Source organism: Sander lucioperca, chromosome 5 (genome assembly GCF_008315115.2).
Source record: "Sander lucioperca isolate FBNREF2018 chromosome 5, SLUC_FBN_1.2, whole genome shotgun sequence".
Taxonomy (NCBI): Eukaryota; Metazoa; Chordata; class Actinopteri; order Perciformes; family Percidae; genus Sander; species Sander lucioperca.
The window spans coordinates 35926438-35990697 of NC_050177.1; the positions used below are offsets into that span (position 1 = coordinate 35926438).

The 64260-nt window shown below is 39.2% G+C and overlaps 2 protein-coding genes and 2 long non-coding RNA genes across 9 annotated transcripts in view; 3 read left to right on the forward strand and 1 right to left on the reverse strand.

Annotated features, from left to right (window-relative positions):
* The window catches only part of LOC116038990 (alpha-2-macroglobulin-like), a 71606-nt gene extending 62794 nt beyond the window's left edge, over positions 1-8812 (forward strand). Inside the window, exons 29-38 of one of the 2 annotated variants that reach the window (XM_036001694.1) lie at positions 2855-2929; positions 3814-3988; positions 4085-4272; positions 4897-5109; positions 6672-6790; positions 7008-7098; positions 7185-7253; positions 7337-7442; positions 7617-7658; positions 8624-8812. In XM_036001694.1, coding sequence (XP_035857587.1) covers positions 2855-2929; positions 3814-3988; positions 4085-4272; positions 4897-5109; positions 6672-6790; positions 7008-7098; positions 7185-7253; positions 7337-7442; positions 7617-7658; positions 8624-8628 — 1083 coding nt within the window. In that variant the 3' untranslated portion in view covers positions 8629-8812. The remainder of the gene's footprint in view (positions 1-2854; positions 2930-3813; positions 3989-4084; positions 4273-4896; positions 5110-6671; positions 6791-7007; positions 7099-7184; positions 7254-7336; positions 7443-7616; positions 7659-8623) is intronic. The other variant, XM_031283732.2, reaches the window with a different exon arrangement.
* On the forward strand, positions 7716-8445 carry LOC116039012. The gene is made up of 2 exons (XR_004102223.1): positions 7716-7876; positions 8014-8445. It is a non-coding gene; the product is annotated as an uncharacterized LOC116039012 (long non-coding RNA).
* An 18929-nt stretch (positions 8813-27741) lies between the features above and the next one.
* Positions 27742-53609, forward strand: LOC116038988 (alpha-2-macroglobulin-like). Of its 5 annotated transcripts, XM_036001693.1 has the most exons (37): positions 27742-27876; positions 28029-28209; positions 28684-28840; positions 29666-29718; positions 30184-30204; positions 30687-30852; positions 30932-31016; positions 31124-31274; positions 31562-31679; positions 31809-31918; positions 32017-32184; positions 32440-32667; positions 35221-35284; positions 35387-35532; positions 36298-36447; positions 36879-37025; positions 37134-37238; positions 37341-37510; positions 39300-39525; positions 41154-41280; positions 41425-41546; positions 41641-41692; positions 42060-42143; positions 42440-42616; positions 43028-43103; positions 43297-43453; positions 47515-47589; positions 48642-48816; positions 48913-49100; positions 49728-49940; positions 51366-51484; positions 51701-51791; positions 51878-51946; positions 52030-52135; positions 52310-52351; positions 53388-53392; positions 53442-53609. In XM_036001693.1, the coding sequence occupies exons 1-36, from the start codon at positions 27791-27793 to the stop codon at positions 53390-53392; spliced, it is 4410 nt and encodes a 1469-aa protein (XP_035857586.1). In that variant the 5' UTR covers positions 27742-27790; the 3' UTR covers positions 53442-53609. The 5 variants fall into 5 exon arrangements, with proteins under 5 accessions (XP_035857586.1, XP_031139585.1, XP_035857583.1 ...); XM_031283725.2 differs by lacking the exon at positions 53388-53392 and having other exon boundaries at positions 53435-53609; XM_036001690.1 differs by lacking the exons at positions 53388-53392; positions 53442-53609 and adding an exon at positions 52887-52936.
* Positions 53610-59113: 5504 nt separating this feature from the next.
* On the reverse strand, positions 59114-59918 carry LOC116039014. The gene is made up of 2 exons (XR_004102225.1): positions 59604-59918; positions 59114-59559 (listed from the first exon to the last, which is right to left on the reverse strand). It is a non-coding gene; the product is annotated as an uncharacterized LOC116039014 (long non-coding RNA).
* Positions 59919-64260: the final 4342 nt, after the last annotated feature.

Consider the following 64260-nt stretch of genomic DNA (forward strand, 5'->3'; position numbering starts at 1 on the left):
TTTTTAGTCTAGGAGGGGGGGGTCACCCAACTTTTGTTTTCATGAAAAAAGCAACATTTCAATGTGGCTTGTTTGGTGCATATTTATCCATGTAGCTCTTAGTCTCTGCCCTCCTTCGCTACCAGATGGGTCTGACCCATGAGTTTGCTGGGGGGCAGGAGGAGCACTGCCCCCCTGGTTGCTGTAATTGCATTGTTTAAAAAATGAGTGGAATAATTATATCTGGCATGACCAGATCTTCTATAAATATCTAAAAAAAACACAAAACAACTAAATGATGGTAGGTAATACATCAGATTCCATATACTGCTTTAGTAAAAAAAAAATATTACCTGATGGGAGCAGCAGGACGCAAAAAACGAAAGTTACTGTTACTAGTCTGGACATCTTGCAGTGCCAACTTTGCAATAAAGGTTTCCTAAATGCCATGTATATAAATGTGATGTCAGCTTACTAATTGATTGCGGGTTTTGTGTAGATTTGGATTTTTATACGTTTATTCCACTTTGTTTAAACGGCGAAGTGGAGAGGCTTCGTTCACCTGTTTGGAGCTGGCTGGTGAATGTGACGCTCGTATAGGCCTTGCTGGATACACCGTGACTCTGTTTGTGGATCTACTGATCGCTGTGGATTACTTTTTTTACGTGTCATTGGATTACGGCAAAATATGAATCTTTTTTCTTAACGTGTCTTAACGTTTTATGGTGAGTTTGGAGAGGCATCTCAACAGACTGTAGGTCCAACACTGATTGTTCACTGTTACATTTTCGTTGAATTTAAGTGTCGGGGCATTCAGCCACCGTCTGTTGCGTTCCAAGACAGCCGTGCCGCGATTGGATTTCATAAGGGCGAATTGTTAAATTGTTACAATGTAACTTAAAATCTGCTTTAAAAATAAACGTGTTTTGGAATATAATGTTCAGCTTCGGCAGCTTTACCTATGTGCTAAAATATACAATGACTGAGGAAGCCTAGTGACGAGTCCATAGCAACCAGTGTTGAATTGTTATTTCCCAGTGTCCTTTGCTGAATGGTCTCAATGTTTTATTGTTTTATTTCATATGAATACTAGTTTACTAGAGGAGTAACTTAGTATTTGAAGTACTGCAGTAATGCAGTAATGCAGGAAGTGTGCATTTAGTTTCCATGCTTATTGTGTTTCCACAACAATGTTAGTGAGTAAATCTACTGAAATGGCCACCACACCATAACAGAGGAGTGGGATGTGTAAGATGAGAATGCAGAGGTTAACTTCTGTATGTCATGGCTGTAAAAAATCAAATGTCTTATGTAAATCTTTATTAAGTGTAAACTAGCACATAAGGGGAGGCCACTTTTTCAAATCAGTTTGGGGGGGTCATAGAAAAACTATTACTGGTGAGGGGAGGGTGAAGTCTTTTTAGCCTAAAGGTCCCAAAAATTCTCTGGTGGCCCCTTAAATAAATAACGAACAGTTCCTAACAAAACATGTTAAATTATTTTGATTTGGCATTAGAAGTAATCAGACTTCATCTGTAAGCAACACTAATGTTAAAGTGCAAAAAGAAACGAATGTGAGGAGGACTCAGAACTTGAACTGGACATTTAGTTTTGTGTGGTCTAATAGAACTCCTACCTGATGTCATCACTGGTCTCATCTCTACTTGACGCCATCGCCGACCTCATGTCTGTCTCATTCACTCTTTGCCTGTGTTCTTCTCCACTAAGACATATTGTCAGACATTATGTAATATATGTATATATTAGTTTTTCCATATTAATAATATTAAGAAATGAATCTGTTGGTATCAAGTGGCTCCCCCTACACTTCCACCTAATGTTAGACCTACCTGTTGCCGTCCCCTGTCTTTCCTGATCCACCATCCTCACACCTGAATGAAATGAACTCACTGTTAAATAAAGCAGCCTAAATTCAATTCTTATCAGCCTAGTGATGGTATTTGATAAGACTATTATGTAGTAAGGTTGTGCTGCTGTTGAAATTACATTCACATTTTGGATTTTATCGCATTTATTCCTTGGCAAAATGCTGCACATCTCCCTGTGACAGGTGCATCTTGTCTAGCAGCTTCTACAACTTTTAGACACACCAGCTAGCAAGACCCAAAAAGGGCCAACTTCTTCATAAGAAGGGCAGCGCTGTTGTTGCCAACTTGGCCTTAATTTGTGGTGTGACTGATTCTAGTCTCTATTTTTCAGATGAATTTAAATAAAAAGGTTGATGATTGATCATATAATCATTTTCAAAACATTCAAAACTGTTACTGTGTTATTTCTGTTTCAAAAGGCAGAAATAAATAACACATTCAAATCTAGAGTGTTCATGTAATTTGATACATTAGCAGTGAAATTAATTAATGCATAATAATCGTGATAATTGTGAGACCGTTATTATTTTTCAGACTATAATCGTACCAACAAAATCTATAATCGTTGCACCCCCAGTCAGTACTCGCTCCAAAGCTAACTGCCGTCACTCTCTCACTCGCTCTTCCACACACTCCCCTCACACACACATGCCGGCCCTGCTATTCTCTTAAAAAGATCGACGCACACACCAACGCCCAAGTTTAAACTTCGGGCCACGTGTGAGGAGGTCTCAAAAAGAACGAACGGAGAATGAACAGATGTGGATGTGGGAAGGGGCCCATTGAGAATGCCTTTGTACCGGGCCCAGAATTTTGTTCAATGCCCCTGGCTATACGGAAAAAATACTGGCATTGGCTATAACTGATAGTGGAGATAGCAAAAAGGGAGAAGAATACTGTTTGAAATACGCGGCCAATGACAGGCCTACATTCTGCATCCAGTGAGTCAGACTAGATCACTAATTACTTATGCTTCCTCTTTACAGGGTGGTGTGTCTGATGAAGTTACTCTCAGTGCCTACATCACTGCTGCCTTCTTGGAGATGAATACTTCCATAGATGTGAGTTGATTATTTTGAAATGTATGCATTAGTGTATAATCACCTGAAACAAAGAATTGTTGTTTTGTTAGATTAGAATGAGCCCTTCATATCTACATTAGGAGTGGGTCTACTTTCAAAGAGCCAGCCATGTTGCACCGTTTCTACAGTAGCCCAGAACAGACAAACCAATCACTGGCTTTAGAGAGGGCCTTTTTATGTTTTTACATTGAAGTGAAGGCCACTGTAGGTTCTCCTACACGCTTGGACAGAAGGGAGTAAGCGGAGGTGTATTCAGTTGGTTGCTGCAACCTCACCGCTTGATGCCACTTAAGTAGTAGAAATACCTATTTAGTTTTGAGTACAGGCAGTATTAGGTTGTAGTGATGAATGAAACTGTCTATAATAAAAAAGTCTCTTTTTCAAAAAGCTGAGCAAAGGAGCATTTAATTAGTTAGAATTAATTTGAATGCAACCCATGTAGCCTAGTCTTACCCTATTATTTTTGAAGTTGTTCCATTATTTTGCGGTGCTTCCACTCTCTCACTTGAGTAACAAGCCATCTGATGACTCAATATTTCAAATGTTAATGTTAGTCTTTTTTAAACATATTTCTGTTTGTTGGTTAGTATGGTATGCCTCATTTGACAATGACATTTGTGGGTAGTGGTTTATTTTGGTTGATGCTAATAGTTTTTTGTTACCTCCTTTATCATTCAGATTAGTAGCACTGGTTAATACTTGATTCCTGGCCTGTTTCTTTTTCTGCTGTGCCCTCACTTTGTCTCTAAAGCTCACTTTCTGCTGTTTTGTGTTATTGCCTCCATTTACTGAAGTCGTTCTTTGAATATGGGAATTTGTTAACACAGCGGCAAAAGACAATGTATTCTTTTAATCTGTTCTAGGATCCTGCGGTTCATGGACCTGTGAATGCTAGCTTGTCTTGCCTCAAGGAGTCCATCAGTGACCTCAGCAACACCTACACCACAGCTCTGCTGGCGTACGTCTTCACCCTGGCAGGAAACATGGAGACCCGTGCTCACCTACTGAAGCACCTAGACACTGTTGTATTACAAGAAGGTGAGTCTTCCTCCTACAGGAAATCATTCTGGCTTCATTACTGTGACGAAGCTTACCCTGTGCCTGTTTGTCTCTTTGTGGATGGCTGTTTTTTAGGAGGTTTCCTCCACTGGTCTCAGATAGCAACAGAAACGTCAGCCTCTCTGTCTGTGGAGATCAGCTCCTATGTGCTGCTGGCTAAACTCAGTGCCTCTCCGACTGTTGAAGACCTGGGCTACGCCAGCCGCATCGTTAGATGGCTGACTAGCCAGCAGAACTATTATGGAGGATTCTCCTCCACACAGGTACAGCCCAGACAGGGTTAAGCTGGACTTTGAGTCAAACGTACAGTAATCTCTTCTGGGACAAATAAGATGAACAATCAAAGTTATTTAAAAATGTATGGCTTAGCTGTGACCTTAAGCCCAAACAATGGCACAAGAAAAACAGCCCTATTTTCATGTTTGTGACAATGCATTTTTCTGCTTCTTCAATTCAATGTTTCTTTAGATGTTGTATTTAGCTTATGAAGTAAAGGAGCTTTTTATCCACTTATAAAAAATACTAAAGCATTCAGTTTCTTTCAAATTATTTTAAAATTGAAACTCACATTATGTAGACATGGATAGTTCTCACAGGACAGCGACACTGCCCGATACCTCAACAGTTTAGTGTCAGTTAAACCATACCAAGAACAGCATTGTTTTAGCCCATTAACTACAAATAAAACTAAATGTGCATACTATTATGTTTTAAATGGTAATTTTCTTAATTGATTTCTGTATGAAAATCAACAATGGAGAGACCTGAAATTGATAAAAGTGAACTCCTACATATGAAAGCTGCTACAGGTGTAAACAAAAGAACATTTACAGTTGTATAAATTTAAGCACATAAGTATTAGGTATTTTCTTTTGTGTGTGTTGTAGGACACCGTGGTGGCTCTTCAGGCTCTGGCTCTCTACTCCACTCTGGTGTTCAGTCCAGAGGGTTCAAGCACAGTGACGGTCCAGTCTCCCAGTGGCCAGCTGATGTTTGATGTGAATCAGAACAACAAACTGCTCTACCAGGAGAAGCAGCTGCAGGACGTGACAGGAAAGTACAGCCTGGAGGTGAAGGGCACTGCATGTGCTGCAATACAGGTCAGTGGTTTGATGTACATAAACCACCAATCCTGATGCTTCATACTGTACATTTGAACCAACTTGTTCACTTTTTATGATTGAGTGAATTTTTTTTATTTACGTGTCATGCCTCTAAGTGGTAGCCTGGTCCTACCAGACTCTGGTACATTTCATCTGTACAGAGAGTCTGGCCTCTCTCCATTGACAAGTGTTAACTTCCTTGAAGGCGGGTACTCTGTTTAAAACTATTGGATCTGCCCAGAGCCACTCTGGATCTGCCATAACCAATCGCTAACGTTTGGTCGTGACGTCGGCTTAGCATCGCTAGCGTTCGCCTTAGCCACTCCTTCACCACTAACGGAGCGAGCTGGAAAATCAAACTGTTCCCAAACCCCGTGGGGAGGAGGGCCACAACATCATGGCCACCAACAAAACTCAGCAAAGATTGTTCTTGCTCGGACTTTAACTTCTGGATTTTCGGCTGCGTTGCCACAACGGACCGAATGGCTTCACTCGCATCTTTCTCCCCCGCCATTACGGAACTACAACTCTAGCGCACAACCTCGACGTCATCGTTCTCAGCCACTCCCTCTGTTCGCTGATTGGACCGCCAAAAATTTGACTGGAGAAAACCCTAGACTATAGCGCAGACTATACCGCAAACCGCAAACCCAGACGTATGCTGCGTTCATAGACATCGGAAAAAAAAATTCCAAGTGAAAACGTCATTCACGTCACTTCCTGTGGGAATCAGAGGTGGGAAACTCGGGCTAGATTTTGCTAACTGAGTTTCCCAGTTGGTGACGCCTTGTTGACAACTGACGTTTGATGTAGGCGACTTTGGTTCACTGAACATATTTCAATGACAATAAACTGTTTATTGTGGACAAATGCCTCTGCCAAGAAACATAACATGTTTCAAATTATTTATAAATAGGCCCATGTATAAAAAAACAACACCTTATCCGTGTCCTTTCCTGTCCGTTGTCCTGCAGAAAACACAAACAGCTGTCCATGTGCTGTTTCTATGCTCGTATAAGAAAACAGCAGCAAATCTTTTGTTATTGTGGCCTCCTTGTTTTCACACACCTGATGCTCTAGGCTCCGGCCAACAGTTGGTGGCAGTCATGCAACAAGTTGTTATGCCAATATAACAGAAGAAGAAGAACACGCATCCAGACCATGTGAACGCTGGCAGTCGGAGAAACATCGTAAAAACGGGGGCGGCCCCTGTTATTCCCAGGTGGCATGAACGTAGCAGTAGTACTGAAGGGAAATGAAAATTGAGCGTAAGTACGTAGGAGGGCGGAACCAGGCTATCTAAGTGGCCCGTCCTACACAGAATTACATGACACCAATACAACAGTAATTAATTCCACAGCTTCCAGTCCAATGTCCACACACAACATTCACAAATAATCACAAATAAAACATACCACAGCAGCCACAACACAACAGTGCAACCCATAAATTGTCCAACTAGAGCCAAACACCTCATACACACAACAAAAACACAGACACAAAAAAATTATGTTTTCTTTTGTTTTTAATTTTATAAATATTAAACTTTCCTTGTTTAGATTTCTCTTGTCTATAACATCCCAACTCCTGCTGATGTTACCACTCTCAGTGTTGAGGTCAAACCAGAGGCCGACTGCACCAGCAAAAGACCCAAACTCAGTCTGAAACTAACATCCCTGTAAGTAATCAACAAGCAGATCCACGACATTGACAAATACTGAAGTTTTTGGCAAATAATCCTCTGCATCTACCAACTTGAACTATGTAACTGTTGGTGGATGGACAGGGGAGGAATGTTTACAACTTGGTAGCTAAAACTCAGTTCAAACAAACGGTAAATGGAGCCTTCCAAAGCACCAGATTGACATCATATTTTTATGGTACTTGCATTACAGATATAGTGGAAATGAGTCCAGCACAAACATGGTTATCCTGGATATCAAAATGCTCTCCGGATTTGTCCCAGACCCAGAGTCTTTGAACATGGTGAGTGATTACAGTAACTTTAAACTGAGTAGTATTTGTGTCAGTTGTTGTTGTCATGATAACAGCTGATTAATGTCTCCTCACAGCTCAAAGGTGCCCTGCTGGTGGATCGTGTTGAACAAAAGGAGGATCATGTTCTGGTGTACATACGGGAGGTGAGAGGGATTTAAAGTGACAAACAAGAGATGATTCTCTCCAGATTTGTTACTGATCATGTTGTCTGTTTTTCTTACAACAGTTACTGAAGGACACAGGCATCAACCACAGCCTAAAGCTCATACAGGAGCACCAAGTGGAGAACCTGAAGCCAGCCGTGGTCAAGATCTACGACTACTACCAGCCAAGTAAATCAGTCCTCTCTAAACCTCATTCACAGAAGTCACAGCATACACTGCTCCGTGGTAGCTGTACAACAACCTGAACAGTTATCAGAATAGTCATTTATAGTATGTTAAATATTATGGGCTATTGAACACATGATGCAAGTTTGACTCATTTTCTACTTTTTTCCCCTTAAGGTGACCAGTCTGATACAGAATACATCCACCCTTGTGTTGCAGGTAACAAACTATAATAACATACAGAAGCACTATGACGTAGGAAAAAGGAAAAGGAAAAAACATTTTAGAACGTTGCAGCAGTCTGATGGTGTCGCCTGCGACTCGGCTTGTCAAGTCGCCATTGGCTGGTTTTAGAACGTAAGGCACGTCACCTGTTTGAACAGCCAATTAGCTCGTAGCGAAGTCAGCTGGTCAAGTCAGTTACAAACTGTCAGCTGGTCGAAAATGAGGATACTTTTAATTTTCCTCAACTGTTACATCCGCCCTCTTTTCCCTTATCAAGAGAACAGTGTTACTAAGGAAACATACACTGTATATCTATGAGCTGTAGCTCACCTGTTTCCAAGAAGCACAGTGTTATCATCATCCGTTCCCCTGGTGACATGCTGCCTCGATAGTTAATGTTTGGCTGATTAGAGGTGACACCAACTCCCCTGAACAATGGAACTGCTGACTAGACGGGAGAAATGGACAAAAGAGGGGAGATCTCTTGTCTGTTATGTTATGTGGGGCGACCTCTAGCTCAGCCGGTAGAGCGTGCGCCCCATGTAGGCTGAGTCCTTGGCAGCGGCCGGCGTTTGAATCCAATCGGTGGCCTATTTGCTGCATGTCATCACTTCTATCTCCCCCCATTTCATGACATTCTTCAGATGCTCTATGAAATAAAAAAAATGCTAATGGACTACTCCAAATTCTGACCCTTTGTTTGTTTTTGTTTTTGCCAATTCATCACTACTGGAAATTATTAACTATCCTCATTCATATGCTACAAATTATATCCAGCTACGAAAAAAAAAAGTTCAAATGGAAGTAGGTCTACAGAGAGTCGTTGCTATGAAGAGGATACACTGTCTCGTATAGTAGCATTGGTGTAAACTGTCAGGTGTCAGAATGTTGCAAATCTTTGGTATGAACCGGCTTAAGTCTTCGCATTGAATTTTTATTTTTCATTATTTCTGTTGCAGCTTGAAGAGCGTGTGGTCAGTCCTCGAGTCGTCCAGAAGATACATATTATGTACTTAACACCACGTCTGTTTGTATTTCCTTGTTAGTATTCTGCCACAACCCCTGACAGCTGTGTAACTACTGTGTCTGAAGTGAAATACATGCATAATGGACAATTAAATAATGTGACGTTAATGTCCCGCTTGAAACTGATCTTTTGTTGAACTTTTTCCACTGTTTAATCTTTCTGCTGTGTATTTATGGTATGTGTTTTATCCAAAGACCAGAAGTTGTGCAGCTCAGCTTAGTGTGGAAATGTGGTCACAAAAGCAAAAAGTGTTCTTTAGATAATTTATATAATATATAAACTATATCAGACTCTTGGAAAAATCTACAAATCCCATCTCCTAAAGTAGTTGGAAATCAAAGTTTAGCAAATATATTGTTTTAATAATATGCATGTAAACCCTCACCAACTCAGGTGAACAGGCTGAGATAAATGACCCTTGTGCTGCAGCTAAAAAAAAGTCTTAGTCTGTACATCTTAACCTACAGACGCATACAATACAGCTCAAGTATTTTGAGAAGATTGTTAATCTTAAAGTGACTTATTTTTCTTCAGTTGCAGCTTGAAGACGTGTTCCCAGTCACATTTTAAATAAACCATACATTTAAGGACTGTGTATTCAGTGTCTGCTTGTGTATATTTGTGTTAAACCTGCATGTATTCATATTTTTCTGACCACTTGGGGGTAGCAAATAAGCTGCCAACACAAGACTGACACTATTAGTTTATGAACATGTTGGCAAACAATTCCCTATTCACACAAGCAGACGCAGGCAACATTAGCATACATTTGGTTCACCTGAAAAATGCAATATAATATAATATATATAGTATATATACAATACTACTTTTAGCTCAGTTTTGACTGAAATTAGACTTAAAGCTATCCAGGTGACCAGAATTACAACTTTAATGGAATGATTTGAATTGTTTGCTGGATAAGTTGATGCTACTGTATATCACGGGTCTGCTCCAAGAAATAGGTTGTTTGGATTAATTGGCTCCCTCAAAACTGGAACATGGACCGGTCCAAACTAAGAATAAAACCAGGGGAACCTGAGATCAGCAGGTCACTGAATGTTTAATTACTAGGAATCATTCTGCCTTTACCTTTATGAGGAAAAAGAGGGAAATTATCTTTGAGTTAAAGTCAAAATGAAAAGTTGTTTCGCAGCTGAGAAAACAAGGAAAGTGTGTTTCATATTAATAGTTTTATATTGCCAATATTAAGTTTTTGTATTAAGTCAAGTAATTAGACCTTACATTTAAACAACAATACATAAGATTATCAGTACCAGCTGCAGTGTTATTCAGGAAGCGACTGTCATGAGTTCAATAAGGGGTGCTATTTATTACATTACATTAGTGCAGATACATAGCTGAGCTTGCACTTCTTGTGATGGATTTCAGCATAATTAATGTACTTATTGATGTCTAAAAAGTCCCCATGTTTGAGAATGAAGAGGGCAACCACTGCTGTGATGGTACTTACCTGCAGTATCTCTAACTGGACAGAGTGGCCTTCAGTGATCAAATTAGAAAACAGGACATCTGCAAGCTCATCATAGACTCTGCTGACAAACTAAGGATCAATCATTCTCTATTACTGAGTATCCACTTTGGTTTTTACTTTAAACCCCACACAAAAGTTTCAAAACTGCAAGGTTAACCCTCATATTGACAAATCAGACTCAGACAGCAGGCAACCAACAAGTGAGTCAAAGTACCTGAAATTGTAATCAAAACTTTACTTTGTAGACAATAGTATTTTACGTGCTGATGACAAAATATCTGTGAATTCCAGCCAGGATGACACACAACCACTAGAGGGCTCCAGTGCACAGACCCTGGTGTCCCAGCTGAAGATGTTTGTAAGAGCCAGGTCAGGCTAAATGTGACAGAAATTGAATGTCAACTGTACCCCTGCCTGTCCATGTTCAGTGTGATATGTTTATGAGAGAGGCTACACTCCTCCATGGTGACAAAATCTGGTGTGGTTTTGCTTTACACTCTCTCCAATTTGCTCTCTTATGTCATTCTACGTCATAAATTTGAAGTTAAATCAAATTCTACTCTTTACAATTAATTTATTTTACCTTGTTTTTTTTCTTACTCAATTTCCTGTTGACTGAGTTTGAGTTCCTGTAAGTGGTGCAGCTTTCTTGTTTTCTCGTCATCACCCTCTTCACTCCAAACAGGAAAAACATTATTTTTAATATTTTTCTGATAAATTATTAGTTGGGGTCAACTATAGAGAGACATTGAATTATTTTTAATGCAGATGTTTAAGTTGAGGAAAGGTTCTTCAAAGATTTACAGATGTATGCTACTGTTTGCATTCAGTAAAAGTTAAAGGGTAAAAGTCACCCATGGTATCTAATCAGTCTGATCTAATATCACCCAAACAGACTTAGGTTAATGCACATTAGTCTGTCTCTTGGACAATGTATTGATCACACAAAATATGATGTGTTGAGTAATTAGTAAAAGTTGTTTCTTGAGTGTTTCATCAGCCATCATTGTTCTGTCTGCTGTAGTATTTTATTACCACTTCTGTTTTATGCCCTTCAACAATCAGCATTACTCTCCGATAATGGCCTTTTGTAAATATTGCATTGTTACAAAGAAACACAAATACAAGTTTCAAAATAAGGTCAGTGGCGTGGACCCTTTTTCACAGCAAATATTTTAAATTGTCATAGCAGCAAGCACACAGTCAAGTCCAGTCAACTTGATTGTCATTTCTGCAAAATGTGCCAGACATAGAGCAATTAAAAAAACATTTCTCTCCGACCCACAAGTATAATATAAAAGATAAGAAATATAAACAAATAAAGATAAAATTATAGGTAATATATACATTACAAATAAAAAAATTAAGTGCAATATGATGTAATATGTGCAAATAAGATAAAGAAAGATAATTAATATATGTATAATTACAAAAGCTAAGTATTATGTACAATACAGAAATAAATTCAAATAAATGCAGGTGTTACCAAGTCTCTGTTCCATTCCAATGAGCCAGTATGCAAAATACCAGGGCCCTGAACTTTATCAGCTGAATTGAATGCAGCCATCATTAATGTTATTAGTTACACCTGCTTTCCCTACCATAACATGTCAAAATGTCTGGGTAGTCAGGGTATTTTAGCATAATAAAAAGCAGACTATAACCATACAAAGGCATCAGTGAGAGATGCTGGATCTGTCTGTCCTCAAAGTGCCAGAAATCTACAAGGACTACACCTCCGTTCTGCACCATCACCTGCATAATCCAAGTGATAAAAAAACAATCAATTCAATTAAAAGACATAAGCATGTCTGATGTTTCTTAAATCATAGTTTTTCAGAGCAATACAATACAGATTATTAAAGCAATGTTCATATTTGTAACAAACTAAAACCCTAATCAAGGCAAATATGTTTTTCATGTTTAACCTTAAACAAAATCCTGAACAATTAAATTTACCAGAGCTGACACTTGCAGGTTGTTAAATAGCTTTAATTAACATTGTCAAAACAATGAGTAATTCATAACAAACTGCACAATATTTAACACAAAACCTAAATAGCATATAGTTCATACGCCTGTAAAGTAGGATTAGCAGGAACATTGATATTGGCAAACAGATGACCCAGGTACAGGTGAGTTGGTGAACAGGGTTATGATATGAACTAATATAAAGATAAGATAAGCCTAGTGCAGCTGTTGATGTTCACTACAAACAAAACTTGCAAATGGTTATGGTTGTAGTCCATCGTCAGCCATAGGAAGATCTGGAGCAGCAGTGGGACTTCCAGCCTTCATGGTTGGTGATATGACACTGTGCAGCTATGATGCAGCAGCTGAACAGTGGTCGAGTCCTTCAGCCCCACCTGAAAGAAAAGAAAGTGAAAATGTCTTGATCTGTTATTATAATATAACAGATCAATATATATTATAATCTATTTATTATAATGGTGAAATTGTACTTAACGTTACAACTTTTTATAAAGACTGATATGAATTCATCATTTTCAGACTAATGTTATATGAATGATTGAAGACTAACAGTGATACGAAAACTAACATTACAGTTTCTTGTGTTCTTTCAGTTAGCTATATCATGGCTCTAACATGACTGAAATTAACCAAATCCCCAGGAACATGGTTAACCAAACGAAGAAAAAATACAAAGTGGGGTCATTAAAAATACACATATTGTCATTTATCCGTCGTTTAATCTAGCTAAACTCTGTAAAGAAAAACTATTCGTTTACAGAAATCAAGCTAGGCTTTTTTTCAAATGTAGACCACATAAGACCAGGTCCAGATCCAAAACCACTATATCTAGACTTGTGAAATCTGGACTACATTATCCCAGAGAGGCTAAAGATTCTTTAAAACACAATTTCAGATTTGTGAAAGCTTTATTCTATTTGTGAAAGTGCAATAGAGGGGGATTTCACATTGTTTTCATATATATAGACCACATCAGACACATCAGAATAAGGGAATTCTTCCTTTATGGCATTTTCACAAATAGAATAAAGCTTTCACTAATCTGAAACTGTGTTTTTAAGAATCTTTAGCCTCTCTGCGATAATTTAGTCCAGATTTGACAAGTCTAAATATAGTGGTTTTGGATCTGGACCTGGTCTTATGTGGTCTACATTTGAAAAAGAAAACTGAAATCTCGCTTTACTGCATTCTCATAAAGACAATAAAGCTTTCACAAATCTAAAAGTGTGTTTTAGACATAACTAGAAAATGCATTTCCTGCGGAAAATGCGTGGGAATGCTGAATAGCTGAATTGCTAAAGCTAAACTGGTTGAATAGCTTAAATCATTAAGAAGAAGTTGAAGTAGTGAGAATAGTTGAAAAAGTGGAAATCGTTTTAATATGTATGAATTTCATTAAAAAGTTAAAAGCTTATGCTAAACTGAACTGTTGGCTTCAAAAGTTGAATAATGACAAAAGACGTAGAACATTGTGAGGTCTGAGTATATTTTCTAACTGATAATCACTCACAAATGCAGAAATATGAAACAAATAGTACGAAAAATCTTAAAGCTTAAATGCACTACACGCTAAAAAATCAGGAAAATTGTTAGAGTTGGAAGCTAAACTGCATTAACCAAGTGAAGAGCTAAAATACACTGTTAGAAAAGCTTGAAGCTGAACTGTAATACTGTCAAAGATGAAAGTTGAAATGAATTACCTAAAACGGCTGAAAGAAGAAATACTTTGTATTATTATTAGACACTGCATAGAAATAAAAAGCATCAATCTAGCTGATATGAGATGTGAAATATATTAGGTAAAAAGAATGGGGCTGAACAAAAGAAACAGAAACAGACAGACAGAGACAGACAGACCGAGACAGAGAGAAACAAACAGAGAGACATGGACAGACAGACAGAGACAGAGACAGGGAGAAACAGAAACAGACAGAGACAGACAGACAGAGAGAAACAAACAGACAGACAGAGAGACAGAGAGAGACAGAGACAGGGAGAAACAGAAACAGACAGAGACAGACAGACAGACAGACAGACAGAGAGAAACAAACAGACTGACAGAGAGACAGAGAGAGACAGAGACAGGGAGAAACAGAGACAGACAGAGGCAGGGAGAAACAGAGAGAGAGAGAGAGACAGCGACAGACAGAGAGAGACAGAGACAGACAGAGAGACAGAGACAGTCAGACAGAAGTGGAACACTAAAGCTGTAGACTAATGTTCATATTACTGCCTGTAGTATTCAAGTCAACTGTCTGTGAAAGGGTTGTCATGGTAACGTATGACCAGTGAAAACACCCTTTGAAGTCTGTGATGAGATCTCTTTGATCTTTAATCAGGTTAACGACCGTGTCACCTGCTGAAACTGTCAGCTGGCCACACTGGAGCTGTTCAAAGACACAGAGCAAGCTCTCAAATAAAGCCTCAGACTGCTAAAACGATAAGTTCTATCGGTGAAATGATGTAATCGTGAGCACCACAAGACCTTTGTGAACGTATTGATGTAAAATTTATGTTGATAAACTTAAAAATGTGGGCATATCAGCGATTTAAAAAAGTGGTTCGCTCTGCGTTTCGCTGGGAAATGTGGAAGACTTTTAATATGGCAGTGGATGGAGGAAAATGTGGAACTGTCGTTATTTGGAAGCTCATCGAGCCAACAGTATAAGGCATATTGCAAAAGTGAGCACACTGTCTGAAACTAGACAAAAATACCTACGTTTTGATGTATAAATTGTGTATGACAAGTAGATATTGTGGGCGTGAGAGCAATTTATAGAGAGGGGACAAAGATTTTATTCCTAAGCTTCTGCACTCTAACGATGACATCATCCACTCTAGGACACGCAATACACACTCCATAGAAACGCAGAAAAATCCTGAAATGATCACTAAACTTAAACAGCTTTTTCACAAAAACTATAAAAGATATCAAACTGAAAAGCAATAGTTTAATACCTGAATATTTTGTGAACATTTTAAAGTTTGTTTGGCGTCTGTAGGTGAAAGTATGAAGGAGCTGAACATTTTGGGAGCGGAAGAAGATTTGAAGGATTTGAAGCATGCTCTCATTCACTTCAATGTTAAAAAAACGTCATAAAAAGCTGAATATTTTAAAAAGTATAAATAGTAGAAAAAAAGTTGAAGAAGTCCCATCATTAGCTGAAAGAGCTGAACATTTTAAAAGTTGAATGGTTTTAATAGCTGAATGTATGCTGAAGTTACGGAGAGCCAAAAAACGTACGGAATAATAAAAATAAGCAGAACTAGAAAATGCATTTCCTGCGGAAAATGCGTGGGAATGCTGAATAGCTGAATTGCTAAAGCTAAACTGGTTGAATAGCTTAAATCAGTAAGAAGAAGTTGAAGTAGTGAGAATAGTTGAAAAAGTGGAAATCGTTTTAATACGTATGAATTTCATTAAAAAGTTAAAAGCTTATGCTAAACTGAACTGTTGGCTTCAAAAGTTGAATAACGACAAAAGACGTAGAACATTGTGAGGTCTGAGTATATTTTCTAACTGATAATCACTCACAAATGCAGAAATATGAAACAAATAGTACGAAAAATCTTAAAGCTCAAATGCACTACACGCTAAAAAATCAGGAAAATTGTTAGAGTTGGAAGCTAAACTGCATTAACCAAGTGAAGAGCTAAAATACACTGTTAGAAAAGCTTGAAGCTGAACTGTAATACTGTCAAAGATGAAAGTTGAAATGAATTACCTAAAACGGCTGAAAGAAGAAATACTTTGTATTATTATTAGACACTGCATAGAACTAAAAAGCATCAATCTAGCTGATATGAGATGTGAAATATATTAGGTAAAAATAATGGGGCTGAACAAAAGAAACAGAAACAGACAGACAGAGACAGACAGACCGAGACAGAGAGAAACAAACAGAGAGACATGGACAGACAGACAGAGACAGAGACAGGGAGAAACAGAAACAGACAGAGACAGACAGACAGAGAGAAACAAACAGACAGACAGAGAGACAGAGAGAGACAGAGACAGGGAGAAACAGAAACAGACAGAGACAGACAGACAGACAGACAGACAGAGAGAAACAAACAGACTGACAGAGAGACAGAGAGAGACAGAGACAGGGAGAAACAGAGACAGACAGAGGCAGGGAGAAACAGAGAGAGAGAGAGAGACAGCGACAGACAGAGAGAGACAGAGACAGACAGAGAGACAGAGAGAGAGAGACAGAGACAGACAGACAGACAGACAGAGACAGACAAAGAGAGACAGAGACAGTCAGACAGAAGTGGAACACTAAAGATATAGACTAATGTTCATATTACTGCCTGTAGTATTCAAGTTGACTGTCTGTGAAAGGGTTGTCATGGTAACATATGACCAGTATGTGTGCGTATGTTTCTGTGTGTGTGTGTGTATGTGTTTGTGTGTGTGTGTGTGTGTCTGCATATGTGTGTGTGCGTGTGTGTTTCTGTGTTTGCATGTGTGTGTGCATGTGTGTGTGTGTGTTTGCGTGTGTGTTTCTGCATATGTGTGTTGCTGGGTGTATGTGTGTGTGTGTGTCTGCATTTGTGTGTGTTTGTGTGTATGTGTGTGTGTGTATGTGTGCGTATGTGTGTTGGTGTGTGTCTGTGTGTGTGTGTGTGTGTGTCTGTGTGTGGCTGTGTATGTGTGTGTGTGTGTGCGTGTCTGCATATATGTGCTTGTGCGTGTGTGCATGCATGCGTGTTTTGGTGTGTGTGTGTGTATGTGTGTGTCTGTGTGTGCGTGTCTGTGTGTGTGTTTGCATGTGTGTTTTTGTTTTTGTGTGTCTGTTTGTGTCTGTGTGTGTGTGTGTGTGTTTGCGTGTGTGTGTGTGTGTGTGTGCCTCTGTGTGTGAGAAAAGACAGACAAAATATAATGTTTTTTATGTCTGGTGAAAAGTGCTGTGTCATGCTATAAAGATTATCACAACATTACGTTACATCTCATTTAGCTTACACTTTTATCCAAAGCAACTTCCAATTGCTATATATGTCAGATGTAACACGGCTCAAAGTGGGCTTCGAACCTGGGTCTCCCAATCCAAGGGCATGTGTCATAAAAGAAAAAAGAAAAAAGAAAAGGAAAGAAAACAGGAAAGAAAACAAATTGCTATGGGGATTGAGTGTTCTGCTTAAGGACACATCAGTTAATGTAGCAGAATAAGATTTGAACCCAGGTCTTCCATGTCAAAGGTATGTGTCATAACCACTACACTATGATTGAAAAGTGTTAGAGTTGGAAGCTAAACTGCATTATCTACGTGAAGAGCTAAAATACATTGTTAGAAAAGCTGGAAGATGAACTGTAATACTGTCAAAGATGAAAGTTGAAATGAATTACCTGAAAATGTCTTAATATTTAAAAAAGTATAAATAGTAGAAAAAAGTTGAAGAAGTCCTATCATTAGCTGAAAGAGCTGAACATTTTAAAAGGTGAATGGTTTTAATAGCTGAATGTATGCAGAAGTTACGGAGAGCCAAAATAAAACGTCAATAGCTGAATTGCCAAAGCTAAACTGGTTGAGTAGCTTAAATCCGTAAGAATAAGTTGAAGTAGTGAGAATAGCTGAAAAAGGGAAATAACATCTTGGTCAGGGACACATTGACAGGTGTACCACAGTGGGATTGGAACCCATGCCTCCCACACCAAAGGCATAAGACATGCAGAAATGTCTGAAAAGGCTGAAAGACTGCTGCTGCTGTCTGTGAAAGTGTTGTCATGGTGACGAGTGTTTATAAACATCCTTTGATCAGTTAACGACCGTGTCACCTGCTGATAAACTGCACCTGCTAATGCTGAGTGACAGACAGTGTGAGAGAACCCTTCAAACAAGCCTTCAAACAAGCCTTAATAAATCCACAACAGTACATGCTATCGAAACACCGACTTCACCGTTAGAGACACAAGACCTTTGTGAACGTATTCATGTAAAATTTATGTTGGTAAACTTAAAAATGTGGGCATATCAGCGATTTAAAAAAGTGGTTCGCTCTGCGTTTCGCTCAGAAATGTGAAGTATGTTAAACAGGGCAGTGGATGAACAGAGATGTGGAACTCTTGTCATTTGGAAGCTCATCGAGCCAACAGTATAAGGCACATTGCAAAACTGAGCACATTGGCTGAAACTAGACAAAAATACCTACGTTTTGATGTATAAATTGTGTATGACAAGTAGATATTGTGGGCGTGAGAGCAATTTATAGAGAGGGGACAAAGATTTTTTTCCTAAGCTGCTACACTCTAACGATGACATCATCCACTCTGCCAGACGCAATACACACTCACTAGAAACACAGAAAAATCCTGAAATGATCACTAAACTTAAACAGCTTTTTTACAAAAACTGTAAAAGATATCAAACTGAAAAGATAGAGCCGGATAACTGAATATTTTGTGAACATTTTAAAGTTTGTTTGGCGTCTGTAGGTGAAAGTATGAAGGAGCTGAAAATTTTGGGAGCGGAAGAAGATTTTAAGGATTTGAAGCATGCTCTCATTGACTTCAATGTTAAAAAAAAGTCATAAAAAGCTGAATATTTTAAAAAGTATAAATAGTAGAAAAAAAGTTGAAGAAGTCCCATCATTAGCTGAAAGAGCTGAACATTTTAAAAGTTGAATGGTTTTAATAGCTGAATGTATGCTGAAGTTACAGAGAGCCAAAAAACGTACGGAATAAGAAGCAGCAGAATAATAAATAAAGAACAGGATAACAATAGTTGGAATGCTGCTGAACAGCATTCCCACTAATAAAGAAAGAACAGAATAACAATAGTTGGAATGCTGCTGAACAGCATTCCAACTAATTAATAATTTACCTTAATGACTAACACTCTTTCAATAGGGTCAGAGGTTCAAAAAACGGAGGATCAGTCACTCAGCAATGTAAGTTATATTTCCCAGCTGAATTGGACGCTGTGAATTGGAAGCTATCTTCAGCTTTAAAGGTCCCATGGCATGAAAATTTGACTTTATGAGATTTTTTAACAGTAATATGAGTTCCCCCAGCCTGCCTATGGTCCCCCAGTGGCTAGAAATGGCGATAGGTGTAAACTGAGCCCTGGGTATCCTGCTCCACCTTTGAGAAAATGAAAGCTCAGATGGGCCGATCTGGAATCTTCCCTATATGACGTCATAAGGGGAAAGGTTACCTCCCCTTTCTCTGTTTTGCTCGCCCAGAGAATTTGGCCCACCCATGAGAAAGAGAGAGACAGGCTTGCAAACGAGCAAAGCATGGCAGTTGGTCAAGGCCACACCCCCCGGTTACAGAGTAACTGTCTGCAACGGACGTTCTAGTATAGCAAACGCACCCTCAACGAGGCAGGGATCATTTCATTGGTCAACACTACAACTGGCATTCTATTGGTTGGGGAATTTTGACAGGGTTGTAACCTTGTTGTTGTAACTTTCTCTTAATACATCCATGGTTGTAACCAGTGACAGTAAACAGATAACGTGGTTAACCTTTATTTTCCAACCTCACACAAACACCTTTTGTTCAACAGTATTACCACGCTACATTTAAGCACTTGTCTATGTGTGTCTAAGTTATGTTTTGACTTCGGTGCATGTCGGTTTAACATTACTAACTGTGGCTAACTTGGGAGTGCATCGCTGATGTCTGTTAGCACAATTAAACATGCAGCAAGCCACATCATGTGTCAGATATCTTTATAAAACATTCTCCGAAAAGCTCTAACACGGCGGGGAGGTCAAGTGTAGCTTTAGGTGAGGATACTAGACGCCTACCAGAGCTGCAGCCAAGTATCTACTGGCTGCAGTGCTTGAATGTGGTTATGGCCATGTCCAGTCAAACCCACCAATAGAAACTCTAATCTAAGCTATTTTTGACTCAAAACTTTTTGACATGGAAGCAAACCTTTTTCACTCACAAGAAAAACTTTTTGATTCAAAAGGAAAACATTTTGTGATGCAAAAAAGATAAACTTGCTTTGTGATTGCAGTGAGAGAATGCTTTCAAACCTTTTTTTTTTTTTGTTTGGTTATAAAGAAACAAAAATAACTCCATAGGGATAGGGTCTGCACAAGTCATCTGGGAAGTGTTTGTTATTTATTTGTGCTTTAGAACGTAATCACTGTGAAACTATCATGAAAGCTTTATCTCTCCCTACTGTACAATGACAGATTCAAGAAGCTACAAAACATAGGCCTATTAGTTCTGCTGATATAAAGATGGACAGGTCTGGACTGGAGTATATAATGTTAGCTGTTCACTGAATATGACGTGTAAGCCCCACCCATTTCTAGCACTTAAGGTAATTGTTTGATTGCTCCTGGGTGGACCCAGGTGATCTGAATTGTCATGACCAGGGATATATACAGATGTAGACTGGTGTAGAATAATGTCCTTACTATTTGCAGATAAATATAATAAGAATGTAAAAGGTTGTCAGCTGTCCAACACACACAGCAATCTCGAGGGCAGGGGAGAGGTAAGGAGATGCACAAATAGACTCACACAAACACTGACACGTTCCTGCCCTCGAGATTGCTGTGTGTGTTGGACAGCTGTTTTCTGTGTGTGTCTGTGTGGTGTGGCCGGCCGTGTGCGTGTGTGAGAGTTTGCGTACCCAAGTCTGTGTGTAACAGAGGGCAGTTAAGAACGGTGTGTCTGTGTGAGGCTATTTTTAGAAATGCTTCTCTGCATGTGGAAGGGACAGCAGCCCAGGGAAGAAATCTCCAGGGCAAGAATAATCATGTATAAAAACTTGGCAAAAATGTCATAAAACACGTGGAGAAATGACATAAGAATTTAAATTTCCCTTCAATTTAGAAGCCTTAAGTATGCTTGCTTCCGAAGCGTAATAAAATGAATGGGAGAAAGATTTGAGGATAAAAGTAGGAGAAACAAGGCTCAGGCCTGGGAAAAAAATGAAGAAAAAAAAGAAGGTAAATGATTAACAGCTGGCATGCGTGATTTGCGTCTGGAGCCCAGACATCAGTGACTGATCATCCTGGAGGAGAAAATCTCCAGCCTCTACTTCGTTGAAAGATGAGAGGACTGACTGTTGGGCTCCGGGGCATCACCTCCGTCATCCTAAAAGAGTTGGACCGCTTGTTTTAAGCTGTGAGGCATCTACAATGATTTTACTTTTAATAAAATGATTCAAAATTTGATAATTTTATAAGGTTTTGGATTTTGCTATGGTTCTCCACTGTCACATTTGGTCACGTCATTGCGCCAAAGAAATGAGTGACATTTGTGAAGATGGGAAACAGAACAAATACATCTGATCCCTGTGAAGAAACAGAGCAAGTTAATTCAATTCTGATAAAACATCAGACTGACATGATTCAAATGTTATTTTTATGAAAACTAAATATGATGATGTTACTGTGAAACCATTAAGAATTATGTTAAAAAAAACGGGGGTTTTGGTTAATGAAAGTGGATTATTAAGAATGAGGCAGTTAATGTAAGTGTAAGATAAGATTGAGTCGGAGATCTGTAAGATTACAGGGGAGAACAAAGAGAAGCTGATATATTGATAATGATGTCCTTACAGAAGAACAAGAGGAACAATTGAGTTCAATACAATGATTTACAAACTGATAAAAAGTATTTCTCTGTGGTCGATATTAGAGGTCGCCCGATGTGGGTTTTCTTTGCTGATGCCGATCTTTAGAAATCAAGGTCAGCCGATGGCCGATAAATGCTGCTGATTTATTTTGGCCGATATGTGCTTGTTTTTAAACCTCTATTTGAAAGATAAAATGTAACACTAATATACACAGAATTTCTCAACAAAAACATTTATTGAACACTTCACCAATCTACACTTGTAGCCTATACTTCAATTAAAAATGTATAATGTAAAAATCATACTTGGAGAGGTGTGTAATTTGTGTATACTTATTTTTTGTTTACATTACTTCACGCAGAGACTGGGAGAATTATATACTGGGCCTTGGTGTGGACATGGGGGAACGCAAAGCTAAATATGGAGAGAAAAAAAATGCATGCACAGTAAGAAAGATCTCTGATTTCACAAAAAATGTTGTAGTCTTTTGATAGGCCATTAAATGATGGTTAAGGTTGTTACTTATCGGAGACGTTTTTTGTGGGTGTGTATACATACATATATATATATATATATATATATATATATATATATATATTTTTTTTTTTTTTTTGAACAGTTGTTTTTTATGAATGTTTGTGGTAGATTTCTGCAATTTAACTGAGTGAATACTACTTTATGATCTCTTGCAGGATCAGCCTGGTTGTAGCGCTATCCTATTGCATGCAGAGGGAGTTTGAAAGACAGCCGTTTATCTCGCCCCTCGGATTGAGCCCTGTCAACGGAGAGTTCCCTGACCCAACATCTTGATGTGGTCTGTTCAAGCCTCCAGGAAGAGCGCCGAGTCTAAAAGCCACCATGGGCTTTCTGGGCCACCCCATGGCCCAGAAAGACTTTTCACATAGACTTTGCATGGCGAAAGAAACGTCTATATTTCAGCGGATAATTTGTTTCGGGGTATATCAACTTACCAGCCCGAACACTGAAAGGGTCCTTGGTCAAAACGTTACGTTTTTAACATTTTTAACATTCACTAGAAGCGAATCCAGAATTATTAAATTTTTTAAATATATATATATATTCCACTAAATTAAACCTTCTAAAAGTCTCTTATTCACTTGCTGTACAGAAACCATTATACACTATATTTACCTCTATAGAAAACTGAGAAGATTAGATAAAACAAAATAAATAGTATGATAATAATCAAATCCAACGATTTTATTACAGCAGCAGTAATGAGGAACCCGGTCCTCCAGGCGCCGACGGAAGCGGAGGCCGAGAAGGCCATTAAAGGGTTTCTCCGGCTGGCACCTAATCGCCACCACCGCCGGCCAAGATAATTCTTTATTTTAATGTTTTAATATTTGTTCATGTTTTTTTATGTTTATTGATTAATTATATAGTTCAAAATAAATGTTTGTTCAGCAAAAAGTGAGAAGTTTACTGGTCTTGTTTATACCAGCGATCCTACAGAGTGATTTAAGATGTTTTCAAATAATTGCGTTAATAATTGTTTGTCATCTTCTAGACTATGATTTCTACAGATTAGACTGGTATTATTGGACTGTAGCTATAGTTTATTATAAAGTAGTAGTAGTTATAGAAGTAAAATTTTAATTGGGCCCGCTAAAATCTTCTCGGTGTACTAAGGTAAGTAATTTGTAATTTAGTTTATCAACATTTAAAGAGTAAAGGTATGTTAGGATAACATACGGTATATAAGCGCCTGACATCTGCAGACGGTATAAATAATATCTGGTGGATGTAGAGCCTGACATCTGTACTATGTATAACAGGAAGATGACCACATCTGTAAGATGTATAGCAGATGTTAGAACGATGCATATAAGCCTGCTTCTTTACGATGTATTGTGATGTACGTCGCCGCGAAGTATGTGTGCTTACTGGGTAGTACAGGAGAAGCGCGCAGGCAGTTTCGTCTCACATTAGCTGTTTAAGTGTAATTGCTAATGTTAACTAGCATTTTAGTTAGCAATAATTAGCCTGTGCCTGTTATCTCCTTACATATACCTACGCTCTCCGTCTCTGCAAGATTGGGAATGATTGAGATTTCTCTTGGCACAGCTACCAGAAGACTTACAACTTTCAGACAGGTTGCTCACGTCACATTTATGTCGTCTCTCTCAGTTGGAGGCTGCACAGTAACGCTCAGCCATCACCGGAAAAGTGCTTCTAATATCCTTCACTGGTCTCCGTCCAGAGCAACGGGATCTGTTGGTCCATTCTTATATACGTCTATGGATATTGGCCGATGCCGATTATGTAAAAAAAAAGCCAAACATCGGCCGATTAATTGGTCGACCTCTAGTCGATATTAGTAGGCCTAGTGCTTTCTTCTCTATCCCTGTAGACAAGGACAGACAGTTTTGGTTCGCATTCACCTAAAAAATGAAAAGATACACCTATACCAGAATCCCTCAAGGGTTTTGTGAGTCTCCAACCATGTTTTTGCAAATAATGTTTGCTACCTTACCAAATTTGAACCTCCAGCAAGAAGTCAACTTTTGCTTTATGTCGATGACATCTTGGTGTTTTCACCATCTGAACGTCACATTCTGGCCCAGATGTACTAACGCTTTTGCGCCAACTTCAGGCGTATTTGTTTTTTGCAGCGTGCGCGTAAAAGCATGGCGAGGTATGTACAAACAGGCCGCACTGAGGTAAAAGAGCAAACTGCCTGTTGCAGGAACTGAAAATGGAAAATTGCGCTTTTCCGTGTCATGCATATGCATTCATGGGAGGGTGAAGGGGAAACTGGGAGTTTCCCATAAAGAGATGGGAGGAGAAGCGTAAAGTGCGCCTAATTATGTATTCCGCGCTATGTAGCCTACAAAAACCGCCCGTGACAGCGCACCTCTATTTTTGCGGTGAAAATTCTCCATCTCTTAAAAGCAGGTGTAAACCAGCCGCAAGCGGGTTTCCTCGCATATGCCTCCTGGTGAAATGGCAGCAGTAATCCGAGCAAGACGAAGACATAGGCCAAGGAGACTGAAAAGATTTTTTCCACAAGGATCACACTTTTTCAGATTAAGCTATGCAATATTATAGTTATTGGAAGAAATCAAAGATGACATCGAATCTCCGACTCAGCGTTCACATTCCATTCCAGCAGTTGTTAAACTCATCGCTACATTACAAATATTGGCATCAGGATCATTTCAAACAGTCATAGCATCAGTAGTGGTAATATCGCAGTCTGCACTCAGCCGTATCATAGCACCAGTACTTGACGCTTTGCTACAGCGCATTAGTCAATACATTTCCCCACCACTAATGCCGAAATAACAACCATGGCTAATGACCCACACACAACAATACACAACCCAACAGCAGCAGCTCAGCAAAATTACAACCGGGCAACCGGATGCGCTGCTTGGGCCGCACAGCTGGAGCGCAATTTACAGTAGGCCTATAGTGGGCGGAGAAAAGGCGCTGATTACCCGATGAACTGTAGGTTTGGGAAATACGACAGGAGCTGAAATATCACAGTGTACGCTTTCTGCGGGTTGGCCATGGCACTGATAACGCTACTTTCGCAAATGTACGTAGGCTACATCTGGCCGTCTGGCTTTAAATCATTTTGGCTAATATTATCTCTGCTGCGTTTAACATGCGATTTACCCATAGACTGTTAATTTTACAGTCAGTGGATTTACCACAGCAGTTATCAGGAGTTCTGCTGTGGATTACCCATAATTTGTTACTTTTAGCGCTGCGGCGCAATGTGAAAATCAAGTCAAGTGGGTTTTATTGTCATTTCAACCATATACACTGTATATAGTGAAACAAAACAACGTTTCACCATGGATCAAGTGGTGTTACACAGTTGTTGTTTTGGCTGTGATGGCACTGCTGAGGATACTCTCAATAGTCCCTCTGTAGAAGGTTGTCAGGATGGGGGAGGGAAGGTGTGCTTTCTGCAGCTTCCGCAGAAAGTAGAGGCGTTGCTGGGCTTTCTCTGTCATGTATGTAGTGTTCTGAAAGTGACGCCAGCAGACGGCGCTCTCCCCATTTATGCAGGAATTTAACAGAACCTATATACAACCGGTACACCAATATTATATATGGTTAAAGTATGACTCCCATTTTATGTACAGATGACAGATATTATAACTGAAGTGCAACATAGACACATACATTTAAAATATTAAATGTTTAGCCCTACGCTGACAGTTTAATTACCTTGTTGCTATCCTGTACAGCTCCAGCTGCTTTTATTCTCTGCATCCACCTTTTCTGCTTGAAAAGCATGAATAATCACGGAAAGAAGCATTATTTGCATATACATTTTCATAAGAAGAAATAGTAGTAGTAGTTTTTTATTCAGCCATAATACAGTCTGCATGGAGTGCTGCTCTGTTGTTTAGAAGTTGTCCCTCTGGTGCTCTTCAGTTTGGGGATCCTATAGTTTAAAAGGTTGAAGGAATCTGAGGCACTCAAGTGGTTAAGAAGTCTTCAATATCTATTGACTATCGTGTCATGCCTTGGCATGTTTGAATGATTACATTTTAGTTTAGTTTTATTGTTTTTCAATGTACAGCACATTTCTTCTCTACTGTGTTGTAACTCATTACCTGCATGTGACTTTATCAGTTCACAAATGTTTATTTACTGGAAAATGTGTCTACTTTGGCCCTAGTGATCTTTAAGAGCTGTTTGCATGACAAAAGCAAACATACCACGCTGGGTAAAGGGCAATGTTGCAGAACTTAACCTACTGTAACATTGACACGTTCAATTGATTTAAAATAGTTTGCTACAGCAATAACATCTTGGCATTGTCACTATGGAAGGAACGAAATGCTTCAAGGTGTATGTGCATATCTTAAAAAAAATAAAACTTGGGGGGTGGGGGGATGTTTTCATGCAGCCAGGTCTCCGTTATCACCACAATAATCTGTGCGATGGTTGGTAACCACAACTATGCAAATGAGGAGCAGTTAGCTCGACGCCCTGCTTCTTGAAGTCGCTGCAACGCTACCAGAATGCTTTGCCCGGCAGCTCACATAGACAATGAATGGGAAGCGTGGAAGTGACGCTTGGCAGTGGACACGTACCGTTAGCCTAGCCTGGATCCCGGCATGCTTGGCTCTGCTCAAAAAATCTAAACTTTAGGCCTTAAAAGTCTTACATACAGTATTGTGTTCTAGGTCTTAAATCATTTTAAACAGGTCATAATTTTACTTCGTTCATGCAACGCTACTTCTAATGCTCTCTGTTTTTTCTTTCACTAGTCCCAATATTTTGCTGTATTACGACCTCAAATGAGACCAACATGCAACTTGTATTGCAGCCAATCAGCTTTTGTGTTGTTGGCGCGAGTCTCTTTCGGATTGTATCACAGACATAAACAGATTTTATTCTTCAGCTATGGGGAAGTTCAAGTTTATTGATACTTGGCTTGAAAAAACAGAATTCAGGGCATAGTTGATGTTGTGATAAAGGTCTTAAATATCGTTCATAATAGACTTAAAGGTCTTAAAAGGTCTTAAATTTGAGTTGGTGAAACTCTGGCCAGGCTGTTGTTTTGTGCGCTTCACTGAGCCAGTAATCTCGCCAGGATGGAGCTAGATTCTCCTGGGACTCATACATCTTTTAAACACAGAATCTCAGTTACATTTTTGAGGACGTTGCCAGGTTTGTTGTGTGCCAAACTAGTAAAAAGTAAATCATGCAATTCTTGCACAAGGTCAAATGCTGCTCCTATTTATTTATTTTTCTGGAGCATGTGGCAAGGAACTACACGTTTCACCTTTTTTATTTATTTGCATATTCTAAAATTATATAAAGTATAACAGACTAATTCAGTAAAAGAATATCTTTTCATATTTACATTATTATATATTATATCAGGACTTCAAACATTGCCTAATTAAACCATACAAAATTGCAGTTAGCATTACACACCACAACAGGAAGTCTATAAATGATTGAATGGGTTACCTTCAAATCAAATAGAGGGGATGTAGGGGTGGGTTTGTGGGCGTGGGATTCTCTATCAGACTATTAAACAGATGCTGACTCGTGATCATCTCATTCAGTCATGGGTCGTCCTGGGATTCAGATGTGGACATGGAAACTGTGTGTCTTCTTGAGCTGGATGTGCGTGGGCCAAGCGGTGGCAGGACCGTAAGTTACCTGTACAGTTCAAAAATAATAATAGCCTGTGGTTGAATGAATTGATGATCGGCAAGGATTTATGCTGCATATTCTTCTGGGTTGGGGTTATTTCCATGTCAGATCCAGTGAGATATGTACTGTATGTGTGTCTGTGGCTGTAGGCAGTACATGGTAGCCATTCCTGCAATTCTTGAATCTGGAGCTGAGACCAAAGTCTGTGCGAGTCTCCTGCAGCCCAGCGAGACTCTGGAAATGAGCGTCACTCTGATGTCCCAAGAGAAGAATACAACCCTTCTGAAGGAGACGTCCAGTAAAGAATTTCATACCTGCACTGAATTTAAGGTCAGCAGCTTTCCTGATTTGATTGATTTGCTTATTTCCACAAAATGTGTTGAAAAAAATTGACTTGGAAAACATTGATGGGATTTCATAACTCATACAGACACAAACACAAAGATTTGTAACAGAAAGCACACAATATGAATACATAAATTGTGTAAATTGACATGTTGTAATACATTTGTGATTTAAGGATTTTAACAATTCAGCAGCTTTCCTGATTTGATTCACGTTCACATTTCGATAAAATGTGTTGAAGAAATTGAGTTGGAAAACATTGATTGGATTTGATAACACATACAGAACCACATACATTTGTAACAAAAAGCACACAATAGGAATAAATAAATTGTGTAAATTGACAACTGCTGTTGTAATACATTTGAGATTTTAGACAGATCAAGTTAAATATTCATAAATCATTTTCTTAATGGGATGTAATGGCTCTCCGTGTCTATAAAATATCTTCTGTCACAGGTTCCTTTAGTGCAGTATGAAGTGGTGCAGAACTTTGTGGTGGAGGTACGAGGCGACACATTCTACTCTAAAGAAGTCCGAAAAGTTAAGATCAAAGTCTGTCGACCAATGACCTTCATCCAAACAGATAAACCAATCTACCTCCCAGGACAAACGGGTAATTTTGAGCTGATGGGTTTTTACTTGAATTATGTTGGTTACTTTATATTTGCTTTTTTAATCTAGTTTTGCTTGTTTACTTATGTAGATTATTTGACTTTTGTATTTGCTGATAATGAGTAGTGACATTCCTTCCATAAGCCTCTAGGTTTTTTTTTTGTTTTTTTTTCCTCACCTGCACAACGTGCTTCTTGTCTAATGTTGTCCTGTTTATACCGCTTTGAGTTATTGTGCAAATAAATCAAATCAAAGATCTATGACGTAGTACACAATATGGTACCATATATAGACAAGTTTCCTCTTTACAAATAATTGCAGTGCATGCAGAACAGAGTAAGAAATTAGATAATAATAAGAAGAAATGTATTGCCACAATATCATTATATTGTATATTGACATTCCCAGGATTTAAAAAAAAAAAGCCCCACAATGATAGAAAACTGTCAGCTCTGACTAACTATTGGCTCTAACAGGTGGGGAGAAATTGATTGTGCCCCAGAATATCAACAGTAATTTTAAAGCATCACTATGTAACTTTTAGCTGCAGCTGTAGTTCCAATGAGAAAACCTGTAAGGGGAACTTGGGATATTGGGACATTTTCCACTGACCACTTTATTATTTATTAATGTACGCGGTTCTATGGCAGACAACAAGAGGGAATGCCAATAGTAAACTATCAATTTTTCTCACCTTTTCTTCTTTCTTTCAAATTTGATGTACTTTCTCAGTTAACAGAAGACCAATCACTGGCCTGTTAGGATGTTTAACACTGCTGTAGAAGAGCTGTAAAGGCTTCATGTAATCTCTCTGCATGTCTCTCAGTGCATTTCAGAGTCATCACACTGGATACCAAGTTTAGACCTGTCAATCAGCTGGTGAGTGTTTGAACAGTCTTTCCTTTCTTTAGGTCTTTTTCATAAACCGTATCAGTGATATGGTTTGATAATGGTGCAGGTTTTAATTTTGATTGAACCAGAATATGAGCTCCTGGTGAAGCTCTGGGTCAATAGTACAACCACAGCCCCTTTAGGTAAACTACCAAGCTGCTTTGAAGGTTGCTGACCCAGTAATAAATCCATTCCAACACGTGTTTCTCATTTTGTCACACATTATCCCATTTAATTGGAAGTAACTGTGGAATCTATACTAAAGATTACAATAGAAAAATGACATAGTCTACTCTTGCTGACAAGCCTTTTTGAAATTTTATTGAAATTGTTCATATATATAAAATCATAAATAAAAGAGCTGAAGTCTGAGTTTATCATCTTTAACTCACTTTGTGATGAGCGCAATACAAAGCAGCTTGTCCTAACAAATCTTTCTTTCTTTCTTTACAGTACGATACAATTGAAATTGAGGTAAGACTAATATCCACACTTAAACACACTACTGTGTATAATAAACTGAAAGTTGATTTTGATTTTGATTCAATACAAAAACGTGGACCAAAATATAAGATGTATTTGTCAAACTACATAAAACCTGATTTAAAAAGGATAGAAGACAAATGTGTGTATATATACTTTTTGAAGCAACTTCTTTATGTACATTTGCCCATTATACACTAATCAGACCAATATCTGTAACTGGGCACTGATATTAGCCTGCCAGTACATTCATCAGGATCTAATTGAGAGTAGTTGTTATAATATGTTGTTAAAGTGTATGCTTCAAGTTTTCATAATGTTTTTTCCCACTGAGAGTCAAGAAGTCAAATTTGTTTACACCAAACCATGGCCCAGTTTTTTCTGCCATCTTGTGGAAGGAGAAGAAGAAACGTGCTCTTCCTGTATTCATGAGTTTCCTATTGTCACATGTTCTTCTTTACTTCACTTAACAGGATTCTAACAGCAACAGGATTGGACAGTGGCTGAATGAAACATCCAATAGTAAGATATTGCAGCTTTCTTACGCCTTGAACTCTGAGGCCCGTCAAGGAGCCTACCAAGTTACTGTGTCGATTGGGTTAGATCAAATACAACACAGCTTCAAGGTGGAAAAATACGGTAAGTTAGTTTTTATTACCATCCATTTCAATCCATGTGTAATGAAGCAAAAGTTCTAATGATCGTATTTTGTCCCCAGTTTTGCCTAAATTTGATGTAAAATTAAATGCATTTGATGAAGTAAGTATTAATCAGGAAGAAATTGAAGCTGAAGTATGTGCAACGTAAGTAAAAGCTATTTCACTCATTACTCTTAAATAATCTAAAATAGGTCCAGTTTAGGGAATGGTTTCTTTTCAATAACAATGTTTTTTTATGTTCATCTAATTAGGTATACATACGGCCAGCCTGTGCCAGGCAGTGTTGACTTTAAGGTGTGCCGACCTTTTAATACCTATGTTGGTATACCCCTTGTAATCACCCTTGAACATCCAGAGGGAATCCCTGAAATACAGATGCCTTGCTACGAGGAGACAAAGCAGGTACAGTAGCTATGGTGACAGTCTCATGAAGCAAGGTGCATAGACCTTACATATCCTCCTACATAATGTACACTGTGCACATTTAAAACTACATATTGTCATCTGTCTTGTCAGTCTAATGTACAAATTGAGGAGTGTAAAAGTTCATTTTTATACAATGAGATAGTAGTTAGATATAAAGATTTGACAGTTAAAAGTTTTTAAGAAGTAATGGTGATGACGTGTGGAAAGTTTGAAATGTCCTTCACTTTTTCATTTTATTTTATTTTATTTAATTGTGTTTCTAGACGGATAAGAGAGGCTGTTCCACTTTTATCTTCACAATGTCAACTTTCACGAAAATTGCACAAAAGGCGCTGCAAGATGTACTGCAACTCAGTGCAAATATGGAAGAGGAGGGGACAGGCAAGTCATAACATATATTGTACTTATATTTTAAAAAGAGTTAGTAGGCCTATAATAACAACATTACTATGCCATGTATTGAAACAATATGGCGTACACATTGTTGTAACATGAAGACTTCTTGTACAGGTATTTCACGCTCCCAAGAGAAGACTACTGTGATTTCATATGTTGTTGGAAAGCTGTCTTTCACTGACACTCCCAAGATTTATAACAAAGGATCAAATGTGGAAGGAAAAGTAAGTGCATTTGGTCTTCACTTCTTCAATGTGATTCTATACACAGTGCAACTGAAGCAGTGTGCATTCTCGGTGATAAAACGTTGTGCTTCCAACAGGTTAAAGCAGTTTATTACAATAATACACCCATTCCTGACATGCCGGTGTTCCTGTTTGAGGGTGAAAGGTGGTCAGCACGTTGGTTACAGAATCTCACAACAGACAGTGATGGTGTCGCCACTTTCTCATTAAGCACAGCTGACTTTGAAGGGGACATCCACTTACAAGTAAGAAGTAGAAACTACAATCTGTAACCCAACATTTGCTAGCCACATTATAAAACTTTCATGAAGATGATAAACAGTCCAAAATCTAAAACCTAAAATGGTTTCTCAATATGCTGCAACTGACCAATGTACCATAGGAACTGTCTACTATGTCTATACCTAAACATTTGTGTTGGCTGAAAAAACTGAAGCTTTCTTCTACTTCAACCACCATGATCACATTTATATTTTTTCTTTTTTTTTTCTGCTCTCTAGGTTAGCGACACACCGACACTGGGCTACCCTCCTTACAGAACGCCATACTATGATTCTAAAGATCACACAGTGTCTTTGGCCACACTTTCTTCTCCTGATACTAAAACAGTCAGCTTCCTGGACGTGAAGAAGAAGGATGAACCACTTTCCTGTGACAAAGAAGAAGACATCGTCATCCAGTACACCGTAGTTGGAGAGGCCCAGGGCTCTGTGGATGTGATGTATCTGGTGAGTGGTTGGTGAACTATTTTCCCGTCACCAGTTGTCTTCCAGAGACACGGACATGGGGAAGATGTTTTTAAAATGACCTTTACATCAGATAACTGACATCCACAGTTTACCTGGTAAGACTGGAGACACCAAATACCCAGGAGAGTTTGTGTTTTGTACTACATTTAAGCATAGACCACGTTGAGTAATAATAGGCAAAGTTTGCCAGCATTAGGGCTAACCCCGTTTACAGTTGCAATCATGTATTGAACAAAACTGTTAAACAAATCTGCAAAAGAAAATTCTGATTAATGTGTGTTTCCATCCACTACTTTTATCCAAATATTAAGAGTTGAGTGCATCAAGCTAAATGTCCAGTCTGGTGCGATTAAACCACTAGAGAATCACAAACGTCTTTTTAGGAAAAAAGATCACAATCATTGTAGCAGAACCAGAGATTTTTTATTCCATATTTTCTTGTCAAAACCCAGCAGCTACATTACCCATAATGCAACTCAACCACTGACAGTGTGTTCAGACTTTCTTGTGTGTTATGCTAGTAGTGGCTAATGTAGCTAATAGCGGGCTACAGAGGTCTTCTTTCTCCAAACCCCCAGATTTTTTACATGTTCAAACTTGTACTGTAGTCTTAGCCCCAACTAATGCTGACTCATGCAACTTGTGGAGTCGTAAAAGGATACATTTTTTCCACATATGCAGTAATACTTCCAAACACCTGTAAACAGTCTTGTGTTCAGATGGATAACATCTGTTCTTTTAGCAACTGTATTTTAGTCAGGCAAGTGTTTATTGATGTTATACACACTAAACTTTTATGGCAAACATTTTGACATAAACCATATGAACACATTCCACTACGTAGCCTACTTAATAACATAAAATACAACCACACATCAGAACAGCAGACAGTGTTGTAATCTGCTGTTAAAGGAAATACGGTTTTATTGTTGCATTACTACGGAGCCCCTAAGGGGACATGAGTGAAAAAAAAATCTAAAGTTTAGTTTCATGTGCTTACGTGAAACTTTCATGTGCGCACGCAAAATCTACAGTTTAGTTTCATGTGCACATGCAAAACCTTTTCACGTGCGCACATGAAAGTTTGGTGTGAGCACGCAAAACTTTTGTGTAAGCACATGACAGCCGTATATTGACGTAGCCTGGGCCATGACAGTGACAGCTAGAGAAATGACTACAGTACAGGAGTTAGTTGCACTATATTTTAATCTAGGTCTTCATTATAAGGACATTGCTGCTTTGCTTGCAAGTCGTCACCATTATATTGTTTCACTACGACATTTAAAACAGATTTTAAAGTATTGTAATCTGTTCCGGAGCAAGGGATACAGCGATTTGGATCGGGCAATTACTTTTATTTATGAACAGTTACAAACATCTGGCCAACTCCACGGATATAGGTGGATGTACACAAAATGCAAGGAGAATGGATCAAACATAAGGAAAGAGGATGTTCGATTAATTCTACGAGAAAAGGGGTGTTGAACGGGACATTCTAAAATGCTTAACGTGAAAAAGCTTAACATGGTTTAATGTACCTAAACAATGATCAATGATTACCAACTTTCTCTCTCATATTGCTCCTCATAGCCACTGAAAACTGACAAAAATCTAACCCAAAGTCCAATTATTATGGATGTTATCTGACATTAAGCGTTTCTGCTTCACATTTTCAGCAGGACAGCGGAGCGGCTGTGGGTTGACTCATGGGCTTTATAAGTTTTAGAATGTCCCTGTTGAACTCAGAGTGAGTGATGAATTTCAAAACTAAAATGATTTATTATTTTTATTCAGGAATTCAACTGTTATGTAAACTCGAAAATACAAATAAAAAATCATTAAAATCATGAACTCAAGTGTCATTATGAAACACAAAACAAACACAAAGTGTTGGTCTGTACAGTAGCTGTTAGTTATATGTAGTTTGCTGCTAGCATGCAGCCTGATGTCTGATTCCCCCCCCGTGTGAAATACCAAACTCCTCCCTCCATACATTGCAAAACGCTTTGTCTGCATCATGTAAAACTGCAGTAATACAGGGGTATTTCCCTACCCAGTCCAACCGGTACCTGCAGAGACGTTTTTGCTTTTTAGCTACGTGTTCATCGGGACCCCGGGACACCAGCCTGAGCCTCCATTTCAACATGAATGAATGAAAAATAGCAATGCGTATTATCAAAATTCGCGACTAATGTTCTATCAGACCTAACTACTCGAGAGTCTGCTCTTGAGACTTTGCTCTAATTTTCAGGACAATTAGGGCAGGATTCGGGATTCGGCTTGGATTTCAGGACTGTCCCGATTTTTTCGGGACATCTGGTCACCCTAGTAAACTCTTATGACAAATTGAAGCCTTTTGGCATCTATATAAACTCATCTTTAGCTGCCAAATGACATGAAAGTTTCACGTGAGCACATGAAAGTTTCACGTGAGCACATGAAACTAAACTTTAGATTTATTTTTTGCTCATGTCCCCTTAGGGGCTCCGTACATTACTCATTCTTTGTGTCATTTTCTTTTAAATTCCCCAGGTCTTATCAAGAGGAGTCATTGTTATACAAGGAGTTAAACAGGTTGAAGTTAAAGATAAATCGGGTAAGCAGAGAATGACTTGTCTTAAAATGATCCTTTGAATTAGCATGGCCAATCTATTGATCTATGGAGGCATGTGAGTGATTGTTGTTCATGTTGTTTCAGTGAATGAGGGCGAGGTGTCCTTTAAGCTGACGGTGTCTCCAGACATGGCACCAGACGTCCAGGTTGTGGCTTACGCCATCCTCCCCAGTGAGACTGTGATCGCCAACAGCGCTGACTTCTCTACTGAGCAATGCTTCAGTCACAAGGTCAGCCTGAGAAGAACTAGGACATGTGGCAAAGGTTTTTTTGGGAGATTCTAGATGCAGAATTAAAGTATATGCTATTTGTGTTACATAACATCAATATGTAACATTTAATTTAAATAATCATTTATCTATGTAAGATATATTATTTGGAGCAATTATAAATATCACACTTTCTTACTTTAACCTTCTATTGCATAGGGTGGTCTAATCCATGTGCAGTCCTTGCTAGTTATACTTACTAACACGAGATACTTTAGTTTATGCATTAAGCATGTCCCTTGTCTGAAGCCATGGCATGCAAATTAGAGTTAGTTCAGTCAGCCAATTCACGTTGAACAGATTATTATGTTATTGTAGAATAACTGCAGCATTGCTTTTTGGCATCTAGGCTCTGACCTCATCACATCTCAAAAGGAAGCACCAACCTTAGCAGAGCAGGGAATGGGGAGTGACAATAATATCATAACCCCCGAAATCACATTAGATACAGAGCTCCATTATGAGGAATGTCTTAAGCGTCGGCAGGACCGACTGCCATGTGGCCATTCCTCTGGCAGGAAAATGCTATCTAGTGAAATCGCAGAAAGATCAGTGGTTTCATTAAAAAGCTATTCTGATGGGGCGACCTCCAGCTCACCTGGTAGAGTATGTGCCCCATGTTGGCTGAGTCCTTGGTAGCAACCCAGGTAAAGTTTAAAAAGATCCCAGGATCTCATCTACCACTAAATTCCAGATGGTGCGATGTGTCTTTTCCGATTGTGTCAGGTGTCGCTGGAGTTTTCTCCGACCTCGGCTGTCCCAGGAGAGGAGACCATCATGCAGGTTACCGCCCAGCCAGAATCTCTGTGTGGTGTGAGTGCTGTTGACCAGAGCGTCCTCATCAAGGAGCCAGGGAAGACTCTGAATGCAGACAAGGTAACTACTGGAGTCAACCAAAACTATATGCATACATAATTTGTGACCTCTGCATGATCTTTTGCACATTTATCATCATCCATTTTTACTCTGCTGTTATCTACTTGTGCCATGGTTAATCTTTCTTCCTTTTCTCTCTCTACCAGTTGTACATTGTTATCAACTGTGCAATGCAGCTCAATGCTGATTTTGTTCTTTTTACCCAGTTGTAAGCATGCTGTTATGAAAATGCTATAGTATAAGTTTATGATCACATATGTGAGGTGTATCCCTCTGTAAGAGTCACAGGAGTAAAACTCTCGTTTTACTTTACATCCACGTTTCAAAATATAAGAGTAGGCCTTAGTGTCCAAGAGTTTCCCAATTGTCAGATCTTCATAGAACATCAAACATTGTCAGTTTATAACTTTGAACCAAACCTTTCTTTTCAGATATTTCAATTGTTGCCGATCAAAAAAATTTCCTATATTCCATATGATGTTCAAGATGATTTAAAATGTTTGCATGTGAGACCGAGAAGATATGTTTTGCCATACCCCCATGGTGATGGGAGAGCTGATGCTTATACAGTTTTCCAGGTACTTCCTGCACAAATGACTGTACAATATAAAGAATATACTAATATAATTTATTGTTGCACATTTATCAACTTTTCAGTGATGCCTGTTTATTGTTGGATTTTCTAGAACGTAGGGATGAAGATGGCAACAAACATGGTTATCAGAGAGCCTTCTTGCCTCAAATACAAAGGAAGAGAATACTACCAGGGCCATGGTGGCTATGGTGACTTTCTTTTTTGTGACACATGCTGAATATTTACTACCTCATTAAAACCGGTCAATGTGTTATTGCTTTCACTTTGGTCTAACAAAATATTTTCTACTTTCTTCTCAGGTGTTGGTTTTAGGTATAATTCAGTTCCTACCAGAGGGTTAGTACTGACAGCCATGGAATCTGTTGCATTTGCTCCGGCCCCTGATATGCCGTCTCCTAATAAATCACCAATAGAGACAGTCCGCACTTTCTTCCCTGAGACCTGGATATGGGACCTGGTGGAAGTTGGGTGAGTTTTTGCCACAGAGGGTTTTGATGGTAATAAATGTGTTTTGAGTGCATTTTTTTGCCTAAAGAGTATGTGTATCTTCCTGCTGTCTCCCTCCACACATGAATGTCATGAAACTAATTTACTGACACTGCTCCTAGGTTTCTTTTTTTTTTTAACTGATGGCTCAGTCATTTTAGGAGTGTTATTAGGGCCCGAGCTCGAAAGTGCGAAGGAACCTATTGTTTTTCTTAGGATTATTATTATTATTCCGCAACGTCACTAGCATTTTTGAGGGGCTTAGCATGCTGGAAAACTCACGAAAATTTGCACACATGTCAGACATGGCAAAAACTTCAAAGTTCTGTAGTGATTGGGCTTGAGCGTTGCCAGGGGGCTCCATAGCGCCCTGTAACGAGCTTCGGAATTCTGAAAAAAATGAGAAGCTAATATACCAAATTTTGAGGGAACATAGGTCTCATCTTGAAGTCCATGGAGCATTTTTTGAAAATTTTTCCACCTGACAGGAAGTCGGCCATCTTGGTTTTCATGCGAAATTTTTCATTTTACGAACAGGTGTTTTCAGACTTTAGGATGCACGAAATTCTTTGATGTGAGTTCACATTTAGGCTTGAGAGTGGTATGGTTGCTCTATAGCGCCCCCTCTTTCCTTTTTTATTTAATTCCATTTATATTTTTAATAATGTAAATCTGTATTTTTATTTTTAACCAAAAGCCTTTATAGGGACGTATATATATATATATATATATATATATATATATAAATATATATATAAGTGTGAATTAGCTTTGGCTAAAAATACTATGATACATACATCAGATGACTGTTGAAGCTTATCTATGTTTTTTGTATCTGTCCCTATCTAAATAAACCTTTAAAGTGGCCATATTATGCTAATTTTCAGGTTCATAATTGTATTTTGAGGTTGTACCAGAATAGGTTTACATGGTTTAACTTTCAAAAAACACCATATTTTTGTTGTTGTTTAGCTACAGAGTGAGACCTCTCACTGCTGTAACATCTTTGTTGGCAGTCGCACATGCGCAGTAGCTGGGTAAGCTCACATCATCTAGCTAGCTGTTTGTTTCTACAACTTCAGTAGTACAAGGCAGGATTAGCCGGAAGACTTCTTCTAAACGAGGGCACACTTCCAACTTTGCGTGGAATACCTGCAGAATAGGTACATGTAAGTAGTTCTTTTGTAGATTATGGTGAACTAGCAAGGGCGGACTGGCCATCTGGCGTACCCGTTTCCATACACCCGCTACTGAAAGGCGAAGCAGTGCTACTTCTGCTACTTGGGGGGAGTGATATGCTTGCGGCACCTGAGAAGCCCCGAGCAGAGAGTAAAAATGCTTCGCCTTTCTGAGAATATAATTCCCAGTTTATATACGGTTAGAAGATGGCTGTGTCTCATGTGACCTTGTTATTTGTACACGCTGTGACTATACAAATCACAACATGTAAATAGGAACATGTTGGCGTTATTTTGTCACTTATTCGGAGCAGTAGGCTAGTTGGAACCAATTACCTTTAGGATCCATGCTAGGCTAAGCTACCGGTGGACCCGTCGGAAAGAGTTACAACACGCACGGAGATGAGAAGGGTATGTATGGACTTATCTAACTCTGGGGGTTACGGTGAATAAGCTAAAGTCCCAATAAGTCGGCGTGCTCCTTTAAGTCTACACATTATTAATCTACTCACGTTGGGTTTTTTTTACTGATCTGAATCAAGCAAGTATGTTTTTCAAGTTCACCGTATGCGTCTGTGTATCTTCTGATCCAGAGAGTCTGGAACGAAGGATGTGTCCCTCACTGTCCCGGACACCATCACCACCTGGGAGACGGAGGCTTTCTGTCTGTCTCCTCAGGGTTTCGGCTTGGCTCCACGTAAAAACATCACCGTCTTCCAGCCCTTCTTCCTGGAGCTCAGCCTGCCCTACTCCATCATCCGGGGGGAGCACTTTGAACTGAAGGCAACCACCTTCAACTACCTGACCAGCTGCATCATGGTATTTTTTTTTCCATGACCTAAATGCTGATGTTAGCATGCTAACATTCCTGCTATGCTAACATGCTGATGTCTAGCAGGTGTCATGTTAGCCATTTTCCCCACCTTTAGTATGTTAAAAGATTTAAAATTAGGTAATTGGCACAAAACACAAAGAACAGTAAGATGGTCGTGAACCAAAGTACTTGGCAAAGTGAATATTTTTATTTTTACAATTTACCTGATGATGGCTCTAGATGAAAAGTTAAGGGATCACCAAAAATCATCCTGTGGTGGAAATGTACTGAATTAGATGGAAATTCATCCAATATTAATGCAGTTTATGGTTTTGTAATACCTGTGATCATTTGTGATGAATCAAAACTGGTTGTTTGTGCTATTACAGTTTTTTCTGCTCAGAGAAACACTGATTTGGAAAATTTTCATTATCTGGAACAAAAAATAAAGATCATAAATAACAGGATATGTATTTATATATATGTAAGAGCCAATTAGTGTCCTTGGTATAAATTGTCACCAATCTTTGGTTCCTCGGGTGCAACCCGGAAGCACATACAGTTTTTGACCACACGCACACCAACACCACAACACTACACAGGCATACATACAAGCAGTGATTTGTCTGGAAACCCAACTAAGATCTCATGGAAGTAAATGGAACCAAAGGTTTTAACTGCAAATACGACTTCAACTTTCATTGATCAAAAAGGTAAAAAGTGCGTCAATTACATTATAGTCTACAATATTTTTATATATATATATATATATATATATATATATATATATATATATATATATATATATGAATCCAAACTTTTGGATGCACAACATACTTACAACAATTGGTTTGGTTTTGAGTTGAACCTAAAGACAACTGCTTTTTCTCATTAAACAGATTGTAATAGATAATGAATTTATCCACTCCCTTTACAATGTGGAATCAAAGGCACTTTTAAAACGTTGAAGCTAGGGCTGGGCAGTGTATCTATATTATATTGATATCGTGATATGAGACTAGATATCGTCTTAGATTTTGGATATCGTAATATCGTAAATGGCTTAAGTGTTGTCTTTTCCTGGTTTTAAAGGCTGCATTACAGTAAAGTGATGTCATTTTCTGTGTTACCAGACTGTTCTAGCTCTTCTATTATTTTTACCTTTACCCACTTAGTCATTCTATCTACATTACTGAAGATTATTTATCTTAAATCTCATTGTGAAGATATTTTGGTAAAGCACCAATTGTCAACCCTATAATATCGCCACAATATCGACATCGAGGTATTAGGAAAAGAATACCGAGATATCTGATTTTCTCCATATCGCCCAGCCCTAGTTGAAACCTTTAATTGATTGCTGTTTAACTCTACCCACCTCTCTAGTCGGTCCTGTCAACTCCCTCAAGACTTACCAAGGTTATTTTAAATATTAGGAATAATCATAACTTTCTTAATTAAGTCAGTCTTCAAACTGCTTGATAATTAGATGTCACCTTTTATTTGGAACAAAAACGTTTGCAAGATGTACCGGGGAAAGGTTAAATGCTGCAACATTGTGCTGCAGTTTGAACAGTTTTTTGCATTTGTCATAAATCTCCAGTTTTAAAATATATTATTCTCTCTTGAACAGGTCACTGTGACTCCAACCCCCTCCTTAGATTACACCCTCACCCCCCTCTCTGGTGACCAGTACACATCCTGTCTGTGTGGCAGTGAGCGCAAGACCCTCAGCTGGACCATGGCCCCCTCAGTCTTAGGTGAGAGTCAAGCTTTTATCCACCAGGCTGTCGAGGTGGAGCACTTTTTGATCTGTGAAATCAGTGAGATCCACGTTAGTGACAAAATGTTTTGACATTTTTGCAGAAAAATTAATCAAGTTTCACACTGTTTGTTCTTTTTAGGAGTTGTAAATGTGTCAGTGACTGCTGAGGCCGTGACATCCCAAATTTCATGTGACAATGAGGTTGTGAGCGTGCCTGAAAGGGGACGAATTGACGTGGTCACACGACCTCTCATAGTAAAGGTTGGTACCTTAAAAACAAGATAAAAGGAGAAAATTTGTATCCATTAGCCAAATGGAAACTCTGTGTAACTCACATAATTTCTTTCCCTCTCAGGCTGAGGGAACTGAGATGACAAAGACCTACAACTGGCTGCTCTGCCCAAAAGGTCAGTACGGTTTACACCAGGCCTGGCCCATCAAACATGTGAAAAGACAAATACTGGAAGTTGAATAGATTGCATGTTATAAAATGTAATGGAGACATTCACTACTTGCAGATAGCACTTAGTTTGAGTGTGATTATGGCAGTTGTGCCAAGTTTAGCGCAGGTGCATCAGATTGATTTACTGTCATCAAATACATTTGATCAAAAATACATTTTATCAACCTAATGAAAGAACCCTCCATTTTTGTGATTTTATTTTTCTTAATCCAGTCTGACCTGTTTCAATACAAGATCCACTAACTGTCCGTTTAATCTAAAAGACATCTTTGGTTTAGTGCTGAGTGTTTGTTCTCTCTCTCTGTTCACAGGGGAAGCTTTGACAGAGGAAATGAACATACAACTCCCTGAGAACGTGATTGATGGATCTGCCCGTGCTTCAGTATCAGTCCTTGGTAAATTAATAGAAAATTCATTTTAATTGAGAGTTGCTTTAACCAAGAAAATTCTAGGAAGGGAACAGGCTTCCATCAAAAATAAAAATCTGTGGTTAGAATGAAAATGAGTCAATTGAACAATGTAAAGTAAAAATACCAAGTGCATTTATACCTTCAACATATTCATATAGTCGGGATAAACAAAAGGTGGTATAACAACATAAGAACATACAGTTTGTCTTTCAAGCCCCAGTAGAAAGTAAAGGTCAGGTTAGTTACGTGTTCGGTCTCAGTGATTCCGTGTTTTTGGGCAGGTGACATTCTGGGCCGGGCTCTGAAGAACCTGGATGGGCTGCTGCAGATGCCGTATGGATGTGGTGAGCAGAACATGGCGCTCCTTGCCCCAAACATCTACATCCTCGAGTACCTGAGAAACACACAGCAGCTGACCCCAGCCATCAGGGAAAAGGCTACCAACTTCCTGACCAGTGGTGAGTCTCCGTTTACTTTGGTAGCTAAAAGAACACGTATGTCAAATCTACCGTCTGCTACATTCTGGTGGTGGTTGCACAAAATATAATAAGCAGCGTGCATAATAGCTAGACAGTGCTCGTCATTCATATTAGAGACTGCAGATCAGGAGCACCCTGCTGGCCTCTGGGTTATGGTGCTGACAACAGGCCCCCCCCACAACACCATAACTTCTAGGCCACAAGGGTGACCTTGGTGCATGTCATTCCTTCTTTCTCTCCCCTAATTTCCTGTCATCTTTTTACTGTCAGCTGTCCAGTAAAGCCATAAAATGTAGTTTTTCTTTACATCTGTACCCAAAATCATGAACTTACCATAAATCCTATCAAATCTGTAAATGCCCTAATAAAAGTGTTTCTATTGTTATACAGGCTACCAGAGACAGCTGAACTACAAACATGAGGACGGTGCTTACAGCACATTTGGAGCAGGAACAGGGAACACTTGGTGAGACCATTACTGGTCAATCATCCACAAAGAATAATTAATTATATATTTACATGTTGTGCAACATTTACCATGACACACAGTTTACCTTTTATATTTACAACAGAGTAGATGATTATCGTGAGCCATTAAACGGATCATAAGTGCTTCCTCTTGTCTTTTTTCTGTCTAACTTTTGTTTTAATATCCTCAGGCTGACAGCATTTGTGTTGAGATCTTTTGCCAAAGCCCAGTCTTTCATCTACATTGACCCAGCGAACATTGAAGCGTCCGTGACTTGGCTGAAAAGTAAACAACGAAAAAATGGCTGTTTTGAACAGTCAGGAAAGCTCTTCAACAACAGAATGAAGGTAAAGAAAGTCCCTCTTTACTAGAGTTTGTATAACAATGACTGATAACTGAAACTAAAGAAGGTCAGTATGTTAATTTTACTAAATGACACTTTGGCTGTAGCAGTAGTTAAATGGAAATGCACCATCAGGACTTTCATTCATGTCTCAGTAGTAAGAAATGCAGAGTGGGACCCACTTCATGGAATTTGCGACATAAAAGCAACAATTTGCAATATGAGATAATTCTCTCTTAGATTAATTTCAACAGGTTTCACTTATCAAAACAAATGCCATAATTGTGACTCATGCATGCGAGAGCCCTGTGGGACTCACAAAAGTATTCCCTAATGACAAGCATTTGTGAAACAAGACACTGCCACTATTTTCAAACTGCATAAGAAGATCTCAAAATCACTTTTGTGAGTCGGGCCCCTGAGTATGAGGGGCCGTCAGGGACATTATTCAGAATTACCTCTCACAATTATGTGAAATGCTCTTACATACACTACTGAAACACTCTCACATAAACAACTGGAAGATTATTCGCTCACGCACAATACTGAAACGCTCTCACACATACAAGTGAAACGCTCTCATAAACATTACTGAAACCCTCTCACGCGCAATACTGAAACACTCATATAAACACTACTGAAACAGATTTGTGCACTATACTGAAACATTCTCATATACACTATTGAAAGTGAATTCCCGTTTCAGTAGTGTTTATGAGAGCGTTTCAGTAGCGTTTATGAGAGTGTTTCAGTAGCGTTTATGAGAGCGTTTCAGTAGCGTTTATGAGAGCGTTTCAGTAGCGTTTATGAGAGTGTTTCAGTAGTGTTTATGAGAGCGTTTCAGTATTGCGCGTGAGAGTGTTTCAGTAGTGTTTATGAGAGTGTTTCAGTAGTGTTTATGAGTGTTTCAGTAGTGTTTATGAGAGCGTTTCAGTAGTGTTTAGGGTACAGTGATCTATATCTGTATATATGTATTCCACAGTGTCACATCTGGTAAACTACCAAATGTGAGCCTATGTATTGAAAGGATTTCCATCCAAAAGTGACTTGTCTTTCAATCAAGTCTTATACCTACATAGTAAGCAATCTGATCAGTCGTCTTGTGTGAGGTTATGAGCTGAGTTTATGGTTTGAATTATGGTGGAGGTGGTCAGTTAAATCTATTAGGACTCCATTATACCAACCAGGGAATCCTAATACTAAGCTAAAATCCACTGAAAGCTGAAGAGTGTTGTAGTGGGATGGGCAGTTAGCACTGGGTTGTAATTTGATTCAACAGCTCAATGTCGGCGCACGGCCGTGGCTTGGTAGCCCCCCCCCCCCAAAAAAAAAAATTGCCAGACATCATTATGTATGGGGTTTAAATGATAAAGGTTTATTAGGTAGGCCTAGAATAATTATAAATAATTACCGTATTTTCCGGACTATAAGTCGCTCCGGAGTATAAGTCGCATCAGTCAAAAAATGCGTCATGAAGAGGAAAAAAACATATATAAGTCGCACTGGACTATAAGTCGCATTTATTTAGAAATTTATTTCACAAAATCCAAGACCAAGAACAGGAAAGGCAAGTTATTCAACTACACACAGAACAAGGGGCTGAATACGGTAGGTGTCCGGTATGTTAACGTAACACATTAACAGTTATTCAACTACACAGTAGCACACAGAACAACTACCAGGGCGTGGAGACGTAACTGCAGCGTTGACGAGCCTCTCCCAGCAGGACGCTGTTCAAGCACCCATCTGTGGACTCGTTCCTCCAGCTCCTGGCCATCTTGCTTTCAGCCCGCAATTAGCCGATTAGCTTTCTTTGTTTCCTTCATTGCAGTCACTTTTTTGCCAGTCCCTCGCAAGTTTCTCTCTCACTCCAAACTTTCTTTGTGCTGCTCGATTACCGTTTTCGGCTGCGTATTTTACTACCTGCAGTTTGTAATCTGCAGAATAAGATTTTCTTTTCTTTCTCAGTTGTTTATAGGAGCAGCATATAGTTGTCACAAGCCTAGAGCGCCTAGAGCGGCTGTAGACGGTAATGTTTTCAGTATGAAATAACATTTAAAAACATGTTAAATTATATATATTTTGATATATAAGTCGCACCTGACTATAAGTCGGACCAGGCCAAAGTATGAAAAAAAGTGCGACTTATAGTCCGGAAAATACGGTATATGGTATATATATATATATATATATATATATATATATATATATATATATATATATATATATATATATATATATATATACATATGTAAATGTAAACTGTAAATGTACTTTATTTTCATTACAATAAATAACTCATCATTGATGGCATTCGGGCCTATGTTTTGCGGATGTTTAAATTTGCGTTCTGATTTTTTTACTACGTTCCCACTGTCAGACATAAGCTAATTGTTATATTTCCCATATGTGCCAGGTTTTGATATAGAAATGCATTTTTCATTCACAATGGCAAGATTAGCCTAATATGAAATACAACACATCTCATGGCAGTTCATGTAATTGTCACGTTATTTTTAATCTATTGTTACGTGTACAACAACACGTTTATCTCATTTTTTTTGTGGTGGCCAGCACGAAATGGGAACCATCTATTCAGAGGTTGGGTTTTGGAAAAACACAACGGGGAAAGGACGCCTCACACGCCTGGAGGCGGCCGCTGGGGACACGCGACAATAACGGGATGTTAAATTATTTTGATTTGGCATTAGAAGTAATCAGACTTCATCTGTAAGCAACACTAATGTTAAAGTGCAAAATGAAACAAATGTGAGAGAGTCGGAACTTGAACTGGACATTTAGTTTTGTGTGGTCTAATAGAACTCCTACCTGATGTCATCACTGGTCTCATCTCTACTTGACGCCATCGCCGACCTCATGTCTGTCTCATTCACTCCTTGCCTGTGTTCTTCTCCATCTGTTGGTATCAAGTGGCTTCCCCTACACTTCCACCTAATGTTAGACCTACCTGTTGCCGTCCCCTGTCTTTCCTGATCCACCATCCTCACACCTGAATGAAATGAACTCACTGTTAAATAAAGCAGCCTAAATTCAATTCTTATCAGCCTAGTGATGCCATTTGATAAGACTATTATGTAGTAAGGTTGTGCTGCTGTTGAAATTACATTCACATTTTGGATTTTATCGCATTTATTCCTTGGCAAAATGCTGCACATCTCCCTGTGACAGGTGCATCTTGTCTAGCAGCTTCTACAACTTTTAGACACACCAGCTAGCAAGACCCAAAAAGGGCCAACTTCTTCTTAAGAAGGGCAGCGCTGTTGTTGCCAACTTGGCCTTAATTTGTGGTGTGACTGATTCTAGTCTCTATTTTTTTCAGATGAATTTAAATGAAAAGGTTGATGATTGATCATATAATAATTTTCAAAACATTTAAAACTGTTACTGTGTTATTTCTGTTTCAAAAGGCAGAAATAAATAACACATTCAAATCTAGAGTGTTCATGTAATTTCATACATTAGCAGTGAAATTAATTAATGCATAATAATCGTGATAATCGTGAGACGGTGATTATTTTTCAGACTATAATCGTACCAACAAAATCTATAATCGTTGCACCCCCAGTCAGTACTCGCTCCAAAGCTAACTGCCGTCACTCTCTCACTCGCTCTTCCACACACTCCCCTCACACACACATGCCGGCCCTGCTATTCTCTTCTAAAGATCAACACACACACCAACGCCCAAGTATAAACTTCAGGCCACTTACGTAGGCTGCAGCGAAAGCTCTCTGTTGAGCCTCCGCAGGACCATAAATCAGTCTTGAGTACACAGGGCCCTCGTGTGAGGAGGTCTCAAAAAGAACGAACGAAGAATGAACAGCTGTGGATGTGGGAAGGGGCCCATTGAGAATGCCTTTGTACCGGGCCCAGAATTTTGTGCAATGCCCCTGGCTATACAGAAAAAATACTGGCATTGGCTATAACTGATAGTGGAGATAGCAAAAAGGGAGAAGAATACTGTTTGAAATACGCAGCCAATGACAGGCCTACATTCTGCATCCAGTGAGTCAGACTAGATCACTAATTACTTCCTCTTTACAGGGTGGTGTGTCTGATGAAGTTACTCTCAGTGCCTACATCACTGCTGCCTTCTTGGAGATGAATACTTCCATAGATGTGAGTTGATTATTTGTAATATGAATGTATATGTACGTAAGATGCATTGTAGCATTCATTTGAATTTAAATATGTATGGCATAAACACTAAAGATCCTGTGAAATGTGAAACACATTTTTATTTATTTGTTTACTGTTTTAAAGGACCAGTGTATAGGATGTAGGGGGGTCTATTTGCAGAAATGTTTTCATTAGTGTATAATCACCTGAAACAAAGAATTGTTGTTTTGTTAGATTAGAATGAGCCCTTCATATCTACATTAGGAGTGGGTCCACTTTCAAAGAGCCCGCCATGTTTCTACAGTAGCCCAGAACAGACAAACCAAACACTGGCTTTAGGGAGGGCCTTTCATGTTTTTACATTGAAGTGAAGGCCACTGTAGGTTCTCCTACACGTGTGGACAGAAGGGGGTAAGCGGAGGTGTATTCAGTTGGTTGCTGCAACCTCACCGCTTGATGCCACTTAAGTAGTAGAAATACCCATTTAGTTTTGAGTACAGGCAGGAAACCCCAGTATTAGGTTGTAGTGATGAATGAAACTCTATCTATCTATATAAAAAAGTCTCTTTTTCAAAAAGCTGAGCAAAGGAGCATTTAATTAGTTAGAATAAATTTGAATGCAACGCATGAAGCCTAGTCTTACCCTATTATTTTTGAAGTTGTTCCATTCTTTTGCGGTGCTTCCACTCTCTCACTTGAGTAACAAGCCATCTGATGACTTAATATTTCAAATGTAATGTTAGTCTTTTTTAAACATATTTCTGTTTGTTGGTTTGTATTGTATGCCTCATTTGACAATGACATTTGTGGGTAGTGGTTTATTTTGGTTGATGCAAATAGTTTTTTGTTACCTCCTTTATCATTCAGATTAGTAGCACTGGTTAATACTTGATTCCTGGCCTGTTTCTTTTTCTGCTGTGCCCTCACTTTGTCTCTAAAGCTCACTTTCTGCTGTTTTGTGTTATTGCCTCCATTTACTGAAGTCGTAAGTTTCCCTGAATATAGGAATTTGTTAACACAGTGAGACAATGTATTCTTTTAATCTGTTCTAGGATCCTGCGGTTCATGGACCTGTGAATGCTAGCTTGTCTTGCCTCAAGGAGTCCATCAGTGACCTCAGCAACACCTACACCACAGCTCTGCTGGCGTACGTCTTCACCCTGGCAGGAGACATGGAGACCCGTGCTCACCTACTGAAGCACCTAGACACTGTTGTATTACAAGAAGGTGAGTCTTCCTCCTACAGGATATCATTCTGGCTTCATTACTGTGACGAAGCTTACCCTGTGCCTGTTTGTCTCTTTGTGGATGGCTGTTTTTTAGGCGGTTTCCTCCACTGGTCTCAGACAGCAACAGAAACGTCAGCCTCTCTGTCTGTGGAGATCAGCTCCTATGTGCTGCTGGCTAAACTCAGTGCCTCTCCGACTGTTGAAGACCTGGGCTACGCCAGCCGCATCGTTAGATGGCTGACTAGCCAGCAGAACTATTATGGAGGATTCTCCTCCACACAGGTACAGCCCAGACAGGGTTAAGCTGGACTTTGAGTCCAACACACAGTAATCTCTTCTGGGACAAATAAGATGAACAAACAAAGTTATTTAAAAATGTATGGCTTAGCTGTGACCTTAAGCCCAAACAATGGCACAAGAAAGACAGCCCTATTTTCATGTTTGTGACAATGCATTTTTCTGCTTCTTCAATTCAATGTTTCTTTAGATGTTGTATTTAGCTTATGAAGTAAAGGAGCTTTTTATCCACTTATAAAAAATGCTAAAGCATTCAGTTTATCTTGCAAATTATTTTAAAACTGAAACTCACATTATGTAGACATGGATAGTTCTCACAGGACAGCGACACTGCCCGATACCTCAACAGTTTAGTGTCAGTTAAACCATACCAAGAACAGCATTGTTTTAGCCCATTATCTACAAATAAAACAAAATGTGCATACTATTATGTTTTAAATGGTAATTTTCTTAATTGATTTCTGTATGAAAATCAATAATCGGAGAGACCTGAAATTGATAAAAGTGAACTCCTACATATGAAAGCTGCTACAGGTGTAAACAAAAGAACATTTACTTTTGTATAAATTTAAGCACATAAGTATTAGGTATTTTCTTTTGTGTGTGTTGTAGGACACCGTGGTGGCTCTTCAGGCTCTGGCTCTCTACTCCACTCTGGTGTTCAGTCCAGAGGGTTCAAGCACAGTGACGGTCCAGTCTCCCAGTGGCCAGCTGATGTTTGATGTGAATCAGAACAACAAACTGCTCTACCAGGAGAAGCAGCTGCAGGATGTGACAGGAAAGTACAGCCTGGAGGTGAAGGGCACTGCATGTGCTGCAATACAGGTCAGTGGTTTGATGTACATAAACCACCAATCCTGATGCTTCATACTGTACATTTGAACCAACTTGTTCACTTTTTATGATTGATTGATTGTTTTTTTTTATTTACGTGTCATGCCTCTAAGTCAGGGGTCATCAACTACATTTTTCCAAGGGCCAGAATGTTTCTAAGCAGACACTCCAGGGGCCGGACTTACAAATAAAGAAAATAAAATTAATTTATACCTAATACGCCTATTTTTGTTTGAAATTTTCAATTTCTTACTGAATTACTGCTATATTAATTTTTTTTTTTACATGTATTAGTGTGAGCAAACTCCTAAAAAACATGGAAACTCCATAATGATAACTAGCTCTTTAACTAGAAAAAGCAGTTCACTGAGGAGTGATGGTTAAAGTCTGTGATTAGGGAAACATGGTTGTAGTATGTAGCGTCCTGATTGGTGGAAAATGCTTGCAGAAAGAAATGGCTGTTGTCAGGTAATGATGAATGGACTGGTAAGCAGGCTATACATTCATCATGTATGCCCCATTTGCAATGAAACGATGCTGTTGCAAAATAATACAACCAGCATCATCATCAACAATGAAGAATGCGAACATAACGATTGCGTCATTCACGTGCATATTAAGTAGCCATATGCATCTGTTTTGGTCTTATAATACATCCATAGGTTTACCGCTCCAGCGGAGAGGATGGCTCGTTCAGCCAGCAGTTAAATTTATAAGAATTTGTCCAAATTTCAAGATTCCCAGCAAACTAAGATAAACAGTTAGACTACAAACAGACAGCTTTTGTTTTAGCTTGTTTGTAAAAATTCACTATTTGCAGAGTAGAGCTGTGGGGGAGGCCACAACATCATGGCCACCAACAAAACTCAGCAAAGATTGTTCTTGCTCGGACTTTAACTTCTGGATATTCAGCAGCGTTGCCACAACGGACCGAATGGCTTCGCTCGCATCTTTCTCCACTGCCATTAAGGAACTACAACTCTAGCACACAACCTCAACGTCATTGTTCTCAGCCACTCCCTCTGTTCGCTGATTGGACCGCCACAAATTTGGCTGGAGAAAACCCAAGAATATACCGCAAACCGCAAACCCAGAAGTAGTACTGAAGGGAAATGAAAATTGAGCGTAAGAACGTAGGAGGGCAGAACCAGGCTATCTAAGTGGCCCGTCCTACACACAATTACATGACACCAATACAACAGTAATTAATTCCACAGCTTCCAGTCCAATGTCCACACACAACATTCACAAATAATCACAAATAAAAACATACCACAGCAGCCACAACACAACAGTGCAACCCATAAATTGTCCAACTAGAGCCAAACACCTCATACACACAACAAAACTACAGACACAAAAAATAATGGGTTTTATTGTTTTTAATTTTATAAATATTAAACTTTCCTTGTTTAGATTTCTCTTGTCTATAACATCCCAACTCCTGCTGATGTTACCACTCTCAGTGTTGAGGTCAAACCAGAGGCTGACTGCACCAGCAAAAGACCCAAACTCAGTCTGACCCTAACGTCCCTGTAAGTAATCAACAAGCAGATCCACGACATTGACGATGCTGAAGTTTTTGGCAAATAATCCTCTGCATCTACCAGCTTGAACTATGTAACTGTTGGTGGATGGACAGGGGAGGAATGTTTACAACTTGGTAGCTAAAACTCAGCTCAAACAAACGGTAAATGGAGCCTTCCAAAGCACCAGATTGACATCATATTTTTATGGTACTTGCATTACAGATATAGTGGAAATGAGTCCAGTACAAACATGGTTATCCTGGATATCAAAATGCTCTCTGGATTTGTCCCAGACCCAGAGTCTTTGAACATGGTGAGTGATTACAGTAACTTTAAACTGAGTAGTATTTGTGTCAGTTGTTGTTGTCATGATAACAGCTGATTAATGTCTCCTCACAGCTCAAAGGTGCCCTGCTGGTGGATCGTGTTGAACAAAAGGAGGATCATGTTCTGGTGTACATACGGGAGGTGAGAGGGATTTAAAGTGACAAACAAGAGATGATTCTCTCCAGATTTGTTACTGATCATGTTGTCTGTTTTTCTTACAACAGTTACTGAAGGACACAGGCATCAACCACAGCCTAAAGCTCATACAGGAGCACCAAGTGGAGAACCTGAAGCCAGCCGTGGTCAAGATCTACGACTACTACCAGCCAAGTAAATCAGTCCTCTCTAAACCTCATTCACAGAAGTCACAGCACACACTGCTCCGTGGTAGCTGTACAACAACCTGAACAGTTATCAGAATAGTCATTTATAGTATGTTAAATATTATGGGCTATTGAACACATGATGCAAGTTTGACTCATTTTCTACTTTTTTCCCCTTAAGGTGACCAGTCTGATACAGAATACATCCACCCTTGTGTTGCAGGTAACAAACTATAATAACATACAGAAGCACTATGACGTATGTAAATGTAAACTGGAATTGTTTAAGAGATTGTAAAAGTGCCAATTTTGTAACCTAAAACCAAATGAAGAATACAACTAGTGTAGACTGTAAAGCTCACACCAAATATTTGCAACGAGGAAAAAACATTTTAGAACGTTGCAGCAGTCTGATGGTGTCGCCTGCGACTCAGCTTGTCAAGTCGCCATTGGCTGGTTTTAGAACGTAAGGCACGTCACCAGTTTGAACAGCCAATTAGCTCGTAGCGAAGTCAGCTGGTCAAGTCAGTTACAAACTGTCCGCTGGTCAAAAATGGCAGAGTCCGGAGGATACTGTTAATTTTCCTCAACTGTTACATCTGCCCTCTTTTCCCTTATCAAGAGAATAGTGTTACTAAGGAAACATACACTGTATATCTATGAGCTGTAGCTCACCTGTTTCCAAGAAGCACAGTGTTATCATCATCCGTTCCCCTGGTGACATGCTGCCTCGATAGTTAATGTTTGGCTGATTAGAGGTGACACCAACTCCCCTGAACGATGGAACTGCTGACTAGACGGGAGAAATGGACAAAAGAGGGGAGATCTCTTGTCTGTTATGTTATGTGGGGCGACCTCTAGCTCAGCCGGTAGAGCGTGCGCCCCATGTAGGCTGAGTCCTTGGCAGCGGCTGGCGTTCAAATCCAACCAGTGGCCTATTTGCTGCATGTCATCACTTCTATCTCCCCCCATTTCATGACATTCTTCAGATGCTCTATCAAATAAAAAATAAAAAATGCTAATGGACTACTCCAAATTCTGACCCTTTGTTTTTTTTTTTTTGCCAGTTCATCACTACTGGAAATTATTAACTATCATCATTCATATGCTACAAATTATATCCAGCTACAAAAAAGCTGGAAGTTTAAATGGAAGTAGGTCAGAGAGTCGTTGCTATGAAGAGGATACACTGTCTCGTATAGTAGTATTGGTGTAAACTGTCAGGTGTCAGAATGTTGCAAATCTTTGGTATGAACCAGCTTAAGTCTTCGTAATGAACTTTTATTTGTCATTATTTCTTTTGCAGTTTGAAGAGCGTGTGGTCAGTCCTCGAGACGTCCAGAAGATACATATTATGTACTTAACACCACGTCTGTTTGTATTTCCTTGTTAGTATTCTGCCACAACCCCTGACAGCTGTGTAACTACTGTGTCTGAAGTGAAATACATGCATAATGGACAATTAAATAATGTGACGTTAATGTCCCGCTTGAAACTGATCTTTTGTTGAACTTTTTCCACAGTTTAATCTTTCTGCTGTGTATTTATGGTATGTGTTTTATCCAAAGACCAGAAGTTGTGCAGCTCAGCTTAGTGTGGAAATGCGGTCACAAAAGCAAAAAGTGTCTTTAGATAATTTAGATAATATATAAACTATATCAGACTCTTGGAAAATCTACAAATCCCATCTCCTAAAGTAGTTGGAAATCAAAGTTTAGCAAATATATTGTTTTTATAATATGTATGTAAACCCTCACCAACTCAGGTGAACAGGCTGAGACAAATGACCCTTGTGCTGCAGCTAACAGATTATTTTACAAATTTAAAAAAAAAAAGTCTTAGTCCATACATCTTAACCTACAGATGCATACAATACAGCTCAAGTATTTTGAGAAAACTGTAATCTTAAAGTGACTTATTTTTCTTCAGTTGCAACTTGAAGACGTGTTCCCAGTCACATTTTAAATAAACCATACATTTAAGGATTGTGTATTCAATGTCTGCTTGTGTATATTTGTGTTAAACCTGCATGTATTCATATTTTTCTGACCACTTGGGGGTAACAAATAAGCTGCCAACACAAGACTGACACTATTAGTTTATGAACATGTTGGCAAACAATTCCCTATTCACACAAGCAGACGCAGGCAACATTAGCGTACATTTGGTTCACCTGAAAAATGCAATATAATATAATATATATAGTATATATACAATACTACTTTTAGCTCAGTCTTGACTGAAATTAGACTTAATTGGCTCCCTCAAAACTGGAACATGGACCGGTCCAAACTAAGCATAAAACCAGGGGAACCTGAGATCAGCAGGTCACTGAATGTTTAATTACTAGGAATCATTTTGCCTTTACCTTTATGAGGAAAAAGAGGGAAATTATCTTTGAGTTAAAGTCAAAATGAAAAGTTGTTTCACAGCTGAGAAAACAAGGAAATGTGTTTCATATTAATACTGTTTTTCATTGTGTTTTATATTGCCAACATTAAGTTTTTGCATTAAGTCAAGTAATTAGACCTTACTTTTGAACAACAATACATAAGATTATTAGTACCAGCTGTAGTGTTATTCAGGAAACAACTGTCATGTAAGAGTTCAATAAGGGGTGCTATTTATTACATTATATTAGTGCAGATACATAGCTGAGCTTGCACTTCTTGTGATGGATTTCAGCATTATTAATGTACTTATTGATGTCTAAAAAGTCCCCATGTTTGAGAATGAAGAGGGCAACCACTGCTGTGATGGTACTTACCTGCAGTATCTCTAACTGGACAGAGTGGCCTTCAGTGATCAAATTAGAAAACAGGACATCTGCAAGCTCATCATAGACTCTGCTGACAAACTAAGGATAAATCATTCACTACTAGTGAGTATCCACTTTAGTTTTCACTTTAAAACCCAGGATCAAAACAGGATCAAAACTGCAAGGTTAACCCTCACATTGACAAAGCAGACTCAAACAGCAGGCAGCCAACAAGTGAGTCAAAGTACCTGAAACTGTAATCAAAACTTTGTAAACAATAGTATTTTATGTGCTAATGACAAAATATCTGAGAAGTCCACCCAGGATGACACACAACCACTAGAGCTCTAGTGCACAGAATCCAGTGCAGTACAACCTGATTTCACAGAATTCTGTGAAATGATCACGAACTGTTAACAGCGCATTACGTGGTGGTGGGACGGAATGTGTGAAAATTCTGCCAAAGTAAAGTCAATGAGAAGATGACGTAGCATTAAGAGCAACAACGGCAGCGAGTAATATGAAAGCCCGAAAATCCGCGTAAGGATGTTGGTTAGGGTGGTGGATGGGTCAAACAACACAGGACTTTCACTCAGGAGACCAGGGATTGTGTCCCGCATGTCCAACCGTCCCGCTGTTCTTTTATTAAACCCAATCCATTGTACTTTTCCTAAACTCAACCCATCCGCTGTATACAGCCGTCCCGTTCTTCTTTTCCTAAACGCAAACCGTTGTTGTCCCGCCCACCCACGACATTTTCTTTAACTTAAGGGGCCATGTTCATTTCACGGAATTCTTCCGTGGGCCCATCACGGAATTTTCGGCGATTCCGTGACATTGCCACAGATTTTGAGTTAAGGGGCCGTGTTCATTTCACGGAATTCTGTCAGACCCTGGTGTCCTAGCTGAAGAAGTTTGTAAGAGCCAGGTCAGGCTAAATGTGACAGATGGAATCTCAACTGTACCCCTGCCTGTCCATGTTCAGTGTGATATGTTTGAGAGAGGCTACACTCCTCCATGGTGATAAAATCTGGTGTGGTTTTGCTTTACACTCTCTCCAATTTGCTCTCTCTTACGTCATTCTACGTCATAAATTTGAAGTTAAATTCTAATCTTTACAATTAATTTATTTTACCTTGTGTTTTTTTTTTACTCAATTTCCTGTTGATTGAGTTTTAATTCCTGTAAGTGGTGGGGTTTTCTTGTTTTGTCATCATCACCTTCTTCACTCCAAACAGGAAAAACCTCACTCAATATTTTTCTGACAAATTATTATTAGTTGGGGTCAACTATAGAGAGACAGTGAATTATTTTAATGCAGATGTTTAAGTTGAGGAAAGGTTCTTCAAAGATTTACAGGTGTATGCTACTGTATTTCTGTGGTTTACAGAGTTTGCATTCAGTAAAAGTTAAAGGGTAAAGGTCACCCATGGTATCTCACCTAAACATCCATCTTCGTCCGCTTATCCGGTGTTGGGTCGCGGGGGGAGCAGCTCCAGCAGGGGACCCCAAACTTCCCTTTCCCGAGCCACCTAAACAGACTTAAGTTAATGCACATTAGGCTGTCTCTTGGACAATGTATTGATCACACACAAAATGTGTTGAGTAATTAGTAAAAGTTGTTTCTTGTGTTTCATCAGCCATCATTGTTCTGTCTGCTGTAGTATTTTATTACCACTTCTATTTTATGCCCTTCGACAATCAGCATTACTCTCCGATAATGGCCTTTTGTAAATATTGCAGTGTTACAAAGAAACACAAATACAAGTTTCAAAATAAGGTCCGTGGCGTGGACCCTTTTTCACAGCAAATATTTTAAATTGTCATAGCAGCAAGCACACAGTCATGTCCAGTCAACTTGATTTTCAATTCTGCAAAATGTGCTAGACAGAGCAACTAAAAATACCTTTCTCTCCGACCCACAAGTACAATATAAAAGATAAGAAATACAAAACAAATAAAGATAAAAAGATAGATAATATATACATTAAAAATTAAAAAGATAAGTAGAATTTGCAAATGAGATAAAGAAAGATAATTTATATATATATATATATATATATATATATATATATATATATATATATAATTAAAAAAGATAAGTATTATGTACAATACAGTAATACATTCAAATAAATGCAGGTGTTACCAAGTCTCTGTTCCATCAAGTGTACCATTCCAGTGAGCCAGTATGCAAAATACCATGGCCCAGGGGTCTCATTTATAAAACTGTGCGTAGGATCCTTACTATAAGAGTACGTACGCCCAAAAGCCCAAAATGGCATATGCCAAAAACAATTCAGATTTATAAAACCGTGCGTACGTACATCTGTAAGCAGTGTTCCCTTTATAAATCACAGATTACCTACAAGTGTGCGTACGTGAATCAGCCTCTTATCACGCCCTGTACACGCCCATTTTTAACCAACGTCAATGCAAAGTACCTCGTGAATGCTGATAAGTATGTTAATGACACTGGCAGTCACCGAATCATGCCGAATCATGACGACGGGCGGAGAAAAAGCGGAAAACCTCTCAGACGCTGGTGAATTGCTGCAAATTGAATTATAATTTCGGCCTGTTGTCGCACAGTGTAGGGAAACCTAATCTATAGACTACCTTTATTAATAATATCTTCAAAACGGCAGGCATTACGGCACTTGGGGACAGCTTCGTTATACAGACCTACAACCCCAAATCAGAAAAAGTTGGGACAGTATGGAAAACACAAATAAAAATAGAAAGTAGTGATTTCTAAATGTACTTTGACTTGTATTTCATTGCAGACAATGTGAACACAAAATTTTTCATGTTTTGTCTGGTCAACTAGGGGTGACCCCGAATAGTCGAAGATTCGATGCATCGATATGCGAGGCCTGATTCGACCACCAATCTCACAGTCGAATCTTCTCGGGTGTTATTATGAAACGAGGATCACAACATTTTGGCAATATGGGGGTGCTCAATGTCTAATTTCACACAGAACTATGTACGGTTATATTAAGTTATATACAGCCTTTAATTATGATAATGCTGTAAAAAAAAAAACGTGAAAAGAAAGAAGCATTCAATAAACATTTTTTTACGTGTGTGTGTGTGTGTAAATCCAACCACCCCTGTGACAGATTTAAGTTTCACTTTCCCTGATCCGTGACAGACGAGGAGCATCTTGGCGGCAGGGATTAACGTTACTTAACAATGTCTGGAAAAAGAAAATCTAAAGTGTGGATGCACTCTGAAATGGTAAAAGATGATCCAAAAAAAGTAAAATGCAAGTTGTGCCAACAGCTCATGTCCTACCACTCGTCAACAACAAACATGGCTTTCCACTTAAAACGGGTAAGTTTATTACCAATAAAGACGGTTCACTCTTTCATATATAATGGCGCTTTTAATTTACGAATAGCAATATCATATGTTGGGACTTAAAATATGTTAGTCTTTTTTCTAGATCCACCCACAGTATCAGACTGACGACGGCAGTTCATCTAGTAGTAGTACCGGAGCTGCGCCAAAACTAACTCAAAGAAAGCTAGATTTGAGACCGCCATTGCCCGAGAAAAGAGAAATCACGGACAAAATTGCAGAGTTTATTGCGCTTGACATGAGGCCAGTGAATGTTGTGGACGGTGAAGGTTTTAAAGAATTAATGCGCACACTTGAGGCAGGATACACAGTTCCCAAAAGAGAGATGGTTATGCATGCGGTGGATGCGAAATACGCTTCCATACGCGCAGAGGTTTACATATTAATAAACAATTGCAAAGCAGTCAGCCTCACCACAGATATTTGGACCTCGCTGCAAATGGAGGCATATCTTACCGTTACAGCCCACTTTATTACTGACGCCTGGCGACTGGAACATTTTGTGTTAGCAACAACCTGCTGACTAGTGTCGTGCCCCTCCCAATCCATTCACACACACACACACACACACACACACACACACACACACACACAAACACACACACACACAGATGATTCGACTATCGGTCAACTATAGAAAGATTCAACAATTCGAATGTGTAAATCCTTAGTCGGGGACACCCCTATGGTCAACTTAATTTCATTTGTAAATATACATCCTTTCCTGTCATTCAGACCTGCAACACATTCCAAAAAAGGTTGGGGCAGGATCAACTTAGGGCTAGTAATCAGGTAAATTGGTTAAATAATGATGTGATTTGAAACAGGTGATGTCAACAGGTGATTGTTATTATGATTTGGTACAAAAGCAGCATCCAAGAAAGGTCTAGTCCTTTAGGAGCAAAGATGGGCCGAGGATCGCCAGTTTGCCAACAAATACGTGAGAAAATTATTGAAATGTTTAAAAACAATGTTCCTCAAAGAAAGATAGGAAGACATTTGCTTATTTCACCTTCAACAGTGCATAACATAATTAAAAGATTCAAGGAATGTGGAGGAATTTCAGTGCGTAAAGGACAAGGGCGCAAGCCTAAGCTGAACAACCGTGATCTCCGATCCCTCAGGCGGCACTGCATCAAGAATCGTCATTCATCTATAAGCGATATCACCACATGGGCTCAGGACTACTTTGGCAAACCTTTGTCAAGTACCACAATACGTAGTTACATCCACAAATGCCAGTTAAAACTGTACTGTGCCAAAAGGAAGCCCTATGTTAACAGTGTCCAGAAGCGCTGTCGACTTCTCTGGGCTCGGAGGCATCTGGGATGGGCCATCACACAGTGGAAACGTGGTCAGATGAATCACTATTTCAGGTATTTTTTGGGAGAAATGGACACCGTGTGCTCCGGACCAAAGAAGAAAAGGATCATCCAGACTGTTACCAGCAACAAGTCCAAAAGCCAGGGTCTGTCATGGTATTGGGTTGTGTCAGTGCCCTAGGCAAAGGTAACTTGCACTTCTGTGATGGCACCATTAATGCTGAAAAGTACATAGAGATTTTGGAGCACAATATGCTGCCTTCAAGAAGACATCTTTTCCAGGAACGTCCATGCATATTTCAACAAGATAATGCAAAACCACATTCTGCACACATTACAAAGTCCTGGCTTTGCCTTTGAAAAAAAAAACAATAAAAATCATGAGGAACACATTAAATTATGTGCTGATGTATTGTCTGCAATGAAATACAAGTCAAAGTACATTTAGAAATCACTACTTTCTTTTTTTATTTGTGTTTTCCATACTGTCCCAACTTTTTCTGATTTGGGGTATATGATAAGATTTAACAGAACTATTCTGTATATTATATCCAAACAAGCCTTAGTGACAAAGGTGAAGATTATATATAATATTTATTTAAAAAAAAAAAACACTTAGCTGGCCATTTCCCTCTGGAAACAGCTAGTTTCCCCCAGAGTGGCGAGTATCTGTATACCGGCGCGTTGCCCTCTCTACTGGACCCAATTCAGTACATAGATCCAAGAGCGCAGCTTTATGGAATTTAAATCGGCATATTACCACTAGTTGATGCTGTGATTTTGTCATGGTCCCTGAAGCCATTTTCTCTCCTGATTCTTCCATTGGGGGTTAGTCCTCCTGCAGGGCCAGCAGTGCCATCATGCAGCATTACGCTCGGTGGTCACCGCAGTATTAATATGTTTACAACAATTAGAGTGATTGTAGACACCTTGCCAAAATCACAGCATCAACTAGTGGTATTCCCCCCCCACCCCAAGATACAATTTGAAGACGAAAGGCAAACACACTTTTCTTCATGCAGGTTTTGTCACGAACAGTATTAAAGTGCGGACCGATAACGAGGACATTAAGTGTAACGATTGCGCGAGAGCTTAACGGCTGTATTTCCAGACTTTGACATTTGATGATATATGCACAGTAGGCTATTAAAGACAGATATTTGTCCATGGACATGGAGTCAGGCCGTCTCAGCCTCCTACGCTCCATAGCGGACAATGTGACGGTGAGACAGCAGCGATTAAATATTAACGAGTTTTGATTTAAGATTTGATTTGTATTTTACAAGGTGTTTATGGAACAATTATCACTCAGTACAAGCGCAAATAAAACTGCTGGATTTAATCTTCATGGTAACAGTGGATGATATGGAGTGAAGAAATGTGCGTGAGGCATTAATACTTGAAAATATTAAGAGTAATCTTTATTCCCACATTTACTTTCTGCAGTCTGACTTCAGTTCACCACCTCACCATCTGCATCGCCAATTCCCACTGGCCCTCATTTATCAACCTAACGTAGAAACCAGCGCAGATATGAGCGCAGAAATCATCTTACAACAGACTTCACATGTGATTCATGACACGTTTGTATCACACCAATCAGAGCGTAAGAATGGTCGTACATTGATAAATGCAGCGGCTGGAAACGATCGTAATTTAAATATCACGCCCCAATATGTTCTGGGTTTTGAGACCTCGCCCCTACAATTTTCAACATGGCGAGACGTAATCCGGCTGAGAAGCGGCACTTTTCAGAGGTGGAGATTGAAACCCTGATATCTCCATAGACTGTCTATGTATTGTCTTGTCTGAGTATGTATTGTAAGTGATTGGTCTCGTGTCCCCACTCGAGGCCTGCACCTTGACGTGGTGAGTGGGCTTTAAACTAAGACAGGCCTTTTTTATTTTAAATATGTTACCTAAGCTGTTCAACCAACCTCATGTTAACTACATTACTATGTTTTCACGGACCTTATTAAATCACAGTCTGCCTGATTTCAGTCCACACGATCTGTAAACGGGGTATCCCCATATACTGGTGCTGATGATCTCAAAGCCTTTAAAAGTCTGGATGCTTCCCAGTTCTTTGTAGCTGGCTGGGTTACAGGTACACGATGCTAAGCTAACGGCGGGGGGAGGTACCTCATACTGGCAAAGATAAGAATCTAGGGTTTATTTTGTATTAACATCTATTCTTTACTTAAGTAAAGATTTATATAACACATAGCCCATATTTTTAGGCATGGTCGGTCGTGGCTACTCACATACCGTTGTTCACTGGGTGTGCCAATGCAGATGCCTGAACACATCCCAGCTCTGGGAAGTGCAGTCATTAATTATCTATCACACGTTAATCCATGCAGTAAATCACGGAGTGTCTATGATCAGTAGTAACCACACATAATTATAACATCTAGCCATCTTCTTATCTGTGATTATATTCGCTGTGTAGCGTTTAGACTGTGTATGTTTAGATTTGACCGGTGGATATTACGACGTGATGGGCAGCAGCTAGCGAGCCGTCCGAAGCCAGCTGCAGCTAGCCGTGGTAGGAGCTCCGCAGACCCGCATTTAACTCGTTTTTGAAGCTAGTTTCCGTGCCATGTCATCTTTAATTTAACCGATATTTTTTGTATGTGTGTTAAGTTAAATGATCAAAGGAATGGCTTTCTTTTTTGGATATGTAGCTAGGTCAGTGAATAACCGATGTTAGCTAGTTATGTGGTTCATCATCAGGTTGGACCTGTTAGCAGGACAGCTGGTTAGCATGGCAGCTAGCTAGTTGAGGATAATTTTATTTATCACTCATTTAAAACAGAAAGGCAATACATACACATGCTTGTGTTGGTGAGGATTACTCTGCAGATTGTAAATGTGAGAACACAAACACGAACGAAAATGTACGAGTTTAGCTTGCCGTCCATCTACAGCATAGCTCTTCCGCCGTCCGTCATGGCGTTCATAATTTGCGCGAGTGGAGCGTGATGTCACGTGCAAAGGGTCAATAGCTAGTTAAACTGGAATCTTCAGCTGGGTTTGTAGTTTGAAGTTAGTCCGTTTGAATGAAGCAAATACAGACTGCCTGGCAGGTGGTGTGTTTGTGGCTTCGTTTTTAAAAGGACTTTTAAAGAAGTTTATTAATATATTTTATCAAATGTTTGAATTGAGCAGTCATTAACTTAAAAAGTCGTCAACAGTGTCCTACTGTGTACCAACAGGCCTATAACCATGACGTAAGTTGTCACATTTACTGTGAGCAAAGATTTTTATCCAACAGTAAAATTATTTCTTCTCTGATTTGGGTAATTTTAACAAACGTTACCACCAGTACCAGGGTGTGCTCAGGCACTGAAATGTTACACCATAATATTACTGATTTAACTTCATGTGTTTTATATGTCAAGTGGATTTAACAAACCATTAAGAATAGACAGTAGAAACTGAAAAAATAATGTATATAACTTTTTTACACCATGTGTTTCCATCCGTGTAATAATAAGGCTTAAACAAATGCGGATTAAAACATTTTTCTTTGTTATTGCAGCTGCTGTCTTAAAGTGGGAAAGCAAGGACACAGAACATATTTCCCGTGCCAAGGCAGACCACTTTACATGCCCCTGTACTGCAAGACAGCGCCTCTTCTCCCTCCACAGTAGGCCTGCACGATATTGGAAAAAAACTGACATTGCGATATATATTTTTTCTGCGATAAGAAATAAAGAACATTTTTTACAAGATGACATACAGTAAAAAGCTCTATTTGTAAATAATAAATAATTCTCGACTACTGATTTCGTAGGGGTGTGCATCTACATAGAAAATAAAAATAACAAAGGAAAGTTTCTAATGTGAACCATTCTTTGTTGAACTTTAATGCTTTACAAACAACCAAAGCAAGTACGTGCTGTGACTACTCTTCTGAAGAGATTTTGGAGAGGGAAATTAGGTAGAAATACACTAGTTGCACACCATTGTATTCATATAATACTATCAATCCAGGCTTAAATCAGTGTAAATGACGTTATCAGACACAGACTGCTGTTGTAGTTAATTGTTACGTTTCCAGCATCGCCGCTCCGAACCGTAACGTTAGTTGGGATAGACGCCTTGTTTCTTTAGGCTCATACGTCACATACACAAGTTGCCCACATGGCTACCTGTTTTAAAGGGGAAGGGTTGCCAGTGAGAACGGTGAAAGTTTACTTTTCTATCAAGCAGCAAAAAAGTTTTAGCGTCGACATCGCAACGTCCTGCAATGTGACTATCGCGCATGCACACATCGCAATGTAGACAATGAAACAAAATATCGTGCAGCCCTACTCCACAGGCTGAGGAGGTTCAACATCGACACCAGGATACTCTGCAACTTCTACAGGTGCATTATCGAGAATATCCTGACCGGCTGCATCACTGCCTGGTATGGCAGTCGCTTCACCCTCACCCAGAAGGCTCTACAGAGGGTGGTTAAAACTGCACATCACCAGGATGGAGCTGTCATCTATGGGGGACCTCAAAATCCCGTGGTGTAGGAAGAAAACCAACGCGATAATCAGAGACCCAAATCACCCCAGTCAAAAACTGTTCTGCCTGCTGCTGTCCGGGGGGACAGTAGCCTACCGCAGAATCTGGACCTGCACTGCCAGTCTCAGCTTGTTTCATCACACAGACCAAGACAAAGCAAGAATG

Bases quoted from the DNA above. Each gene is read 5' to 3' on its own strand.
- LOC116038988 (XM_036001690.1), top strand. From the start codon at position 27,791: ATGGGTCGTCCTGGGATTCAGATGTGGACATGGAAACTGTGTGTCTTC. The intron at 31,017-31,123 runs GTAAGTAAAAGC...TCATCTAATTAG, and splicing joins GAAGCTGAAGTATGTGCAAC to GTATACATACGGCCAGCCTG. The intron at 42,144-42,439 runs GTAAATTAATAG...GTTTTTGGGCAG, and splicing joins TGCTTCAGTATCAGTCCTTG to GTGACATTCTGGGCCGGGCT.